This window comes from Mytilus edulis, chromosome 10 (assembly GCF_963676685.1).
Source record: "Mytilus edulis chromosome 10, xbMytEdul2.2, whole genome shotgun sequence".
NCBI lineage: Eukaryota > Metazoa > Mollusca > Bivalvia > Mytilida > Mytilidae > Mytilus > Mytilus edulis.
The window spans coordinates 27,575,080-27,647,168 of record NC_092353.1 but is presented as its reverse complement, the minus strand read 5'-3'; the positions used below and the strand labels follow the sequence as shown (position 1 = coordinate 27,647,168).

At 32.9% G+C, this 72,089-nt stretch overlaps 6 protein-coding genes, 2 long non-coding RNA genes and 1 pseudogene across 8 annotated transcripts; 7 read left to right on the top strand and 2 right to left on the bottom strand.

Annotated features, from left to right (window-relative positions):
- The first annotated feature begins 30,529 nt into the window (after window positions 1–30,529).
- Window positions 30,530–32,087, top strand: LOC139492681 (uncharacterized). Its single transcript, XM_071280830.1, has 2 exons — window positions 30,530–31,080; window positions 31,130–32,087. Exons 1-2 carry the CDS (start codon window positions 30,530–30,532, stop codon window positions 32,085–32,087), a joined length of 1,509 nt encoding a protein of 502 aa, XP_071136931.1.
- Window positions 32,088–32,289: 202 nt separating this feature from the next.
- Window positions 32,290–34,356, top strand: LOC139492680 (uncharacterized). Its single transcript, XM_071280829.1, has one exon. It carries the CDS (start codon window positions 32,290–32,292, stop codon window positions 34,354–34,356), a length of 2,067 nt encoding a protein of 688 aa, XP_071136930.1.
- Window positions 34,357–34,707: 351 nt separating this feature from the next.
- Window positions 34,708–35,340, top strand: LOC139492679 (uncharacterized). The gene has a single exon (XM_071280828.1). The coding sequence runs from the start codon at window positions 34,708–34,710 to the stop codon at window positions 35,338–35,340; it is 633 nt and encodes a 210-aa protein (XP_071136929.1).
- A 204-nt stretch (window positions 35,341–35,544) lies between these two features.
- On the top strand, window positions 35,545–37,503 carry LOC139492676 (uncharacterized). Its single transcript, XM_071280827.1, has one exon. The coding sequence runs from the start codon at window positions 35,545–35,547 to the stop codon at window positions 37,501–37,503; it is 1,959 nt and encodes a 652-aa protein (XP_071136928.1).
- Window positions 37,504–39,872: 2,369 nt separating this feature from the next.
- Window positions 39,873–41,891, top strand: LOC139492675 (uncharacterized). The gene has a single exon (XM_071280826.1). It carries the CDS (start codon window positions 39,873–39,875, stop codon window positions 41,889–41,891), a length of 2,019 nt encoding a protein of 672 aa, XP_071136927.1.
- A 56-nt stretch (window positions 41,892–41,947) lies between these two features.
- On the top strand, window positions 41,948–42,853 carry LOC139492674 (uncharacterized). Its single transcript, XM_071280825.1, has one exon. It carries the CDS (start codon window positions 41,948–41,950, stop codon window positions 42,851–42,853), a length of 906 nt encoding a protein of 301 aa, XP_071136926.1.
- Window positions 42,854–59,654: 16,801 nt separating this feature from the next.
- LOC139490782 (uncharacterized) lies at window positions 59,655–64,967 on the bottom strand. Its single transcript, XR_011656410.1, has 3 exons — window positions 64,879–64,967; window positions 61,246–61,765; window positions 59,655–59,931 (listed from the first exon to the last, which is right to left on the bottom strand). It is a non-coding gene; the product is annotated as an uncharacterized lncRNA (long non-coding RNA).
- A 181-nt stretch (window positions 64,968–65,148) lies between these two features.
- LOC139490781 (uncharacterized) lies at window positions 65,149–67,327 on the top strand. Its single transcript, XR_011656409.1, has 3 exons — window positions 65,149–65,620; window positions 66,044–66,265; window positions 66,595–67,327. It is a non-coding gene; the product is annotated as an uncharacterized lncRNA (long non-coding RNA).
- Window positions 67,328–67,359: 32 nt separating this feature from the next.
- On the bottom strand, window positions 67,360–71,460 carry LOC139492673 (uncharacterized; annotated as a pseudogene).
- Window positions 71,461–72,089: the final 629 nt, after the last annotated feature.

The following is a 72,089-nucleotide window of genomic DNA, read 5'->3' as shown; positions in this document are numbered from 1 at the left end:
TTGAAAAATAGCACGGTGACCCATACCTTTTATTATATATTTGAAAAGAGCATAGTAAAATCTTCATTTTGGCTAATTATAAGAAAATTCTGTCTTAAAAAATATTTACTTATGATCTACCTTACGTAAGATGATATATGGAAGGTGTTTTACGCCTATTGGCAAAATTAAACGCATATCGGTAGCTTAATAATGTAATGTGAATATTATCCTTAATGTAATGTACCAGAACGTAAAACTTCACCGTATTTATAACGTGCTATTTTACAATTCCACAGTACGTAAGAAAAATTCCAACAAGTTCCAATCTTGTACACGAGTCAAATTTTATTTTGTCTTACTCTGAAAGACAATACTTCACAGATAAGCAGTATTTACTAGTCACTGGTTTTACTGGTTCGGATGACTTGGTTGATTTGAACCTTGGTTCCCATAAAAAAATATATTTCTTCGGTGATAAGACTTGTCCTGACGCCAATTATTTACAGGATATGTTGATTGAGTACACGATAAAAATAAATCTACATATACATGTGTATATATAACAGTTTGAGGCATAAGCACGATGTGCATATTTTTCTACATGTCCAACAATGAATTAGTACTACAATTGGATTGCTTAACTTATGTGATTTTATACATACAGGCCCAGGTATTCTCAAATATTTACCATAGTGATGTCCCTAAAACTTTCAATATTTCAAACTTTACTTCTAAGAATCTATCGTTTTTAAGCATTTGGGTAAATGAAAATAACCCATTATGTTTTAATAACATTCCGTTGAAGAACTTTATGAAGAACATTTTGATTTCGTGCAAAAGTAATAAAACAGTTAATAACTAACTACGCAACAAACATTAATAAAGAGTTATATCGACAACCGTTTAATTTCTGGCGTTCAATTATGAATTACGAACTTCATGTGCCTTCAGTAGTACTCTCATATGACGAGACATATATCGTACTTTACAAACAGTCCATATCAAGCATGATTCCAATCTATGTCTTGACCGTGTAAATTCTGAAAGATATCGATTTCCTTCACAAACATCACCAACAGGTTGCAATGAAATTTGTAAATGGTAATTTTAACTGTACGTAAGACCAGCAAGTTGATTACTTATATTGATCAGGCACAAACACAGAATAATGAGTCGTGAACGGCGATGTTGGTACCATACGTTTAATCAAAGATCCTTTCGAGACGATGGATGGTAATAGTAGCTGGAGCAGAAGTCAGTAGACTGGTAGATTAATTTGAAAGATTCAGTGGTTTCACATTCTACAACAAATGTACGACGACATGAAGACTCTACGAAAACACAAACGGATTTCTTCGAAAAACTAAAAAGGCTTTCTAAAGTTATGAACGAGTTTCAACTCCATTTCTAGAAGAGTCGTCAGAATTGTACAAAATGTACTCTTTTAAGGAAATTGTTGATTCAGAAGTAGGTAAGATATGTATATAAACTTCAAGATATTTGGTCCAAACAGTACGATCTTTTTAAGCAAATATGAAACGAAGAGAATCCCCTTTTTTTAACCAGAAGAAAAAGAACGTTTACATATAAAAGCCGTAAAATGAAACTGGACACTTTTTGTCAAAAAACAAAGCTAGAGAACCTGAACACTGATTGGGATTTCTTTTCTAGACTTTTCATTTCTTCTTTAGCCATGAAAACCAAACTTCCCCTCTGCTTTTGTGTCAGGATGAGGTATTCGATCACAGCAAATGGGTATACTTGAAAAATTCTGCGATTTGCCATCAACTGATCCAAATTCTGACGCATTTTGGTTAATCTATTGCCTCCACCTGGGGTAAACATATTTGATTATTATGCAAATGATATCATACTGTCTTAAATAAAATCTTCCTTCGATAAGTATCCAAGAGTAGACATAGATTTTATTTGGCTCATGAACAAACAGAACAGCACAAAAATCTACTGGAATAAAGAAGAGGAAAGCAGCTGAGGAAAATAAAATTAAACATCTGTCGTATCTTTAAGTGGTTATCAAATGAATGTCATTTTTGCAGGACCAGTAAATTTTCAGCCGGACCAGTAGATTTTAAGTCCACTAGTCCGGCTGGCCAGTACACTAAAAAGCTTAAATTCGACCCCTGATTGTAAAACAAATTATTCAGTTATACGATGGGCAATTTCTGTAATAGGCTGATGTGCATTTAGTTACTTTATTCACTTCTATAATTACTAATCCATCAGACATATGGTTTGGTTTAAAAATAAATTTGTTTGGTACTTTATTTATTATATCTCGTGATATATCCCTTGGATTTGTGACAAAAGCATACTCGACAGCGGTTTTAAGATCTGACGTTATACTTTGTACATACAACCAGTGATTGTCAGCATACTTAGTATATGTTAAATTACTTAATTGATGAACCGCACACCAGTCATGGACACAAATAAAGAAAATATGTAGTATGCTTATGACTTAGCTAAACAGAACCGTAAATACGATGGACCATGGTATTGTTTTTGTATTACATCTGTGTATAAACTGCATAATTAGCAATATTTCTGCTTCAAATCATCGGAATATAGTCCTCACAGATTCAGTCCTTCCGAAGAGCTTCTTTTGATTCATCGTCATCCTCAAAGCTCCAGCCTTTCAACTTGGCAGCCATATATGTATATCTGTAGAAACTTAGGAGCTGTATGTTAAATAAACAACCTACAAATGAAAATTCACTAGAAACGATAAAACTACGCTTGAATATGTTTTTGTACATCAAGATATACTATCAATGAAGTTGTAAATGGGAATCATAAAAGAAAAGTGACCATTTTCAGAGTGTACAATAGCATGTATGGCTTCCTAAGCTTCACAAGAATCCTTATAAAGGAAAGGTATATTGCAGGTTCTTCCAAGTGTTCCACTGAATCCCTTTCTAAAGTTCTTACTTCCATAGTCACTGCAGTCAAAGAAGGACTTCAGAAATATTCCGAAATGGCATATTCAAGAAGAGGTGTTTATCAGATGTTGATACTGAAAAATTTGAAAGAGTTATTGGTGAATTTACAATCGCAATCATTTAAACATTGTACCAACATTAAAACCTTTGATTTTTCAACTGTTTATATCACTATTCAACATACTAAACTTACTAAACTTACAGCGCGACTGAAAGAACTCGTCAGCTTATGTTTCTTTATCAAAAAGGGCACTAGACGTTTTAATATCTAGTTTTGGGCAGGAATTCAGCTTACTCTGTGAAAAATCATACAGAGTCGTGCAATGAATACACCGAAGAGGATATCACTGCAATGCTGGACCTTTTAATTGACGACAAATTTGTTGAATTTAGAGGTTTGGTCTTCCAACAGACTATTGAAATCCCAATGGATACCAATTGCGCACCTCTACTTGTAGATTTGTTTTTGTATTCCTATGAGGCAGAATTTATCCAAGGGCTTGTTCAGAAAGGAGAAAAGAAATAAGCCCAGTCTTTTAATTTCACCTTTCGGTATAATGATAATGTACTGTCTCGTAATAATACTAGTAATAGATTCAGTGATCACTTACATTCAATATATCCAAGTGAAATTGAAATTAAAGAAACTACCGACACAGATAAATCTGCTTCATATTTAGACCTTTTTCTCGAAATGACTACTGATGGAAGCTTGAATACCAAAATTTATGACAAAGGCGATGATCATAATTTTCCTATAGTCGATTTTCCATTTCTGTGTAGCAACATCCCAGCGGCACCAGCATATGGAGTATATGTTTCTCAATTGATACGTTGCTCTACAGCTAGCTCAAAGTACGTTGATTTTGTTGAACGAGGAATACTGATATCTCAAAACTTGCTAAGACAGGGCTATGAATCAATCAAATTAAGGTCATCACTTAAGAAATTTTACGGTCGCCATCATGAGCTGATTGGCTGTTATGAGCACCTGATTTCACTTCTGGTTTTTAGTTGAGCTCGTGTTGTTTCTTATTTATTATTCATAACTGTTGATGTAAATGTCCTTTGGCTTTGTGAGTCTTTGTTTACTCCTAGGTTTTCATTGTTATTGTCTTCACAGTCAATAGATTAAGTACTTTGTTTTCAATATATATACATTTGTATATATAAAAAAAATATCAACACCTTATGTTTGTTGCATAACATCGTGCCCACAAGTTACTTGTTTTCTGTTTAGTATTAAATTTATATTTTTTCGTTTGGGCTTGTATCGTATTTTCCCTCCGGTTTATATGATCCGTTCATCCTATATTGGCCACTTAAAATTCAAGAGTCTATCTAAAAATGAGGGTACCTTTTATATGGGCTTCCAAATACCGTTTCGATCCCTAACATCACTAAAGAGACATTTATAGTCGAAATCCGGATCTGGTGTACAAAAAAATTTTTAACCCCTTATGTTTGTGGCATAACATCGTGGCCACAAGTTACTTGTTTTCTGTTTAATATTAAATTTATATTAAGATCCATTTTGTCACATCCTGTGATCAATTTTATTTGGCAATCGCCAATGGCAGTCAGCAGGGTTAAAGAACATCAGTTAATCGACCTGTTAGTCAAATGCGTTTTGTTTAAATATACTTCTTCACTTTTTTGGTCTTTTGGAAAATGTTGTTTGTGCTGTATTTAGACCCTTCTACAACGAAATTTGTTTTACATGCACACGTATAAAAATTGCGGTTCTTATCCAACACAATCATAGGTTTGAACGTAGTTTTCAATTTAGACTCGTATATATAACTAGTCTATATACTGGATCTTTCAATATGGCATTGTGGCTTTTTTCGTTTTGTTAAGTTTTGGTATATGTATATTCCATATTGAAGACAATATTCGTTGGTGGCCTGGTATATTACCTATTATTTTCCTATGCTACGTTTAAAAAAGTGGGGTTTTTTTTAATGTGCATTCTAAGCATTCAATTTAATAGCAGTTTGATCAACTTTTCTCGTTTTACGTTTTCTTCGTCTTATATATTTAGCATTCATTTTATCATTTGTCGTAGCATTTATCTTAGCATTCCATATAGCAGTCGGGACAACAGTTATGCCAGCAGTTCGATAGCACTTGAGGTTTCAATCACTGTTATAAAAATGCTTGGATCTGGTTGTGTTTTCAGCTTGAGATATAGTAAACAATTATTAGAAGATTATTTGATCATTTTCAAATGTGCATTTTGGCTCCATGTTGTGTGGAAATACCTGCTAGTGATAAACTGTATTTTCGTTTATTATAAAGTTTAACTTAGACTGAATTAAACTTTCAAATACCTGCAGTACAGTAAGTTGAAGTTACAGTTAATGTTTGTGTATATTCAGACAAAACTTTGTAGGGGGAAACAGAAATTTTACAGTAAGCCCATAAAAAGGAGGGATAGCTGTTTATTCAATTGGTTATATCTGATGTTGATAGGATTGTAATAAGATACTAGCATATATACACTTACAGCGTTGTACAGTGCAAGATGTTATTTGAAAAAACAGATATGAATATTTTAATCTATCATTTTGTTAAATAATAAAACTAATAATATTCAAAAGAAAAGGGGGAGGGAATATGCGGTAAATAAACTCATCATAGATACCAGGACTATCAGGATTTAGTATATACGCCAGACGCGCGTTTCGTCTACAAAAGACTCATCAGTGACGCTCGAATCTAAATAAGTTAGAGGCCAAATAAAGTACGAAGTTAAAGAGGATTGAGAACCCAAATTCCTAAAAGTTTTGCCTAAATACAGCTAAAGTAGTCTATGCCTGCGGTAGAACAGCCTTAGTATTTCAAAAAATTTAAAAAATTGTAAATAGTAAATTTCTAAATATAACCATATCAATGACAATTTATGTCAGCACAAAAAGTGCTGCCTACTGGGCTTGTGATACCCTCGGGGAAATAAATATCCACCAGCCGTGGCATCGACCCAGTGGTTGTAAATAAACTCATCATAGAAACCAGGACTAAATTTAGTATATACGCCAGACGCGCGTATCGTCTACAAAAGACTCATCAGTGACGCTCGAATCTAAAAGAGTTAAAAAGGCCAAATAAAGTACGAAGTTGAAGAGCATTGAGAACCAAAATTCCTAAAAGTTTTGCCAAAATACAGCTAATACAGTAAACGTAAACCAGGGACTTTAGAAAGTCCCTACGTAAACATAGGTCGCAAATAGCTGATTGGTTAACATTGACCAAACAATCCATTTAATGAAATTTATATATAATGTTTCTAAAGTTTGTTTCAGAAAAAAGAAACATTATATATAACATATATTAAGAATGTATTTGTTTAAATCCAAAAGAGAAAGAGGATATAACTGTTGTCTTTTGGTAGAGATATACAGTACTTGCAACCTTAGGCGTTACTGTTTGACGTGAACTTGACTGATTGGTGAATAATCGGTGACGGATGTTTGCCTGATCGATGAGTGATCGGTGATCGGTGATCCATAGGATCCGTCAGATAAGTCAAATATAAACCTATGTGAGAGTTACCGTGACAACGGTCAGCGATCGATCAGTAAATTAAATTTATGCACGGATCGGACGGATACGTATATATTTAAAATTCTTATGTAAACTAAACTCGACAGTGTTTAAATTCGATGAACGCGGACCTCTACGAAGACCAGGGGCGGATTTGGGCGGGGGCGTGGCGGGCGTGCGCCCCTCCCCCCCTAAAATTTGCAGAGCATGGGTTGTCCTCAGCTTTATAAAGTATCTGAACAGATGACTAAAATTAATGTCGTCGCACTGCACTTGTTCAAAGAAGTATATAAAACAGAATCAACGTGATTACTAATTAACTGACCTACGGTTTATTTAAGTTCTATAAAAATTATATATGTCCTGGTCAGGTGTCTTGCGCAATACTGTGTTTGATGACAAATATCATAAGCTTTTAGTAGTTAAACAATTGAAAAATGAAAGTGCCCTACCCGCGGTTGGGTTGGCTATTTCGTCATTGCACGGTCAAGTCCAGGTTAGATTCTTTCTTAATGAAAGATACAAATACAAATACTGGTTCAAGCCAAAGGTTAGTTTATTAATTTGTATCATTATTTAATATCTATGTATCAATATATGTTTCTCACCTGCAACCTGTAAAGTTTGCCGAAGCATGCATAAACGGTCAAGGCCCCAACCTGTACTTTTGTTTTACAAAGGATACCATGAAAATAAACATATTTTCGTAAGGATCTCATTCTGATTTTAGTGGTTGGCGGTAAAAAAATGTTCATAAAAAGTTTGCCACGACCTTCAAAAACAATTAACAAAAGATAATAATTAAAAAAAATATATGAAAAGACAATTAAAAATCGCTGGCTAAAATAGAAATTTTAGTTTTCAAAATCTAATATTGTTCAGGTTAGGTATTGCTGAGTCAATGAATAGAAGCTCACAGATTTCTAGTAATTATGGTGATTGTAGATTGACAGGGATGGATTTATGCAGTTTTAGCTTAAAACTTAAATTTCTCGTTTATTTTACTACAAAATATTTCTCACCACGTTTTGCTTGTCAAGATGTCTACATTGCACCCTCTATAGAAGAATATTTCAATAATTTCGAAAAATATACCTCAAAATTTTTTTCGCATCGCTCCGCTCGACGAAAATTTCACTTTTCGCCACCCCCCCCCCCCCCTTATCTAAAATCTTGGATCCGCCCCTGAAGACACCTTAATGTATACGTTAATTTGTAATAAAATTAGTTGCAATAAAAAAGTGAAAATAGTATAACAGTATAAGATGCTTAGAGCGTCAAATTGTTTGTGTTGATTATTAGTGTTTTATTAAATATTGTTAACATCAGAGACATATACTACATAATTGTATTCAAGGATTTGTATAGTAAGACTTACTATACAAATTCTTGTTGTATTATATAGCTCTGTTAACATAAACTGCTTCCTACGAAAATGGTAATTATTGACCACCATTGGATTTTTGAACTTTTTATAGCTCAGAATAGGTTTTTTCATAGAAATAAAAGAATGTCAGAAAATCATACCAAAATTATGTCTGCATTGTTTAAAATTACCAATTTGAAAACAATTCTTGATTTCATTAAAAATGAAACTATTTTTATTTTTACCATCTTGAGACAAGTCTTCTAATTAGAATTAAGATATAATGAGAATTAAAATACTTAAACTTTTATTTTTGTGGAATAAGAATGCAGTTCTTGCTTTTTTTATACAACTTATTAACCGCCATATGATTTCAGTACGTTTTGTTCATCAGGATTGATTGTTTCTCATAAATAGAATTAAGATATAATGAGAATTAAAATACTTAAACTTTTATTTTTGTGGAATAAGAATGCAGTTCTTGCTTTTTGTATACAAATTAATGACCGCCATATGATTTCAGTACTTTTTGTTCATCAGGAATGATTGTTTCTCATAAAATATGTTTACTTTAAGGAAAAAGATACTAAATTTTCGTACGCGTTGCCTAAAATTCAAATATTTCTTCATTTTACTGAATATAATTAACCGCCATTGGATTTTTGTTCTTTTAATAGTTGAGAATAGTTTTTTTTTATAGAATAAAAAGAATTTCAGAAAAAATCACACTGAAATTTTGTTCGCATTATTTAAAATTACCAAGGATTTGTATAGTAAGACTATACAAATCCTTGAAATTACCAAAACTATTCTTGATTTTATTAAAATTATACTATTTTATTTGAAATCAGTTATTTTCAACATCTCAACACAAGTTTTTTAATTAGAATTGAGATATAACAAGAATTAAAATACTTAAACTTTAATTTTTGTGGAATTATAATGCAGTTCTTGCTTTGTTTTGATTCAAATTATTAACCACAATAAGATTTCAGTACTTAATGTTCATCAGAATTGGTTGTTTCTCATAAAATATGTTTACTTTAAAGAAAAAGATGCTAATTTTCGTACGCATTGCCTAAAATTCAAATATTTCTTCTCATGTTGGAAAATATTGTAACTTCAATTGCAATTAGTTGTTATATATGCTTTTTATGCCCCACCTACGATAGTAGAGGGGCATTATGTTTTCTGGTCTGTGGCTCCGTTCGTCCGTCCGTTCGTCTGTGGCTTCGTTCGTCTGTCCGTTCGTCCGTCCGTTCAGGTTAAAGTGTTTGGTCAAGGTAGTTTTCGATGAAGCTGAAGTCCAATCAACTTGAAACTTAGTACACTTGTTGCTTATGATATGATCTTTTTTTGAATTTTAAAGCCAAATTAGACTTTTGACCCCAATTTCACGGTCCACTGAACAAAGAAAATGAAAGTGGGAGTTTCAGGTTAAAGTTTTTGGTCAAGGTAGTTTTTGATGAAGCTGAAGTCCAATCAACTTGAAACGTAGTAAACTTGTTGCTTATGATATGATCTTTCTAATTTTAAAGCCAAATTAGACTTTTGACCCCAATTTCACGGTCCACTAAACATAGAAAATGAAAGTGGGAGTTTCAGGTTAAAGTTTTTGGTCAAGGTCGTTTTTGATAAAATTGAAGTCCAATCAACTTGAAACTAAGTACATATGTTCCCTATAGTATAATCTTTCTAATTTTAATGCCAAATTAGATTATTACCCAATTTCACGGTCCATGGAACATGGTAAAGGATAGTGCGAGTGGGGCATCCGTGTACTTTGGACCCATTCTTGTTTATGACTAATTTTGTATAAAATGTGAATATTTGAAGGATAAGTATGTGTTTACTTTTGATCTTGTTGAACCAGAATGCAATCATTACTTCATTTGAATGGAAATTATTGACCACCATGTCATTTTTGTTCTTTATATAGTTTAGAATAGGTGTTTTTTTTATAAAATTAAAAGACTGTCAGAGAAATCATACTAAAATTTTATTTGCATTGTTTTAAATAACCAAAATTCGTCTTCTTTTTATCAAAAATAATAGTATTTTATTTGAAATCAGTTATTTTTACCATCTTGAGACAAGTCTTCTAATTAGAATTGAGATATAATGTGAATTAAAATACTTAAAGTTTTATTTTTGTGGTCCAAATGTATAAGAATGCAGTTATTGCTTTAATTTATTTTGATACAAATTGAAATAACCGCCATATGATTTCAGTATTTTATGTACATCAGGATTGGCTGTTCTTCATAAAATATGCTTACTTTAAGGGGGTAGACCTTGGTTCAGGGAGATAACTCTTTAAATCAGTTAAGCGTTTGTAAAGTAAAGTTCATCCATGTATTTTAAGCATTTACCTGAAACAGATTGAAAATAATCTATGTAACCTAGAAGCTTAGAATATATTCTTAAAAAATGGTTGACATAAACGTACTGATGATTTTAAGAGTTATTTCCCTTAACCTAGGTCTACCTCCTTAAGGAAAAAGATACTATGTTTTTGTACGCGTTGCCTAAAATGCAAATATTTCTTCAATTTACTGAATATTATTGACCGCCATTGAAATTTTTTACTTTAAACAGTTTAGAAATAGGTTTTTTTTCATTGAGTTAAAAGAATGTCAAAACAATTATACTAAAATTTTGTTCGCATTATTTAAAATTACAAAAACTATTCTTGATTTTATTAAAATTATACTATTTTATTTCAAAATCAGTTAATTTCAACATCTCAACACAAGTTTTTTTAATTAGAATTGAGATATATAACAAGAATTGAAATACTTAAACTTTTATTTTTGTGGAATATTATTCAATAAGAATGCAGTTCTTGTTTTATTTTGATACAAATTATTAACCACCATGTGATTTTAGTACTTTTGTTCATCAGAATTGGTTGTTTCTCATAAAATATGTTTACTTTAAGGAAAAAGATACTAAATTTTTGTACGCGTTGCCTAAATTTCAAATATTTCTTCTCATATTGGAAAATATTGTAACTACAATTGCAATCAGTTGTTATAAATGCTTTTTTTTATGACTAATTTTGTATAAAATGTGAATATTTGAAGGATAAGTATGTGTTTACTTTTGATCTTGTTGAACCAGAATGCAATCATTTCTTCATTTAAATGGAAATTATTCACCACCATTTGTTTTGTGTTCTTTTTATAGTTTAGAATAGGTGTTTTTTTTATAAAATTAAAAGAATGTCAGAGAAATCATACTAAAATTTTATTCGCATTGTTTAAAATAACCAAAATCATTCTTCTTTTTACAAACATGATAGTATTTTATTTAAAATCAGTTATTTTAACCATCTTGAGACAAGTCTTCTAATTAGAATTGAGATATAATGAGAATTAAAATACTTAAAGTTTTATTTTTGTGGTATAAGAATGCAGTTATTGCTTTATTTTGATACAAATCAATAACCGCCATATGATTTCAGTACTTGATGTACATCAGGATTGGCTGTTTTTCATAAAATATGCTTACTTTAAGGAAAAAGATACTAAATTTTCGTACGCGTTACCTAAAATGCAAATATTTCTTCAATTTACTGACTATTATTGACCGCCATTGAATTTTTGTACTTTTAACAGTTAAGAATAGGTTTTTTTCATAGAATTAAAAGAATGTCAGAAAAATCATACTTAAATTGTGTTCGCATTATTTAAAAATTATTCATATTTTTGTTAAAAAAAACAGAATTTGTGTTTGTAATTTGTTATCTTAAATCGAAGCGATTGTGACAGGAATATAGAAAGTCCGTGATTGTGATAAGTATTTTTAAAGAATTTTATGTTGATGAGGATACAAAAATTTTAAATATAGACTAAAATTTTCAATAACTTATCCTTTCATTTTGTTTTCACGATTTTTTTTGGAAAATAATAAAATCAAAATCAAGATATAGATACCGTTTAAGAACTCGCCGGGTTTGTAAATATATAACCTAAATAAAAACGAAAAAGACCATTCTTTAAAGATGATATCTTTATTTAGGTTTTATCTTTTTTACATTTCTTTTCATTTCAATTCATAAAACTTTGATAAATTATTAATAAAAAAAATGTATCAGTTGTACTTGAACGTTCGAATTTCACGGGTCGCCATTTTAATTAAATCAAACGAAACTAAAATTCCGTAATTTGTATTAGTTTATCATGTGACATTTTAAAGTTCAATCCGTCAGCAAGGTCAATCGGTACTATCCGTCCGATCAGTCCGATCAGTCAATTACTTTTACTATAAGTCTGAAGGATTGCTGACGTGATTTGATGTGAGCTTGACTGATCGGTTACTGATCGATGACCGCTGACTGATCGCTAAAACAGTTACGCCTACGGTTGCAAGTACTGTAGAAAGAAAATGGTACATTTGGCATGTTTGGTAATAAAAAAAATTATAAACATGAAATAACTTTTAATCTGAAAATCACTTAAGTCAAGGTAGTAATTAGCTCTTTGTAGTAATCGCTCTTAAATAATTTGCTTTATTTAAAAGCCCCGATATTTAAAGTGCATTTTTAACTGTTTCTATATTATTACTGCCACTGGTGGACCACCGCAATACATTTGTTGGTAATAATATTGATTATTCCATATTGGTATTATTTCAGTAGTTTTCTCTATATTAATTGGATTTTGAATAAAAAATCATATTCACCTGAGAAAGTGTTATTCACCGCTCTAAACGTCACACGCTTTTACATGCAACATTATGGTAAAATGTTTCATGTAAAATTGGTTTTGGTATATATTTGTCATTAAATACATTTTCTTTTCTTTTCTCGGAATATGGAATAAAACAATTACTGTCTTTTGTTTCGGTAAATATGGGGTTTCATTGACTTTTGAAAAAATGATATTCACTGAGGCCGCCCAGTAATTGTATAATATTTTCCTCGACTTGTTTGTCATCGGTTATCGATAATATTGCTTTTACGCTCACTAAATCTGTCAATCGCTTTCAAATGGGGATTTAAATAGAATAAAAGAGTGAAGAACATACAGGTGGACGAGAAAAAATTAACAAAATGTATAATTTTATTTGGCCTTTTAAACATTTTTTGATTCGAGCGTCACTTATGAGTCTTTTGTAGACGAAACGCGCGTTTGGCGTAAGTGTAAAATTTTAGTTCTGGTATCCATGATGAGTTTATTTACTGATGAGTCTTATGTAGACGAAACGCGCGTCTGGCGTACTAAATTATAATCCTGGTACCTTTGATAACTATTTACACCACTGGGTCGATGCCACTGCTGGTGGACGTTTCGTCCCCGAGGGTATCACCAGCCCAGTAGTCAACACTTCGGTGTTGACATGAATATCAATAATGTAGTCATTTTTATAAATTTCCTGTTTACAAAACTTTATATTTTTCGAAAAACTAAGGATTTTCTTATCCCAGGCATAGATTACCTTAGCCGTATTTGGCACAACTTTTCGGAATTTTGGATCCTCAATGCTCTTCAATTTTTTACTTGTTTGGCTTTATAAATATTTTGATTTGAGCGTCACTGATGAGTCTTATGTAGACGAAACGCGCGTCTGGCGTACTAAATTATAATCCTGGTACCTTTGATAACTATTTACACCACTGGGTCGATGCCACTGCTGGTGGACGTTTCGTCCCCGAGGGTATCACCAGCCCAGTAGTCAACACTTCGGTGTTGACATGAATATCAATAATGTAGTCATTTTTATAAATTTCCTGTTTACAAAACTTTATATTTTTCGAAAAACTAAGGATTTTCTTATCCCAGGCATAGATTACCTTAGCCGTATTTGGCACAACTTTTCGGAATTTTGGATCCTCAATGCTCTTCAATTTTTTACTTGTTTGGCTTTATAAATATTTTGATTTGAGCGTCACTGATGAGTCTTATGTAGACGAAACGCGCGTCTGGCGTACTAAATTATAATCCTGGTACCTTTGATAACTATTTACACCACTGGGTCGATGCCACTGCTGGTGGACGTTTCGTCCCCGAGGGTATCACCAGCCCAGTAGTCAACACTTCGGTGTTGACATGAATATCAATAATGTAGTCATTTTTATAAATTTCCTGTTTACAAAACTTTATATTTTTCGAAAAACTAAGGATTTTCTTATCCCAGGCATAGATTACCTTAGCCGTATTTGGCACAACTTTTCGGAATTTTGGATCCTCAATGCTCTTCAATTTTTTACTTGTTTGGCTTTATAAATATTTTGATTTGAGCGTCACTGATGAGTCTTATGTAGACGAAACGCGCGTCTGGCGTACTAAATTATAATCCTGGTACCTTTGATAACTATTTACACCACTGGGTCGATGCCACTGCTGGTGGACGTTTCGTCCCCGAGGGTATCACCAGCCCAGTAGTCAACACTTCGGTGTTGACATGAATATCAATAATGTAGTCATTTTTATAAATTTCCTGTTTACAAAACTTTATATTTTTCGAAAAACTAAGGATTTTCTTATCCCAGGCATAGATTACCTTAGCCGTATTTGGCACAACTTTTCGGAATTTTGGATCCTCAATGCTCTTCAATTTTTTACTTGTTTGGCTTTATAAATATTTTGATTTGAGCGTCACTGATGAGTCTTATGTAGACGAAACGCGCGTCTGGCGTACTAAATTATAATCCTGGTACCTTTGATAACTATTTACACCACTGGGTCGATGCCACTGCTGGTGGACGTTTCGTCCCCGAGGGTATCACCAGCCCAGTAGTCAACACTTCGGTGTTGACATGAATATCAATAATGTAGTCATTTTTATAAATTTCCTGTTTACAAAACTTTATATTTTTCGAAAAACTAAGGATTTTCTTATCCCAGGCATAGATTACCTTAGCCGTATTTGGCACAACTTTTCGGAATTTTGGATCCTCAATGCTCTTCAATTTTTTACTTGTTTGGCTTTATAAATATTTTGATTTGAGCGTCACTGATGAGTCTTATGTAGACGAAACGCGCGTCTGGCGTACTAAATTATAATCCTGGTACCTTTGATAACTATTTACACCACTGGGTCGATGCCACTGCTGGTGGACGTTTCGTCCCCGAGGGTATCACCAGCCCAGTAGTCAACACTTCGGTGTTGACATGAATATCAATAATGTAGTCATTTTTATAAATTTCCTGTTTACAAAACTTTATATTTTTCGAAAAACTAAGGATTTTCTTATCCCAGGCATAGATTACCTTAGCCGTATTTGGCACAACTTTTCGGAATTTTGGATCCTCAATGCTCTTCAATTTTTTACTTGTTTGGCTTTATAAATATTTTGATTTGAGCGTCACTGATGAGTCTTATGTAGACGAAACGCGCGTCTGGCGTACTAAATTATAATCCTGGTACCTTTGATAACTATTTACACCACTGGGTCGATGCCACTGCTGGTGGACGTTTCGTCCCCGAGGGTATCACCAGCCCAGTAGTCAACACTTCGGTGTTGACATGAATATCAATAATGTAGTCATTTTTATAAATTTCCTGTTTACAAAACTTTATATTTTTCGAAAAACTAAGGATTTTCTTATCCCAGGCATAGATTACCTTAGCCGTATTTGGCACAACTTTTCGGAATTTTGGATCCTCAATGCTCTTCAATTTTTTACTTGTTTGGCTTTATAAATATTTTGATTTGAGCGTCACTGATGAGTCTTATGTAGACGAAACGCGCGTCTGGCGTACTAAATTATAATCCTGGTACCTTTGATAACTATTTACACCACTGGGTCGATGCCACTGCTGGTGGACGTTTCGTCCCCGAGGGTATCACCAGCCCAGTAGTCAACACTTCGGTGTTGACATGAATATCAATAATGTAGTCATTTTTATAAATTTCCTGTTTACAAAACTTTATATTTTTCGAAAAACTAAGGATTTTCTTATCCCAGGCATAGATTACCTTAGCCGTATTTGGCACAACTTTTCGGAATTTTGGATCCTCAATGCTCTTCAATTTTTTACTTGTTTGGCTTTATAAATATTTTGATTTGAGCGTCACTGATGAGTCTTATGTAGACGAAACGCGCGTCTGGCGTACTAAATTATAATCCTGGTACCTTTGATAACTATTTACACCACTGGGTCGATGCCACTGCTGGTGGACGTTTCGTCCCCGAGGGTATCACCAGCCCAGTAGTCAACACTTCGGTGTTGACATGAATATCAATAATGTAGTCATTTTTATAAATTTCCTGTTTACAAAACTTTATATTTTTCGAAAAACTAAGGATTTTCTTATCCCAGGCATAGATTACCTTAGCCGTATTTGGCACAACTTTTCGGAATTTTGGATCCTCAATGCTCTTCAATTTTTTACTTGTTTGGCTTTATAAATATTTTGATTTGAGCGTCACTGATGAGTCTTATGTAGACGAAACGCGCGTCTGGCGTACTAAATTATAATCCTGGTACCTTTGATAACTATTTACACCACTGGGTCGATGCCACTGCTGGTGGACGTTTCGTCCCCGAGGGTATCACCAGCCCAGTAGTCAACACTTCGGTGTTGACATGAATATCAATAATGTAGTCATTTTTATAAATTTCCTGTTTACAAAACTTTATATTTTTCGAAAAACTAAGGATTTTCTTATCCCAGGCATAGATTACCTTAGCCGTATTTGGCACAACTTTTCGGAATTTTGGATCCTCAATGCTCTTCAATTTTTTACTTGTTTGGCTTTATAAATATTTTGATTTGAGCGTCACTGATGAGTCTTATGTAGACGAAACGCGCGTCTGGCGTACTAAATTATAATCCTGGTACCTTTGATAACTATTTACACCACTGGGTCGATGCCACTGCTGGTGGACGTTTCGTCCCCGAGGGTATCACCAGCCCAGTAGTCAACACTTCGGTGTTGACATGAATATCAATAATGTAGTCATTTTTATAAATTTCCTGTTTACAAAACTTTATATTTTTCGAAAAACTAAGGATTTTCTTATCCCAGGCATAGATTACCTTAGCCGTATTTGGCACAACTTTTCGGAATTTTGGATCCTCAATGCTCTTCAATTTTTTACTTGTTTGGCTTTATAAATATTTTGATTTGAGCGTCACTGATGAGTCTTATGTAGACGAAACGCGCGTCTGGCGTACTAAATTATAATCCTGGTACCTTTGATAACTATTATTTAAACCCAATTGAAAATATATTCTTGAAATTTATTCGAAAAAGCTTCCGAATTAAAAAAAAAACACCAATACGTAAAATGATGGTAGGCATGGAAACCACAAGAAGCTCCGTTCAAAGCTGGCCATGACACTGTTTGACTTCATTAAAACAGAATAATAAAGTAATAATACCATAAATAACTACTTTTTCCAGCGTTTTGTTATAAAAAAAAATGTAAATTTATAAAATGTAAATATTGTCGCTTATATTGGAAGAATAAATGATATCGTTATGTCCCTCTAGATCAAAGGTGACAACCAACCAATGTTTCCTTAATTATATGAACGTTTAAGTGTTTTCAATTGTTTATCTTTTTAAGACTTTGGTGGAGAGTTGTCTCATTGGCACTCATACCACATTTTCTTTTATGTATTTAGCAGGAAGTCGATTTTTGATGATCTAATGAAAGAACAACTGGTTATAAACCATTTTATTATAAGCAATAAAAAGTAAAAATCATTACTATTAGTAATAAACTACCGTTAGAGTTAATCAATTACAGCATGTATCAGCAATACAAATATGTATGTAACAATACAAATGTATCCAGTAATACAGTAAAATAATATAGTCAGCTATTTAATAAATGTAGAGGCCAATGGGAGTCATTGATTGTTGTTGGTAATAGTAGTTATAGTGTGTGAAGAAAAAATGGGGCAGTTGATTGTCTGTGATATCAAACGGAACTAATCGTCGATGGTTATCATATCGATTTGTCTGTTAAAATATAACACCTATTTTCAGTGGTTATAGTATATCAAAGCAAAATTCGGGCCATTGATTGTCATGGTTAAAATATATAATTGTAAAGTTGGACTATCGATTTCGTGGAGGATTTTATTTCGTTTATTTCGTGGAAAGAATATATCCACGAAATTAAAACCCCTACGAAAATTTAACTTCCATATAAAACCACTTCCAGTTTAAGGAAACCACAAAATTAAATCCCCATGAAATCTTACAGAGAGACAAAACCACGAAATTTTAACCCCACGAAAATTAATGTTTCTACAATAATACCAACTATGTTCAGTGGTTACAGTATGTCATGGCGGATATGAGTAGTAAGTTTTAGGTAACAATATAAACGTATCAAATTGGAATATGACGATATTATCAACAACACAGCATGTAATCAATGGATTTGGTATTTTTCAGCAGAGTGTGATAAAGTTAAAGCTTCTTGTAATAATAACAAAAGTATAGGGTGTGATCAGTTATTCCAGTATGCATCGGTGGACTACCATAAACTCTGTTTGTATCTCTGTAGTGTTCATCATATGTCTTGACAATCGTTTCTGTAAAATGCATTCCTTTTATGTGTTGGCATGGTGATAACCCTGGTAATAATCTGTATCTAACTAGATAAAATGGTTTGGCCGTTGGAAAGTTGATGCTAATGTCGGTAGAACTATAATTCCTGCGCACAATAAAAAAAATCATGCAAAATATAATTATCATGAAACAATACAACCGTTTTCCGATATAAAGCTACCTGCAAATAAGTGTATAATTTTTCGTTAAAAAACATTAAGAGTATTTATAAACTGAGACTTGAGAATAAAATTGAGATTTGATACGGGGAATGTGTTAAGAGACAACAACCCGAGCAAAGAGCAGAAAAATAGAAGGCCACTAATGAGTCTGTAACACATCGAGAAAATCCCGCATCAGAGGATGTCTTCAGCTGATCCCTACATTAAAACGTATACAGCATAAATGGAAACCACACCGAAACATTTAAATGAACCAAAATTTAAAACAAACATATAAGACAAATCTAGCAGGAATCTGATGTACAGTAGTTGTCGTTTGTTTATGTAATTTATAAGGGTTTCTCTTTTCTCGTTTTTTTATATAGATTTTGTATGGTTTTCCCGTTTGAATGGTTTTACACGTCTAGTGATTTTGGAGCCCTTCATAGCTTGTTGTTTGGTGTGAGCAAAGGCTCCGTGTTGAATGCCTTACATTGACCTATAATCGTTTACTTTTATGAATTGTTATTTGCATGGGGAGTTGTCTCATTAACACTCATACCACATCTTCCTATATCTATATACAAGACTATCAACGGCCAGATGTTTCAGAATTGTTGCAGGTGTAAATATGCGGTGGGATTAAAAATGTTTTGTAAGAAAACTAAACCCTATCCAATAACTCTTACCAAATGAATGCAGAATAGACAAAAAAAAACACGAACTGTATCAGTAAAACTCAGATTAAAAGAAGTTTGATGCAGACAAAATTAGACTAGTTAGAAAAATAATGCTAACCCATAAACATATTGCAATGGTACCTTGGTTACACCGGAGAAAGTTAGGATTTTTGGAAAATACAATATTTGGTTGGTGAAGCGTTGTGAACTTATGCGGCTACATCTATTAAAATGAAACAATTAATTTCAGTCTAGTTTTCTTTTATCAAAAATCAAAAACAAATTAGGTGGAATCTACCTTGAAATTAGTGGAAAATTATTAAGAACTCTGCCGTGCAGGGTTAAAAAGTGTTCAGAGAAAAAAATATGGCAGAAAACTGTATGCAACCAATTTGTTTTATTGAATTTGGTGGTAAAACTCCTTGTAGCAAATAATTTTGAGTGTAAAAGTAATTCATTGAGATGGGATAATAACGTTCATTTTAGATATGGAGTGCCTGCATGTTGTGCGAATAAGTGTCTTGTCATTATGTTGCCAAATTATATACTGTAATTTGTGGAGACTATTTACTTGACCTAAACAATTGGAACAGTAGACAACGAAAGGTAAGACATTCAATGCCATCCAGTTTAGCAGTTCACAACAATACAATTGAGAAAGGAAATGGGAAATGTGTCAAAGCCAAACCGACCATAGAGCAGATAACAGCCGAAGGCCACCAATGGGTCTCCAATGTAGCGATAAATTCCCGCACCAGTAGGCGTCCTTCAGCATAGTGATAATGGACGTCATACTTAACTCCGAATTATACACAAGAAATCAAAATTAAAAATCATACAAGATTAACAAAGGCCAGAGGCTCCTGACTTGGGACAGGCGCAAAAATTGTGGCGGTGTTAAACATGTTTATGAAATCTCAACCCTCCCCCAATACCTCTAGCCAATGAAGAAAAGTAAACGCATAACAATACACACATTAAAGTTCTGTTCAAGAGAAGTCCGAGTCCGATGTCAGAAGATGTAACAAAAGAAAATAAATAAAATGACAATAATACATTAATAACAAAACTACTAGCAGTTAATTGACATGCCAGCTCCAGACCTCAATTAAACTGATTGAAAGATTAAGTCTTCATCATATGAATATCAGGCACAATCTCTCCCGTTAGGGGTTTAGTATCATACTTTCATAAAATATATGAGAAGAACATAACCCGTGCCATGCCAATTGCTGTTTTTTTATTTAAATACATGTGTTTAGTTCCGATGCAAAGACCCTATAAGTGAATCAATATTAAAATTAAAATATGCAATCTTTAATGACCTGACAACAGTATCGTAACTATATCCCTTCTTAATAAGTCTGTTTAAAGTTTTTGTAAGCTTTTGATGTGAATATTGACATTTTTGTGCTTTGTAAAGAATATTACTATAAAAGATTGGATGTGAAATACCCGAACGTATGAGATATCTGCATGTTGAGTTATATTTACGAATTATTTCCTTATACCGATGATAAAATTTAGTAAATGTTTTGACTAGTTTGTGATATCGAAAACCCTGGTGTAATAATTTTTCAGTAATACATAAATTTCTCTCGCTAAAATATAAAACGTTGTAACATACACGAGCGAATCGTACAAGTTGAGATATATAAACACCATAAGATGGTGACAAGGTAACGTCTCCATCTAAAAATAAATAATTAACGATAGGAAATGAAGAATCATCTCTTTGTATTAAGCTTCCTGTTAATGATATAGATATCAAGAGCGAGGAAAGGACAGTGGTCATTGTTAGTATTAGCTTTATTCAAAGTAACACTATTAGAACGAAAAACCACTGTGTGAGGGAGAAACAGGTCCAACATGTCTTCACGTCAATAAGCATTGTACTTTCCAAAATGGTCCAGGTTAGTATGTAGCTCAAATTTACTATTCACATCATTTCTTTTCATCCCAACAATACAAAACCTATATCTACATACATGTTGTAACAGTATTGGCTATAGATACCTTATCTATTTATACTACAGTAACACGACCTCATTATGTTAATGAGTTACACGTGCTATGATAAGACATGCATTGTATACTGTGTATTGCTAGTCGCCATTAAATAGTTATAAGTCTACTTGGATTATATACATCTTTATGCCTGCATCCAAATACTTAAATACATGTAACAACAATATTTCTGAGGGGTTCAACCATTTGATTTTTTAGTTGAAAAGGAGGGAGAGGTTTTGAACAGGAATTACTTTGCCTGCTAAAAACTGAAAATAAATGACTTGGCAGAAGACAGGATAACAGTAAATATTCTGCAACATAAAGTGCAGAATAGTTTAGTATTCATATGATTTATATGTTGTACGAAAGTAAAAAAATGAACGTGAAAATTAATGTTTTCACTGCATAGAAAAATCAACGTGCGCATAAATATGCGTAGCAATACTAACAGATAAAAAAATATACTGATCAGTTGGTGAGAAAATGGGTTTTTGTACCCTTTTAGACATACATTATGTTTTTGAAGTGTAATGTATAAGCTATTTTTCTGGAAGTTAGATGAAGGGATAAGGCGTCTACGAAATGTTAGGCCGTGTTGTCGTAGAAGTATGGAGTGAAAACTGCAGGTTCCTGCCCCTGTCGGAAATGAATTAAGAATCAGATCTACCCTAACTTTGATAGGTTTATTTTCTAGGTTGACTTCAACAGTTTGTATATATGTATCAGATATAACAACAATAAATATGTCATTTTAAGCTATACTTCGTCTTCTATTGTATTGGTGTTATTGGTTTTATTTAGTTCTCGGATACCATTTGACTGAAGTAAAAAATCTTAGTGACGGTATGAATGAATGTGATTATCACTTCCTTGACCCAAAGTAGGATAGATACTCTGATGTATGATAGATCAAGTTACAATGGAGAAGGTACAATTTAGACTCAAGTTAACCCTTTTATTAAATGAACCCCACACTATCTTGGATTTTCGTGATCCAATTAAAACTCTACATTCTTCAATAAAACAATGCAGTTTTGTTTCAAAATAATTTCCCTTTCGTCGGATATAAGGAAGTGGACCGGGACGATCACTTGCATATAATTGTGTTTTGTGTAATGCATTAAACAAAGAAAAAGATTTGTTCACTGTATCATTCATATTTTTATATATCCTGGGGAAAAAATGAATAAAAGAAATTGTTGATTTTGCAAATACAGTATAGTTCAGTTCTCTTATAGGTATTTGTATGCCTGTCATCACGAATCTTAACTTATATTTTTATTCAAAACTGTTCATTTGATTTCACATATTACAAGGTACTTTTTTCAGATGAATAATTAGTTTTGTAACACCTTTGTTTGCTGTATGATAATTCCTAGCTAAGCAGACATCACCATGGCATAAAAAAAGGATTTCACAGCAAAAAAACAAAATATCTTTAAAACATGATTGACTACTAACATGTAGAATATGAACATCATTTTATGTTAAATTTGAAATGTAGAGAAGTGATATATTGATTTAGCACATGAATGCTACTTTTCATCTTATCTGTCAAGCGAGGAGCGACAGGTTTCTGTAACGTTTACTTTTAAATTTGAATGTTAAGAGAAATAATATTAAGCACCCGAGTCTTTCAAAATTGAGTGTAGGGAATGTTAATAATTTCAAAGGGAGAAATAATATTTTTGGCGACGCCTAAAAAAAATAAATGGCAAACACATCAATTTAAACGCAATGTTAAAGTGATCATACCTGGGGAAAAAAATGATGCGAGATGTTAACTTGCCATCTTGGAGTGTGTCACTCTTTGAATCTGTATTGGTATAGTCTTCCTTATCCCAATAGGCATAACCTTCGACAAATCCTTTTAAGATATACAGTTATATTAATTTCTTACTAAAACGGTTAAAACGTGTACATACATCTAGATGAAAAACTATAATTTTTACTACATCTTATTTCAACATTCCAGAAAATGTAACAAAACTATGGGTTTTGCTCATTGTTGAAATTCGTACGGTGACCTATTGGTTAAAAACTTTTTAAATCATTTGGTCTCTGTTTGAAAAGGGTCTTTGTAGAGAAGTTGACATCCTACCAAATCTTCTTATTTTCATACTTTATGATAATTTGTCATATATTTATACTTTTAAAATGATAGAAATATTACGTAGTGTATAATTCAAAACGTAATTCTAAAGGAATTTACAATTTGATATATACGTTTGTATGTTATATTTAATTTGATACAATCATAAATGTTACGTGGTATAGGTGTTACATTATATATTATATATAATTCGTCTCTAATTCAGCCCAGCAATGTTAGATCTACAATTTGTTCTTTCCTCAGCGGGATTCGAACCCTCGCAACTATGACATCGTTGCAACACCGCCTGCTTTGTGTCCCCTAGCCTAATGAAAAACCTAGTTTACACTAAAAACATAGATGCAAGGTCTTTCCTCGTCGGCTTTATCTAGGGTTAGTATATATCACATGATAGAATTAAGAATAGAAATGGGGAATTTGTCAAAGACAACAATCCGACCATGGAGCAGGCAACAGCCGAAGGCCACCAATGAGTCTTCAATGCAGCGAGAAACTTCCGCACCCGGGGGAGTGCTTCAGCTGTCACCTAAACAAATATGTATACTAGTTCAGTGAAAATGGACGTCAAACTAAACTCCGAATTATACACAAAAAACTAAAATTAAAAATCATACAAGACTAACAAAGGCAAGAGGCAAAAATGCGGCGGGGTTATACATGTTTTTTTAGATCTCAACCCTCCCCCTAGTATACATCTAACCAATGTATAAAAACAAACACTACAATACGCACATTAAAACTCTGAGAGAAGTCCAAGTCCGATAACAGAATACACCTTATTTCTATTTGTCCGCCAATACTAGATATCACACAAGTTCCGGTAAAATTTTGGCGTCATAAAACATGATATCTGACGCCATAATGGAAAAGTGATAGTTGTATGCGTCAAAAGTTCTAGCGGCCGGGTCAGCAGGGATTAGCGATAAGGTGTATAGGAAACAAAAGAAACTAAACAAAATGACAATAATACATAAATTAACAAAGGACTTCTAACAGTTACTGACTTGCCAGCTTGAAAGATTAAGTCTTCATTGTATGAATATCAAGTACAATCCCTCTTATACTATCATAAAATATGTGAAAGGAACATAACCCGTGTCATGTCAACAACTGGTTTTAGAATAAATGTGTTTAATTCCGATGCAAAGACCCTATAAGTGAATCAATATTAAAGCCAACATATGCATATGATGTATAGTGGGAAGTTGATGGTGTACCTTTCATGTCAGCTAATTTGTCTGTCGTAAAGGATAATAATGTGAATTACCATGACACCATGTCAAATTCTAATTTTATTAGAAAAGTTTTATAAATTTACAGTCTTCTAAAAATAGAATAGCATCATTTAGAGATGATAATTCCAGGGATAATCCGTCTGTGCAATGCTAGGCGGTGTTGACATAGATGTATGAATTGAAAAGTACAAGTTCTAGCCCCGGTCGGAGAGGAAGTAAAAATCAGACTTACCCTAACATTGTTAGTTAGATTTTCTAGACACTAAATAAATATTCTAACGCCTGTTATTTCTCAATCATAAAAATTCGATAGACAAGGTATAATCTACAGTTGTCACTACACATGGGCAGACAACATAATAATATATAGGTAATAAAGTTGAGTGGACGTCGGTAAGTAATTACAAAATAACTGGTGACAAGTCTGGGCATTGTTATGACATGGACACGATTGAGCTTTCAGAGAATGAAAAATTAAGGTTTCATGTGGACACGTTTGGGTTTTTTTTAAAGAATGGACACGATAAGCGTTTATAAAAATTATATGCTTTAGCGCCCTTAAACAACTAGACCCTCTTTGGAGTTTATTGACGTTATATGGAAACCTACCTTTAGGACATGGATAACCTTTTCTCATTATACAGTAGTTTCCTTTCGGCCAATCACCAGAACAACCACTTTGATCTTCTTTGGTACAAAAATACAATTTTGTGTCTCCACTGTTTGTTCTTCTAACAAAGTCATCTAGCGGTAAACATGATTATAATTTATTTTTTGGAATTTTGAACAATAAATAATATAGCATTTAAACTGTCAGAACAAATAGTAATATCGAGTTGTTTTCTTTGACTATTTTTTTCATTGATGAAAACAAGAATTTGTATAGTGAGACTCGAAATGTTGATCTAGTCTCTTGTTTCGTTTTTGATGCGTTTTGTTATTTGATTTTGCCATGTGATTATGGACTTTCGGAATTGATTTTCCTCTAAGTTCTGTATTTTTGTGATTTTACTTTTTGCTCTTTCCAGTATGACGTCCTAATATGTCCATTTCCGATCAAACGTTAACATTGGTCAGACATTTTAAGACTTTTTGTACGCTCCAAAATGTATTGTTTTCCGACTTCCATCTATCCTTCTTTTGTAAATTACTACATAAATCAAAAATCAAAATTAAATTTCATCTTCATACGAATTTTATAAACCACAATTATTACCTTTCAAAACTATCAGAAATAGCATCAAAAATCGCAAAATGTTTATCCACATGACAATGCCTTTAGTTTCTGGCTAAGTAATGGTAACTAGACAGCTCTACTTTCTCAGATGGACAGCAAACGCCTTGAACTGAAACATAGAATAATAAGTCTACAAAACAAATATCACATACCTGCTTATGCATAATATGCTGGTAATTTGTGAATGTCCTTTTCATCCAAAATTCGAAACAAGCTTCTTTCCTATGTCAAAATGTCAGTTTTCAATTACATTTTCACTTTACAACAAAAGCTGCAAAAATTGCGTTTCCAATTATGAATGTGCAAATGATTCATTGTTCTTTGGTTGGTAGCTTATCAAATGACATTTGTTGTTATATAAGTGGCTCCATCGTTACAAAAGTAGGATGTGGTAGATGTGTATATCACTGGTATATTATTATGTATTAATTTGTTTACGATAAAAATCAATGTTGTCTTCATCAAAACACCATTTATACACAAGTAATAACACCAAGTTAATTTTTTTTATAAAACTTATTTCGTATACAGACATGTTAAACTTGGCAAACATTTGTGAACATGAAGCAGCTTGGTTGGTTAATAATTCAAGCACAGCAGACAAACACGTGGTCTTTCTTTGATGTTTGTTAACTTAAAATGTATCTTGTGATCCTTGCATTTTGCTGGTTTATAAAGTTATACACTGCCATCAAAATAGGTCTAGCTAGGTCTCTGTAAAAAATTCAGGATGTAATTATGTAAATTTCCCATATGTATCTGCATACAACTATTTCAGAAAGTTTTTTAACCACATTTAAGGCTATAGGAAACTTTGAGAGTTTCATAGAAATTATCGTGACGTTTTTATTAATGCAAATAATTAGACTTGGTGAATATCGCATTCTGATACATGACATCATTATGTGGAGAATTTTTTTCTGAATTTTGTCCATTTTTCAAAATTTGCAACTAGAAATAATTTCTGAATTTACAATATTTAAGACAGCTTGTTTTGGTTTTGGTTTGAATTTATATTACTTTTGCATTTATAGCAGTTGAATAAATATGAAAGTTGTGTTGATACAGAAAATTTTATAAAACAAATTCTAACCTATTTCTTCTAAAAAGCATATTCACACTTTATTTACTGAACACCGTAAAAAAAATCCCCCAATATTCATTCACTTAATTTAACGTTTATATACCATTTCTTTTTTTTTCATTGATTATAGTGTTTTAAATCTATTTCTGGCTTTTTGGATATTTAATTTTTTTTCTCTTAGTTTATCGTCAGTAGCAGAAATTGTCCATATGGTATAGTTTTTAATCTTAAACTATAGGTACAAAATGTATAATTCATTTTTTTATTTTCATAAACTATTTGACAGGATGCCGAGAATAAGGAAAGCTAATGTACACAACATCACAAAAATAATTTCTGATGGAGGAGTTAGCACCATATATCACGCAATTTTGCCAGTATTTTAATAATTTCTGTTTTCCTAATTGTTAGCGAATATCTTTTTATGATTTTTTTTCTACATGTATTTAAAATGAATATCTAATAAAGATATTCACTAGAAAGGTGAGGACAGTCAATTCTTTCGATGGATGCTATCAATGTCCTAATGTTGTTGTGTGGAATTATTTGCCATTCCTGATGCAACATTTGTCGAAGCTCAAGCGGGGGTTGATGCTGGCGCACATGTTTATCCAGCTGTCCCTAGAGATGCTAGAGTTAGAATTAAAATGTCAGAATAAGGTTAGAGCATGGTAACACGAGTCCCCTTCGTTATAATGAATGTTGCTTTTGAAAAATACGTTAACAATCCAGTGAAGCTTTTTGTTCCAGTACAAAACATTGACAATATTCATATTACATTAAGAAGCTCTCGTCCCGATGTATTCTAAAATATTTGAAAATAAGCATAAAACACCATCCATATACCTATTTGAAAAAAAATCATACGAACGCAAAGAAAACAATAAAAAATCCTTTAAACAAAATTGTGTCAACGTTAACTTTTTTTTATTTATCATTTATCAAATACGACATTTGATAATAAATTTGTAAAGCAATGCGCCTATTATTTTTTTTTAAACTTTTATACAAGTCATCAGGAATATGTCTACACTAATGATTTGCTAAATTAATCAAGCTTTTTAACAAACTCTCACTACTTTTACCTGATGACATAAGTTCACCATTAAATTCACTGAACAATGAGAAACTAGTGAATTACATATTGAATTATAATAAAATGTGTATGTATATCTAAATCAATACAAGTCCGAGACGACAAAATACCCAGTTCTTAAGAGAGCTGCTTATACATAAAATGTTAATGTCATTTACCAAAATACTTATAAACAAAAAAAATCTTTGGAGTAAAGTTTTTTTATATTGAAAGTTTAAGGGACACCTCCATAACTTGGCTAACTATACTGAGGCCTGTATGCATTAAACAAAATAAGTTAAAAAAAAATCCAATCTTAGTTCTAATTTATCGTTAGACATTTAGAAAAAAAATCGGTCCGTTTGAACAAATCTTAACTTCAATTGTTTTATGCATATCGACCTTGTACATTTGTCCCACAGACGGTTATGTGTATGAATATTTTGATCGTGTACTCAAGCATTATCTCCTGTTTATAAGTTGACACCAGGACAAGTCTGGTCACAGAAGATGTATTTTGTCATTGGAAGTACATCGCAAACAAAACGAACGATGAGGATTGTAAACTAAAGAATAGACTTCAGTTTACTATCATGATTCTTTGGTTTCGTACGTTCAACGTAACCGTACGACTCAATAGTACCTATAAAAACGCAGACTTCCAGTTGAAAGTTGTTTACATGTATATATAACGAATGCTGTTCATAAAGATGGTAAATGATTATGTCAAACTCATAAGAAAACTTTTCCTTATAATCCTTTTTTTTTTTAAGTTCGAAAAAAAATCGTAGTACTCCACTATTTGTAAACCATGCAAGGTTTGTCTGGAATTTGATATTCTTTTAGAAAAGTTCTTATGATTGCTGCCGCGGAAAATAAAACAATTAGCAAATATCCTTTCATTTTTGGGATAACAGTGAACGTTTTGTTCCATTCAATTAATCAAGAAAAATATCATTCCGAAATCTTTGGTGTACATTTTGTTTGGATTGTATTGTCAGTTGTCCATTCAAAGACAAAATTGGTTGTTTCGTGGTACCATACTATCTCCAGCTTGAGAAGGTGTAGAATCGATGATTTCAAGTAAAACCAAGGAATTAAAAAAAATACTGCTTCTCTTTTAAGCATTGCCTTTCGGAGTGAAACAAAACAAAACTCCACTCGTATAAGGTTGAAACTTTGTGTAATGTTTTCCTACGTACTGTTGCATTTGAAATAGTACGTTAAAATCCGTTGAAGCTTTTCGTTTTGGTACATCACATTCAGGATTATACTCACATTACATTTTTTCAAGCTCCCAATAATTTTATTAATGCGTTTAATTTTGCCAATAGGTGTAGTATACCATATATCATCTTTTTGTAGATAATTCAAACGAATGTAAAGAAAACAATATTGCATTATTTTGACCAAATTGTCAACAATATTTTAATACTATTTATGAAAAGCATCATTTGCTAAGAGCAATTTTACAACTGTTTCTAAACTTTCATAAAAAGTCATCAGGAATGTTTCGAAACTATGGATTTGTTATTTATCCGGACAATATACCTACCGTAATATTAGTTCCTTTAAGAACGTTGTGATGGATGTTGCGAAAGTACGCAATTATAAAGACATTGGACTTTTATTTTGACATTGTGTATATAAAATTACATTGTTATTTTAATTATAGTAAATGAATCATTCTAGAATATTCTAGATGGATAGTGAAAGTACTTGTGTATATTTATGCTCAAGAAAGTGTTGACAACTTCCGGAATTTACCCCTTTTACTAAAAATAGAATATTTATCATTTTTCTTAGTCTAGTTAATTATAATTTGTTCTAGATTTAGAATGTTCTTATGATTTTAGTATAGAAGATAAGGGTTTTTATGGATAATTGTCATTGTAAAAATAGTAGTAACAGAAGTATAGAAGTATTATCAGTTGTCTTGAACTAGAAAGAAAAAGACGGATTATTCCAATGTGGTATTTATTAACTTTTACAAACTGTACATACTGTAAATAACTGTTAGTTATTGGATTAAAGATATAACAAGGATTCCGTGTTAGTCTGATTTCGCCACATTGTATCGTGCCGGAACCCGGGAGTTACAGAAAAGAAAATTTATAAAGAACACGGAAAAGGAGTTACCACAGAAAAGATGGCAGTCTCATATTTGAAAGGACTCTGTACAAGGTACAATAATTTGTTAGCTAAAGAACTAGATAAAAGTGGAGATATAATAGCACAAGGGATTCAAGATGAAAGTGTGACAACACAATTAAGGCAAATTTTATCAGCAAAGAGACGATTAAAGGATTTTGTAGCAAAACTTGAAGATAGTACGAAAGAAATTTCACTTATATTAGAAGAGAAAGAAGATAACGAGGGTGAAATTCTAAAATTTAAAAAGGCAAGTGAAATATATTTTTAATTGCTTGACGGTATAACACAGCGCTTAGACGAATTAAAAATATTCGAGGAAGAAATTCAGGATAAAATTACAGATATTAAGTAAACAGAAACGGCCACGGACCACAAGGTGGAGCATTTATTACAATTACAGACACAAATGCAAGAACAGATATTACAGTTTCAACAGTTACAACTCCAAGAATTACAGAGGAAAAGTCAACCTTCAACAGTAAGTGCAGTTAAACTTCCTAAATTAGACCTAGTTTCGTACAATGGAGATAAGTTAAAATGGACAGAATTTTGGGAAGCAGCAGTGCACACAAATCAAAGCTTGACAAAAATAGAGAAATTAAATTACTTGAAAAGCAAACTTTTTGGAACAGCTAATTCTGCTATATCTGACTTAACGCTCTCCCATGAAAATTACGATGTAGCAATTTCAATACTAAAGGAAAGATTTGGAAATGTTCAATCTGTTGTCAACAAGCACTGTTCAGATTTAATAAACCTTCAGTCAGCTTCAAATGAAACTACACATCTACGTAGACTTTATGATGACTTGGAACGACACTTACGTAGTTTGGACGCAATGCATCAAGATGTAACCCAAGATGTATTCATCTCGATGATAACATCTAAGCTACTAAAGGAAGTCATGATTCAACTTGAAATACAGAAAGGTAACAATGAAAGATGGACAGTAGGGAAGTTAAGACAGTTTTTCAATACTTACTTAACATTTTTGCTTAACTGCTAGGGAAGCTGCAGAAAGTCAGTCTAAGGAAACACATACTGGTCCCAGTTCTGAAGAAAAACAGCAGTCTAAAATCCAGTCAAACAACAATAATTTTCAACCAAGAAAACACTTATCTGCAGAAGCTCTGATGACAATAAAGCCATTTGGAAAATGCTCAGGCAGTGGAAATTCAATGGTTTGCCGATATTGTGATGGACACCATTGGAGTGATGAGTGCAGAAAGTTCAGTACTATTGAAGACAAAAAGCAGAAAATCAAAGATAGTTGTTATACATGCTTGAAACCAGGACATGTTAGTAGAGACTGTAAATTTGAAAAAGCATGCTATCATTGCAAACAGAAAAAGGGACACCATAGAAGTCTATGCCCAAAGACAATTCCCTCTCAACAGAAAGAATTCGAAGTTTCACATCTAGCTGATGAAATTTGTGAAATAGCTTTAAGTGAAGAGAACGTACCAGAGAATAGGTTGTTGTCCTCCGGAGATATAGTTTTGATGCAGACAGCTCAAACAACTGTGTCAAATACAGAAGTTATTGAAACAAAAGTAGTAAGACTACTAATGAACTCCGGATCTCAGCGAACATATATAACAGAAAATTTGGCCAAGAGATTAAATTTGAAGAAGAAAGCTAGAGAGAGGATAACTCTTGTAACATTTGGTGCAGATAAGCCAAAAACATTAAGAACACAAAAGGTGTCATTAAAGATCAGACTAAAAGATGGAGTTTGTATGCTTATTGATGCTAATGTTGTTCCTAAGATAACAGGATCAATACTAAGAAGACCTTTACAAATGGATGTATGTGAAAATGTGAAATACTTATGTAACAATCTGCAACTTGCTGACACACTGCCCAGTTGCTTAGAAAGTTCAACAATAGAGATTCTTATCGGAAATGATTATTATTTGGATATCATATTGCAACAGAAAATAGAAATTCAACAAGGGTGTTAAGAATTGCGCTAATATTAACGTACCTTTTTGCGGTACGGCCGCTATCTTTGTGACATCGCGTAATTGTTATACTTTATGTTGTATTGAATAGAAACGTATAATGGCAGACGTAGTTCTATCTTTAACGCCTTAGTTAGCTTACGATCAAATACACAACGCAACGCAATAATCTACATTGGTGCCGTGACTTCAAACGGAGAGAATGGACATCAGCCGACTAAAATCCTTGAGAGCGGGGAACAAAGCAGCAGTAACAAAAGTTTTTAAAAAACTGGAGGAAGCCATCGGAGATTCAGAAATAGACACGGAGGAAGTATCAACATTGCTCGAAGCAATTGAGAAGAAAAAGAAGACGTTAGCCTCAATAGACGAACAGATATTAAATGCAGTCGAATCAGAAGATATTACAAATGAAATTCTTGAAACAGATGAGTATTATTTAGATTTAGAGGGTAAAATTCGAAAATTTAAGAAGTTCTTAAAGCCCGTAACAAACGCAACATCTTCTATACTAGATTCAAACGCACCAGAGTTTGTTCCGTACACAAACCCTTTTACTCACACAAGTCAGCAGTTATCTCAGTCAAGTTCGACCTCAAGTAATAACCATCGCCTACCAAAGCTATCTCTTCCCAATTTTAATGGAGACATTCTACAATGGCAATATTTCTGGGATTCATACGAGACCACGATTCATCACAATCACACATTAACTGACATTCAGAAATTTTCGTACTTGAACTCATTGCTTCAATTTGAAGCTGCAAACGTAATTTCAGGATTGACCATGACAAATCCAAACTACCACAAAGCAATTGAATTATTGAGAAACCGCTATGGGCAACCACATAAAATCATTAATGCATATATGAGAGCACTACTTGATATACCCGCACCACATGATACATTAGAAAGTTTGAGAACATTTCATGACAAATCGGAAGCCTACATACGGGGTCTAGAGTCTCTCGGACAATGTCAGGAAATGTACGGATCGTTATTGATACCAGTAATTCTCGGGAAGATACCGCATGAAGTACGAAAAAATATAACACGAGAAAACGGGAGCGACAGTTGGAATATTCAATCGCTTCGAAACGCGATAGGTAAAGAGATTTCTATTCAAGAGTCCGGCTACGGAGATTATACACAGACGTATTCAACCGCAACACCTAGCGCAAATTTCATAACAGGCGTTAAACGAGTAACTACAGATAAAACCCGTCCGATATACACAACAGACAAATTATTCAACTCGAATCGGAAGAAACAATGCACATATTGTGACGGAAACCACTGGCCTAACGAATGTAAAGATGTCATAGATCACGATAAAAGAGTAGCCATTATAAAAGAAAAGAGGTTATGTTTTAATTGTTTAGGTAAGCATAAAATAGCCGATTGCAAATCCAAGAATACGTGTAAGTGTTGCCACCGGAAGCATCACTCTTCATTATGTAAACAGAACTCGTACTCAAATAAACATCATATTGAAACTGAACAATCGCAAAATAAAGTAGACACAGAAACTTCTATGTTGTATACCGCTAGCGAAGAAAGGTCCACTGTTTTACTGAAAACCGCATTCAGTCCAGTCGTTCACAAAAATACATGTATAGATGCAAGAATACTCTTTGACGAGGGAGCTCAGCGCTCGTTTATAACCGAAGAACTAGCAGCTAAATTGGACATTAAAAAAGAAGGGTCTGAAACATTAAGTATAGCTACATTTGGAAGTACTACAAAAAAGGTGAGAAATCTTGACAAAACAACAATTAATCTTAAGTCTACAGAAGGAGATTTAATCCCGATTAAAGTTTTAATTGTACCAACCATTGCTTCACCACTTCAAACCCACAACATAGGAATCACGCAGAAGTTTTCATATTTACGTGGTCTACAATTAGCACACCCAGTCATGGATGGAGAGCAATTTGAAATATCCTTATTAATTGGAGGTGATTTCTACTGGGACATAGTTCAAGACAAAATAGTGCGTGGAAACGGTCCAACCGCAGTTAGCTCGAAAATTGGATATTTACTTTCCGGTCCTGTCCCTACGCGAAACAGTAATGCATCTTTCTCAATGATGAATATACTAGTATGTCACAAACAAGAAGAGTGCGATCTTGAAAAATTTTGGCAGCTTGAATCGTTGGGAATTGACGCTGAAGAACAAAATGATCCAGACCTAGCTGAATCAATTGAAAATTACTTACAAACCTCCATTACGAAGAAAAATAATAAGTATGTTACGAAATTACCATAGAGAGAGAATGCGCCAGAACTACCGACAAATGAAGGCATCGCAAAACGCAGAACGGAAAGCGTTATTCGTCGCCTTAAGAAGGATCCCGAGATGTTCCGAAAGTATGGTGAAATAATTACAGATCAAGAACAAAGAGGATTCATTGAAAAGGTATATGATGAAAGTACATGCACAAACAAGGTTCATTACATTCCGCATCATCCCGTAAAAAAGGATTCAGTCACCACCCCGATACGCATAGTATATAACTGTAGCTGTAGAGCGAACGACAGTAGTCCTTGTCTTAACGATTGCCTAGCAACATATCCACCAATTATGACTGATTTGACGGAGATATTAGTACGCTTTAGAATGTATAAATATGCAGTTACAGCGGATATTGAAAAAGCATTTTTGCATATTGAATTAGATGTTGATGACAGAGATGTCACAAGATTTTATTGGTTAGAGAATCCCATGGACACAGAAAGCCGTTTGATTACTTACCGGTTTAAGGTTGTACTTTTCGGCGCCACCTGTTCGCCATTCATGTTAAGCGCCACGCTAATGAAACATTTTAGAGACAATCCGTCAACTACATCAACAGAATTACAGAGAAATTTATACGTGGATAACGTTCTAACCAGTTTTACAGATAAACAATCCCTTTTAAAATTCTACACGGAGTCAAGAAAATTATTGTCAGAGGCAGGATTCAACTTACGGTCTTGGAATTCTAATAGTACGGAATTACAGAACGTCGCAGGACAAGACAAGATCGGCGACAATGACGACATAGTCAAAATTTTAGGCATGAGATGGGATAGGGAATCCGACGATTTGAAATTTCAACAGATTGAATTTATGGAAAAGAACAAAATGATAACAAAACGTGAGGTTTTGCGCACATCTTCTAGAATTTTCGACCCCCTTGGATTAATCACGCCAATTACGGTGAAAGCTAAGCTGTTTATGCAGACTTTATGGAAGGCAAAATTGGATTGAGATGAATGTTTGTCCGACGAACAGAGAAGTAAATGGCAGGTAATAGCTTTAGATATCGAGGAGGGTACCAAAATAGTATTTCCACGAATGTTAACGGAAGGAGTTATTAACGAGAAAACGTCGCTACATATTTTCACAGACGCCAGTCAGTTAGCATACGGAGCTTGTGCTTACTTAGTTACAGCAAATTCATCGGTCATCGTCATGGCTAAAAACAGAGTAGTACCCGTAAAACCGATTTCATTGCCACGTTTAGAACTTATGGGCGCGCTTATCGGCGCCAGATTAGCAACGCATCTCCTTAAAGTCATAACAACAGAACATGTGTATATGTGGAGCGATAGTCAAATTGTTTTGAGTTGGATTAAATCGTCAAAAAACTTAAAACCGTTCGTAGCAAATCGACTTAAAGAAATAAGAAAATTAACAGAGAATGCTGAATGGAATTATTGTCCAACAGACGACAATCCAGCTGATTACTTAACTCGCGGAATTTACGCTAAACACCTTTATAATAACAGCTTATGGATGAACGGTCCACAATGGATTTTAAATCGTGAAAATTGGCCGACATGGACGAGGAAAATTGAAGACTGCAGCACGATGGTAACTGTTAGTGATGACAATACAGACGATGAAAGTAAAAATGCTTCAACACAGACAATTTCATGTATAGCTATACAACGATACAGATCTTTAGAAAAAGCAATTAGAGTAACAGCATACGTCTTGCGTTTTATACAGAATTTACGGAATTCAAAAGATAAACGGTCAATCGGATTTATCAGTGTTGAGGAGCGATGTAAAGCATTAAAAGTTCTAATAGTAACAGTACAACAGGAAACATTTAAGGATGAAATTGAAAGCTTGAATTCATCGTCACAGACAAAAGTGCCACTTGTTCGACAACTTAAACTATATACAGACAAAAATGGATTACTACGTTCTACCGGGAGAATACAAAACGCACTTGTGAAGGAGAGTACTAAATATCCGTTGTTATTACCAACACACCACAGTCTTACGTCCTTAATCGTAATGGATGCACACACAAAGACTTTACATGCCGGACTTAACAGTACAATCGCATATATTCAACAGAAATATTGGATACCGAGAATAAGGCAGTGCGTAAAATCACAAATTCGTAAATGCGTCCAATGCATTAAAATATCAGGAATGCCTTACAGCGCACCCGATCCGCCACCGCTACCTAAAGATCGAGTCAACTACGATTATCCTTTTTCAGTAACCGGCGTTGATTTCACAGGAGCTTTGTATACAAAAGGAAAACAGAACGAATTAAGCAAAACATATATTTGTTTATTCACTTGCGCCGCTACACGAGCTATACACTTGGAGATAGTCACAGATTTAACCGAGGAGTCTTTCATGCTTGCTTTTAAAAGATTTGTCGCTAGGAGATCTACACCAAGGATTATGTTGTCCGATAATGCAACAACCTTCAAGGCAGCCGCCGAAAAGATTACAAGATCAAGCAAAGACAACCGAATACAAGAAAAACTGGCCGATCAAGGAACGGAGTGGAAATTCATACCCAACCGAGCACCGTGGTTTGGAGGCTTTTGGGAACGCCTAATTGGACTCACGAAAAAGTCAATTAAAGCAATACTAGGAAAGTCATGTGTCACTACGGAAATGTTGAATACAATTGTAATCGAAATCGAGGGAACTCTAAACAATCGTCCGATAACTCACATTTCTACTGATATTAAAGATCCCGAACCGCTGACGCCAGCGCACCTTTTATATGGTCGTCGACTTGACAACCAATCGGAACAGAATATTGACAGTGCTACTTCCGAAGATTTGCACGTGAAACTCAATAAAAATTTACAGAGAAATAATGAACTAATCAACCATTTTCGCTCAAGATGGAAACACGAATATCTGACGTCACTCCGTGAATTTCACCGTACATCTGGAAGAAACGAACAAACAATACAAATAGGTGACATTGTACAAGTACACAATGACACAAATCGTATAATGTGGAAATTAGCAGTTGTACAAGATTTAGTTCGTGGAAAGGATGGACTCATTCGATCAGCTGTTATCAAGACCGACACAGGAATCACCAACCGTCCGATTGTGAAGCTCTATCCGTTGGAAATACGTAGTACACATGATGACAGTGAATGAACTTTTCTGCCCTGGAGAACTTTTCTGCCCTGGAGAACTTTTCTGCCCTGGAGAAATTAGTGGATGTATAGACTGTTCAATTAACTCCAGTTATTATATAGACTTGTAAAAGTGTTAAATTATTCAGACGTGAACAGTTAAAATACTATTGAGAGACTTTAAATATGATTTTATTTCTTTTTATGTCACAATTTACGAATTTTTCATATTGTATTTCAAATTTAAGTTAACCCTTTAACATTCAAGGATTTTTTACCTTTTCTTCCCGAATAAAGGATATCTGTTTTCAATCAATTGCACATTTCGATAAAAAGCTCACTCAAAGGACAAGTTAGACTCATCTGATAGATAATTGACCAAGGTTTCAGGAAAACTTGATTTAAGGAAAATAATTTCTTACGTTGGTCACGTGATATCCCTCAAAAGTCACGTGACATGCTGAATTAAAGTGACAAAAATGTACAATTCAAGCGGAAAAGCGGTTTTACAGACATTTAGTGACAAAAATAGAACATAGTTTTAGTGTTAAATTAATGCAAGAAGACTTTCGGAAACGTTATCGGTGAAAACTTTATACAGAAAGATGCAAAACTTGTCTGATTGGTAGAAATATCAAGACTCGAAACACCGAAAAATAGTGGATTTTTTTGAGAATTTTTGTCATAGTCAAATAAATGGCCCAAGTTTATGTTAAAGATGTTCTATTCATAACTGCTGACAGAATAAGCCTTTAGGATAGAATTTTGAGTAAATATTGAATGAAAATCTGGTATTTTTGAGTGCCCAGGCTAAGAATGTAACAAAAACAGAGAGAGGGGAGAAAAAGGGGGGGGGGGGGATTTTTCTTTTTGATGTAAATCATGTATTTCAGTTGTCTTAATTGAAATTGAAAGTAAAGTTAAGTTGAGTTACATTTAATATAGGAATTAATTTTTTCATCCTCCGGCAGTGAGGTTTGAACCCGCGATCATCCGGGTGTTAGACTGTGCATCTTTCCACTGAGCCACAGAAACCATTGGAAAACTTATGAAATTTAAGCATATAAGTCACCTTCTCTGTAAGACTAGAAATTAATGTTGCGAGAACATAATCAAACTTCGTTTTCTTAAGAAGCTATTTTTTGAAAATTATTATTTTTTGAAGCAAATTTGTAAGAAAGTTATTCAGAAATGTTCGTTTTTTCGTCTATATGTCACTATTTCTATACCTTAGCGATACGATATCCAACACCCTCATAACCAGACACTAAAGAAACAAAGATTTGTTATTGCTATTTCGACTTGGCTAACAATTTTTAACACATTTTGGATGTTCTCATCTCTTTTGCTATAAAAACTGACAAAACAAAACATGAAAATTCCTTGTAATTTGAGTTTGTTTCAGTGTTGATACTCTATGAATCAGATTTTTTGTATGTGTATGAGTTTTACTTACAGTTTTGATAGTATTCTTGTAAATGATCACGGCACAGTTATCAAAATTGTCATTTTAAAACAAAAAACAGCAACAATTTGTCTTGTGACATTTTGTGAAAATATTCTATTTAAAAATAGAAATAAAACAGTTTTCCCCCAAAAAAATCTTGTCAATATAGGGCAAATTGACATGATGCATTGCATTTTGTTGGTTTCAGACACCAAAAATCAAGTTGGTGGTATACTGATCTTCAATTTGAGCCCACAACCACATATGTACGTTAAAAATTGTCAACGATACAAAACTTCATGCAAACTACTCCGCCACAAATTTTGCTTATCGGTCAAATTGACCGGTAGGAACGTTAAAGGGTTAAATATCATTTTCTGCGGCCCCAGAATGTTAAGAATTGCGCTAATATTAACGTACCTTTTTGCGGTACGGCCGCTATCTTTGTGACGTCGCGTAACTGTTATACTTTATGTTGTATTGAATAGAAACGTATAATGGCAGACGTAGTTCTATCTTTAACGCCTTAGTTAGCTTACGATCAAATACACAACGCAACGCAATAATCTACAAAGGGCTTTATCTACTTGGCTCTAAGCTAGGATGGATCCTTACAGGAAGGTCACAATTAAGTGATGAAGAAAAAGAGAACAAAATGACCATGACAGTAAATGGCTTATTATCTATAACAGAATGATGTCTTCACTCTACAATTGACACATGTCTACAAATCAAGCCTTCCATTGAAGATTTCTGGAAATTGGAAACTATTGGAATACAAGATTGTCCATATACATCAGACGACGAAAATACTTTGAGTAACTTTGTCACCTCACTCAAAATGGAAAAGATATCAAGTAGCCTGGCCATGGAAAGAAAAATTACCGGAACTTCCTGAAAATAGGGAACTTGCATACGGAAGACTAAAGTCACTTTTTCAGAAAATGAAGAACAATCCTGACCTATTAAACAAGTATGATGAGATTATTCAAGACCAGTGCAAAAAAGGCATCATAGAAAAGGTGTCAAACCAATGTAGTAAGGATACCGGAATCAAGCATTACATACCACATCATGCAGTAGTTGACCCAACCAAACCTACAACTAAAGTAAGGATAGTTTATGATGCGTCTGCCAAATCAAAACAAGAGAATAAAAGTTTGAATGATTGCCTGCACAGAGGACCTGTAATGTTACAAGATTTATGTGGACTCTTGTTGCGTTTTCGAATGAACAAAATTGCAGTAGTTGCTGATATTGAAAAGGCATTTCTACAAATTGAACTACAAAAAAATGACAGAGATGCAACTAGATTTTTTTGGCTAAGAAACATTAATCATCCAACTGTAGAAAACAATGTACAAGTTTACAGATTTTGCAGAGTGCCATTTGGAGTTATATCAAGTCCTTTCCTACTTGCAGCAACTTTGGAATATCATCTTGACACAAACAAAAATGCAACAGCAGCAAATATTAGAGAAAACATTTATGTGGATAATTTTATCACTGGAGTAGATTCGACAGAGAATGCAGTTACATTATATAAAGAGGCAAAACAAATATTCAGTGATGCATCAATGAACTTAAGAGAATGGGCATCAAATTCACAGAAATTTTTAGAATGCATTCCCAAGAAAGATCAGGCGAATAGAGAAAAATTAAAGGTTCTTGGATTAATTTGGACTATAAAAGATGATACATTAATGGTGAACAGTGCAAGAAATGATATCATGTTTCCAATCACCAAAAGAGAAGTATTACAGAGAGTGGTTTCTGTGTTTGATCCACTTGGATTTTTTACACCTGTGACTCTAAGAACCAAGCTTTTCCTCCAAATGTTGTGGAACAAGAAAATGGAATGGGATGAACAACTGACAGAGGAAGATATTCAGCAATGGAAAGAAATCTCTTTTGATTTAAATGAAATTCAGGAATATCATATTCCTAGAGCTATTGGGCTACCAGGTACAGTTACGTTTAGATTTCTATGCTTTTGCGTTGCTTCAACCAAAGCCTATGCTTCTGCTGTTTATCTACATCAACTCAGGGAAGATAACTTATGTAAAATTGATTTACTGTTTTCCAAGACACGCTTGGTACCAAATAAGAAAATAACTTTACCACGACTTGAGTTATTAGCAGTTGTCATTGGTGTCCGTTGCATTGACTTTGTTAAGAAGCAATTAAAACTTCCTATCTGTGAGACGATTTTGTGCACAGATTCTCAATGTGTTTTACACTGGATAGGATCGAAAAAACCTCTAGCAATATTTGTTGATAATAGAATAAAGGAGATTAGGCAGCAACAAGACATTCAATTTCAGTACGTCTATACGAAGGAAAATCCAGCTGATATTGCAAGCAGAGGCACAACAGTATCACTGTTAAAAGAAAACAGCCAATGGTGGCATGGTCCCTTTTGGTCAACTAAACACAGAACTGAGTGGCCTAGTTGGGATCCTCACAATATAAGTGTTGACAATCGAAATTCGATTGAATCAGAATACAAGGTATCTAAAGTATTACATGAAGCAAAATTCCTTGCTGGAGAGGGTCCTGACGGAGAAACAAACAGTGTTGAAAATTCGAAATCTAGTGTTGGGTATCTGTTAGACATTGATTGTAACAGATTTTCCTCATTTATCCGCTTGATCAGAGTATCAGCTTGGGTATTGAGATTTGTTAAACGATTAAATAAAGAGACGATATCTGGTCCTCTAACAGCTGCAGAGCTAGAACACGCAAAGTTATTGTGGATAAAATCTGTTCAAAAACAATGTTTTGGTGAAGTGATGATAGCAATTAAAGAAAATAAAAGACACAACTTAGTAAGTCAGTTAGGGGTCATTTTAGACCAGGAAAATGTGATCAGGTGTGTTGGTAGATTAGGAGCTGCTCAACTGTCAGAAGGGGCAAAACACCAATATTACTTCCAAAGAAAAACAAAGTTACTGAACTGTTAATTGAAAGCATGCACAGAAAAAACTTTCATGTTGGTGTCTCACAAACTTTATCAGCGATGCGTCAAACGTACTGGATTCCACAAGGACGTTCAGAAGTAAAAAGAGTTTTGAGAAAATGTACAATCTGCAAACGGTGTGAAGGCGGACCATATAAAATGCCATTAATGCCTCCACTACCAAAGAAACGAGTAAACGAGTCAGCCCCATTTACATATACAGGAGTAGACTATTTTGGACCAATTTTTGTGAAATCAGACACTGGAAGCAAAAAAGTATGGGTGTGCTTATATACATGTCTAGTGGTTCGAGCCATACATATGGAATTAATGCAAGACATGTCAGCAGAGGAATTTTTACTAGGCTTTCGAAGGTTCATTGCTCGCTGGGGTAACCCAAAACAAATAATTTCAGATAATGGATCCCAGTTCAAATTAGCTAGCAAAACCTTAGAAGAAGCATGGAATGGTGTAACAGTCGATTCAGGTGTGCAAACATACATGGCAAATGAAGGAATTCAGTGGAAATTCATTGTTGAGTTGGCACTTTGGATGGGTGGATTTTATGAAAGATTAATTGGTATTGTGAAACAATGTTTACGGAAAACAATTGGAAAGTTATGTCTAACAAATGAACAATTTAGAACTCTCTTAGCTGAATCTGAAGCAGTGGTGAATTCTAGACCACTTGTTTATATTGGAGATGACATACATTCCAATATTATTCTTACACCAGCACACTTTCTAACTCTGAACGCTAAAACAGGATTTCCAGATCATAACGAAGAAGATTCTACAGATCCAGAATATTTACCACAAATCAGTAGTGCTAAAAAATTGCTATTGACATGGAAGAAAGGACAGAAACATCTAACTATGTTTTGGAAAACATGGAGAGATGAGAATCTCCTTAGTCTACGTGAAAGAACTGCCAACAAACTAAGGAGTGGAAGAATTCAGAGCTAAACTCCAGCTAAGGTTGGTGACATAGTGTTAATTAAGGAAAACCTTCCACGAGGAAATTGGAAAATTGGCCGTATATGTCAATTAGTAGTCAGTCGATATGGTCAAATAAGATCTGGAAAAGTTATGCTACCTAATAAAAAGACATTAAACAGAGCTCTGAATATGCTTTATTTTATAGAATGTGAAGAGTTAGATGAGGGCTTAAAACACTCAAATACGGAAAAGGATACTGAGTTGATAAATGACAAAACTAGTACTACACGAGAGAGAACACAAAGACAAGCAGCCCGAACAGCAATGAAGAAGATACAAGAACAGCTGGAATCATGATAGACTTTCTTTGGCCTCTGGAGTGTTGCGAAAGTACGCAATTATAAAGACATTGGACTTTTATTTTGACATTGTGTATTTAAAATTACATTGTTATTTTAATTATAGTAAATGAATCATTCTAGAATATTCTAGATGGGTAGTGAAAATACTTGTGTATATTTATGCTCAAGAAAGTGTCATCTTCCGGAATTTACCCTGTTACTAAAAATAGAATATTTATCATTTCTCTTAGTCTAGTTAATTATAATTTGTTCTAGATTTAGAATGTTCTTATGATTTTAGTATAGAAGATAAGGGTTTTTATGGATAATTGTCATTGTAAAAATAGTAGTAACAGAAGTATAGAAGTATTATCAGTTGAACTAGAAAGAAAAAGACGGATTATTCCAATGTGGTATTTATTAACTTTTACAAACTGTACATACTGTAAATAACTGTTAGTTATTGGATTAAAGATATAACAAGGATTCCGTGTTAGTCTGATTTCGCCACAATGGACTTGTTGATCGAAAACGTAAGTTCGGGCAAAACGTAATCAAACAGTATGTATAGTTAATAAAAAAAAAGAATGAAAAGTAACATAGAAATCATGTGAAAAAGGACATAACATTTACTTAAAATGTCTAACTTTATACTTTAAATATAAGAAATAGGAAGATGTGAATTCGCTTCAGTTGGTGGTAATGTTGAAAAATTAAAGTCAATGTACAAAAACTTACCTTATGGACATATAAATAAAAATCCACAAAAGTTTAGAGACAATCAATTTAAATAAACACCTTTAAGTTAAGAATTTTAAACAATTACATTACGAAATAATAATTTATTTTGATTGGTTAACAACCATCTCGAGTCATACTGATATCAAAATGCATTCAAAATTTAAAATGAGACATTCATAATGTCACGAGCTTCCACAATATAGTGCACAAGTAAATAAAAGAAAAACATATTAGAAATCGTATTTTCATGATTTCATGATCCAAGCACACACATGTAATTCTAAGTATTGACCATAGGTACTTGGGGACAGGACATTTTTCTAAACCCCCTTTTGTTTTGTTCAAGTTCGATTTGTTTTAACGTAAAAGCAGACAATTGTAAGCAAGCTTAAAAAAGTTAAAATATTTTTTAAGTTCCATTCAATTAATTCAAGAAAAAATATCATTTCAACATATTTGAAGTACAATCTGTTTGGATTGTTTTGGAAGTTGTCTGTAATCCAGTAAAACCAGGGACTAGACAATGCTGCTTTTCTGTTAAACATTGCCTTTGAGGTGAAATTAAAAGACTGGGCTAATTTCTTTTCTCCTATCTGAACAAGCCCTTGGATACATTCTGCTTCATAAGAATACAAAAACAAATCTACCAGTAGAGGAGCGCAATTGGTATCCATTGGGATTTCAATAGTCTGTTGGAAGACCAAACCTCCAAATTCAACAAATATGTCATCAATTAAAAGGTTCAGCATGGCAGTGATATCCTCTTCGGTGTATTTATTGCATGACTCTGTATGATTTTTTCACAAAGTAAGCTGAATTCCTGCCCAAAACTAGATATTAAAACGTCTAGTGCCCTTTTTGTTAAAGAAACATAAGCTGACGAGTACTTTCAGTCTTGCTGTAAGTTTAGTAAGTGTAGTATGTTGAATAGTGATATAAACGGTTGAAATATCAAAGGTTTTAATGTTGGTACAATGTTTAAATGATTGCGATTGTAAATTCACCAATAACTCTTTCAAATTTTTCAGTATCCACATCTGATTAACACCTCTTCTTGAATATGCAATTTCGGAATGTTTCTGAAGTCCTTCTTTGAATGCAGTGAGTATGGAAGTAAGAACTTTAGAAAGGGATTCAGTGGAACACTTGGAAATACCTGCAATATACCTTTCCTTATAAGGATTCTTGTGAAGCTAAGGCCATACATGCTATTGTACACTCTGAAAATGGTCACTTTTCTTTTATGATTCCCATTTACAACTTCATTGATAGTATATCTTGATGTACAAAAATATATTCAAGCGTAGTTTTATCGTTTCTTGTGAATTTCATTTGTAGGTTGTTTATTTAACTTACAGCTCATAAGTTTCTTTAGATATACATATATGGCTGTCAAGTTGAAAGGCTGGAGCTTTGCAATGACGATGAATCAAAAGAAGCTCTTCGGAAGGACTGAATCTGTGAGGACTATATTCCGATGATTTGACACAGAAATATTGCTAATTATGCAGTTTATACGCAGATGTACTACAAAAACAATACAATGGTCCATCGTATTTACGGTTCTGTGAAGCTAAGTCATAAGCATACTACATATTTTCTTTCTTTGTGTCCATGACTGGTGTGCGGATCATCAATTAAGTAATTCAACATATACTAAGTATGCTGACAATCACTGGTTGTATGTACAAAGTATAACGTCAGATCTTAAAACCGCTGTCGAGTATGCTTTTGTCACAAATTCAAAGGATATATCACGAGATATAATAAATAAAGTACCAAACAAATTTATTTTTAAACCTAACCATATGTCTGGTGGATTAGCAGTTATAGAAGTAAATAAAGTAACTAAATGCACATCAGCCTATTACAGAAATTGCCCATCGTGTAACAGAATAAATTTGTTACAATCAGGAGTCGAATTTAAGCTTTTTAATGTACTGGCCAGCCGGACTAGTGGACTTAAAATCTACTGGTCCGACTTAAAATTGACTGGTCCTGCAAAAATGACATTCATTTGATAACCACTAAAAGATATGACAGATGTTTAATTTTATTTTCCTCAGCTGCTTTCCTCTTCTTTATTCCAGTAGATTTTTGTGCTGTTCTGTTTGTTCATCAGCCAAATCAAATCTATGTCTACTCTTGGATCCTTATCGAAGGAAGATTTTATGTAAGGCAGTATGATATCATTTGCATAATCATCAAATATGTTTGCCCCAGGTGGTGGCAATAAATTAACCATTGCTGCCACACCAACGATAAATGCGTCAGAAGTTAGTCAGTTGACGGCAAATCGCAGAATTTTTCAAGTATACCCATTTGCTTCGATCGAATACCTCATCCTGACACAAAAGCAGAGGCGAAGTTTGGTTTTCATGGCTAAAGAAGAAATGAAAAGTCTAGAAAAGAGATCCAAATTAGTGTTCAGGTTATCTAGCTTTGTTTTTTTACAAAAAAGTTTCAAGTTTCATTTTACGGCTTTTATATGGAAACGTTCTTTTTCATCTGGTTAAAAAGCAGATTCTCTTCGTTTTATATTTGCTTAAAAAGATCGTACTGTTTAGACCAAATATCTTGAAGTTTATATACATATCTTACCTACTTCTGAATCAACAATTTCCTTAAAAGAGTACATTTTGAACAAATCTGACGACTCTTCTAGAAATGGAGTTAAAATAACTTTTTAAAGCTTTTTAAGTTTTTCGAAGAAATTCGTTTGTGTTTTCGTAGAGTCTTCATGTCGTCGTACATTTGTTGTAGAATGACTGAAACCACTGAATCTTTCAAATTAATCTACCAGTCTACTGACTTCTGCTCCAGCTACTAGTACCATCCATCGTCTCGAAAGGATCTTGATTAAACGTATGGTACCAATATCGCCGTTCACGACTCATTATTCTGTGTTTGTGTCTTATCAATTGTAATATAAGTAATCAACTTGCTGGTCTTACGTACAATTAAAATTACCATTTACAAATTTCATTGCAACCTGTTGGTGGTGTTTGTGAAGGAAATCGATATCTTGCATAATTTACACGGTCAAGACCAAGACTGGAATCATGCTTGATATGGACTGTTTGTAAAGTACGATATATGACTTGACGACTCAAACGAGAGATTGGTCGGTTAAGCTATATTGAGTATGCGGCTATATCGGCGGTTGGTCTGTTAATCGGGTTGGTTAAAGTCTGTTAATTAGGTGTTATCGAGAAAATCATTGAAAGTTCAGCATGTTTCATTGTATAACTTTCTAAATATATTTTCATCATAAAAAGTATTCATGTCTAACAAAACAATTCAATGTACTGAACTCAGTGGTATAATTATTATTTTTCTAGCTTCGATGTACGATCTATAAAATGAAAAGGCGGGTTACTCATCAATAAATTTATACACATTTTACACACATAAAATGTACACAAAATGACACATTGGTTAAATTTACTTGCATTCAATATTTTGAACATCGAAAAAAGAAAGGCATTATGTTTGTTTACCATTTTGATATCATTGTGTGAAAAATCTACACGAAAATCTGTATTTTGGTGAATTTAATTTTATTTTACTTTATTTAAAACCTGGTCTGTTAATGGGTCGGATGTATAAAACCCGGTGTGTTAATTGGTCTGTTAAGAGTTATGAATGGCAATAAAAGTATAATTTTATTGCTATTTCGGGTGTTATCGGATCAAATGAGTAGGCTCAAGACGAGCGGCTAAATATACGAAAACAACACATGAGCAATGAAACATAACATATACGGAAACAACACATGAAATTGAAAATTGATAAAAATGGTTTCAAAAAGTGTAACATTAAAGTAATATTAATTTCATCCAAGAATGATCGCATATATCATGTTGATTCTGTTTAGTTGTCATGAATGACAGAAATGTGTCCTCTACATTGGTAACCAGTATATAAATCAGAGATAAACGTCATAATGTAACTAAACATCAGTAAGTAAATAAACTCATCATAGATACCAGGACTAAATTTAATATATACGCCAGACGCGCGTTTCTTCTACAAAAGACTCATCAGTGACGCTCGAATCCAACAAAGTTTAAAAGGCCAAATAAAGTACGACGTTGAAGAGCATTGAGGACCTAAATTCCTAAAAGTGTTTGCCAAATACAGCTAAGGTAATCTATGCCTGAGGTAGAAAAGCCTTAGTATTTCAAAAAATTCAATATTTTGTAAACAGTAAATTTATAAATATAACCATATCAATTACAATTCATGTCAGCACAAAAAGTGCTGACTACTGGGCTTGTGATACGCTCGGAGAAATAAATAAAATATATTGGAATGACAAAATATGAAAAATAAAGAAAGAATAATGAGTAAGATAAATAAAATGTAGAAAAAAATGACATAACAATAAAGAATACAGAAATAAACAATACCCCCAATCCGGACCCTCATGGTATACACGAGAATCTGGATGGAAACGCAGAATATAGAATAATATATAAGGACAGAAGAGAGTGATACATTGCTAAAAACGAGAGAAAAATAATACTTGTTTAAGAATACACACATGAAACACCGATGGCTGTCGAAACAGTAACGGATTGCGATGTACTTATATTGGTGATAAATTCTAGAGGTTTACATGCGGAAAACTATGGGGCAGGTTAATGCCATTTTGCGTTTTAGCGCCTTAGCGGTTTCGCCTTATATATTCTACATTGTATATGGCGAAAACGCGAAAACGCGAAACCGATTTCTCGTTTTCGACTTCGCGTTTTCGCGTTTTCGACTTCGAGATTTCCATTATAGAATATGAAAGGTGAAAACGCGAAATGGACTTCACCGGCCACTATAGACAACTGTAGTTCTCCTCTGCACTTCGAATTCTGTAGAAAGGAACTAAACGGAATAAAATGAATTGAAACTTAAAATAACCAAATGTAGCTGCAATAGCTCCTTTCCGTTTACTTCTTTAGAGTGATTTGTAAACAACATATGATTAAATAATAGAAGAAAAGAACCAATTGGATAATGCTGACGAATTAGGATTTAACGTCCAGTGACAAATATCATGTTCATATGTGAACGAGAACACGTTATATGTACCCTGTGTTGTATTAGAAAGACACTTTCAATCGGAATTGAGAACGTGCTACTTCGAACAGACACAAAAATTAAGGCTGATTGAAAACGTCAATAAAACATTTATACATATTCCAGAGGCCAATCCATATCACACTATATTAAAGTGACACACCCTTCAATAAAATGCAAAGAAAGTCAAAATAAAAATGCTCTTTTTAGTATACTGTGGCACCATATTGTCATTTTAGTTTACTCAGGAACAACTCATTCTTAAATTTTTCAAGGGGAAAATATAAAGATAGCAAAATTATTGTCGTGGCTAAATAACTCTTAACTGACACAATTTCAATTGCCCAACCCATTAACAGACTTTATTCCCATATTTTCACTAAAACGTGATATTATTCACGTTATTTTACAATTATGAAATACTTCCTAATGTCAATTTATTTTTTAGAACCACAGTACTATTTTTTACCCTTTAAATGATATCTAAATTTGTTTGTTTCGCCTTTTATTAAAATAAATTGCTATGTGTATAAGCATAAATACTACATACTTGCGCGACGCCTTTTAGTTTTACTGAAAACTGCGCAGACTAAGAAATGTTTTTACAAGTGCAAAATGTTCTATGATAGATATCATTTTGTCAGACACTTTTCTTTTTTTGATTTGGTTCTGATAACATGCCAAAAATCTGTATATTTAATAGAGTTTAACATTAAATTAATCGTGTTACTCTTAACAGACGTATAACCAACCCGATTAACAGACCAATCGCCCATATGCCGCATACTCAATATAGATTAACCGACCAATATCTCGGTTAGCCGAGTGTCGGCCGTGGTACTCAAGCAACATATCCTGTTCATAATTGGCGTCAGGACAAGTCTTGTCACCGAAGATATATATTTTTCATGGGAAACAAGGGTCAAATCAACCAAGTCATCCGAACCAGTAAAACCAGTGACTAGTAAATAATGCTTATCTATTAAGTGTTGTCTTTCAGAGTAAGACAAAATTAAATTTGACTCGTGTACAAGGTTGGAACTTGTTGGAATTTTTCTTACGTACTGTGGGATTTTTAAATAGCACGTTAAAAATCCGGTGAAGTTTTACGTTCTGGTACATTACATTCAGGATAATATTCACATTACATTATTAAGCTACCGATATGCGTTTAATTTTGCCAATAGGCGTAAAACACCATCCATATATCATCTTTCCTAAGATACATGTAATTGAAATGAAAGCAAAAAAAAAACAATATTGAATCCTTTGAACAAAATTGTGTCAACGATAATTTTCACTTCATTTATAAATTGTGTCAACAATAATTTTTACTTTATTTATAAATTGCTTCATTTGCTATTTAGAGCCTATATCTAAACTTGTATTCACAGATATCATGAATGGTTATAAACTAGTGATTTGATATTAAAATCAAGCCGGTAAAACTAATTTAGCACATCTTTTCAGAACACACTCTCTCTCGTAGTACGGAAGCCGGAAGGGGACACACAAAACATTAGAAAATAATTTTTTTAATTCGAGATCACGATAAAACATTACCGTTTTACCGAGATCTCGATAAAAAATATATCGTTATCTCGATAAATCGAAATTGTTATATCGAGATCTCGGATTATTAAATCGTTATCTCGGATTATTAAATCGTTATCTCGATTTATTATATCGAGATCTCGATTTATTATATCGAGATCTCGATTTATTATATCGAGATCTCGGATATTTATATCGAGATCTCGGATTTCTATATTGTTATCTCGGTTTAATATATAGTTTCGTTTTCTCGAGATACCGATATAATAATCCGAGATCTCGATATAAGAGTTTCGTTTTCTCGAGATAACGATATAATAATCCGAGATCTCGATATAACAGTTGCGTTATCTCGAGAAAACGAAACTGTTATATCGAGATCTCGGATTATTATATCGTTATCTCGAGAAAACGAAACTCTTATATCGAGATCTCGGATTATTATATCGTTATCTCGATTTATTAAATCGAGATCTCGGATTATTATATTGTTATCTCGATTTATTAAAACGAGATCTCGGATTATTAAATCGTTATCTCGGTTAAATATATCGAGATCTCGATAAAAATATATCGTTATCTCAATAAAACGAAACTGTATTTCTGAATTCGTCATTTTGTTGTTATCTAACAAATACTCAAATTAATATCAGAAAAAAAATGCAAAGCATTCTTTAAAAATTTTAACTTAATTCATTCATTTATTTAGTTTCAGAAAATAAACTAGTGGATTTCCCTTACTATTTTTAACCGAAATTCCTTTGTACAATGTATGGACGACCTGAATACCAAAACATATATATATAAGTATTAAAATACTCAACGTATTCTTTATTTTTATTTTCACGTTACCTTTGCTGTTAATAGACCTCATTTGAAAGCCTATAAATAGAGGAACAAAAGTTATATAGTCAATATGTTCCGCAACGCATATTAGAGAAGTATTGAAGGACCTAAAAATAGAAATACGGCTGAACATTATGAAAAAGCTTATTATAAATAGTGGAATGAACTTCAGCGACCCGTCAGCCACAAATTAAGGAAAACTTTATACACCATTTGAAAGCTTATTAAAAGAGGAACAACATGATATAAATAGTATGTGCCGCAATGACAGTTAGAGAGGTTACTGAGGACCTAAATGCCAAAAATACACGTGAATATTAATAAATGACCAATTTTGAATAATGGAATGGATGTTTGGAATATTGGAATAGACTGTCGCGACCCTTCAACCCTAATTCCAAATATACAGTATACATAATTCGAAAGCTTATTAATATACCATTGTATCCCTCTTTCTATAAGCTTTCAAGTAGTGTATAAAGGGGTCGAAGGGTCTGTGTTACTCCTCTAATAAGCGTTGCGGAACATATTGACTATATGTCATTTGTTTTCTATAAATAAGCTATATAAGGTATAAGGTATGTATGTAGTTAGGGGCTGAAGGATTGCAGCGGCTTTAACATTGATTCACTGATAGGGTCTTTGCATCGGAACTAAACACATTTATTTCTAAAAAAAACAGTTGTTGGCATGACACGGGTTATGTTCTTCTCATATATTTTATGATAGTATGATACTAAACCCCTAACGGGAGGGATTGTACCTGATATTCATATGATGAAGACATAATCTTTCAATCAGTTTAATTGAGGTCTGGAGCTGGCATGTCAGTTAACTGCTAGTAGTCTGTTGTTATTTATGTATTATTGTCATTTTATTTATTTTCTTTTGTTACATCTTTTGACATCAGACTCGGACTTCTCTTGAACTGAATTTTAATGTGCGTATTGTTATTCTTTTACTTTTCTACATTGGCTAGAGGTATAGGGGGAGGGTTGAGATCTCATAAACATGTTTAACCCCGCCGCAATTTTGCGCCTGTCCCAAGTCAGGAGCCTCTGGCCTTTGTTAGTCTTGTATGATTTTAAATTTTGGTTTCTTGTGTATAATTCGAAGTTTAGTATGGCGTCCATTGTCACTGTACTATTATGCATATTTTAGGGGCCGGCTGAGGGACACCTACGGGTGCGGGAATTCTCGCTGCATTGAAGACCCATTGGTTGCCTTCGGCTGTTGTTTGCTCTATGGTCGGGTGGTTGTCGCTTTGACATATTCACCATTTCCTTTCTCAATTTCATTTTTCAAAATATCGATTCCATTATTCAAAATAAGCTATTTCTTAATGTTCACGCGTATTTCGACATGTAGGTTCTATGTCAATCCTCTAACATGCGTTGCGGAACAGATTGACTATATGTCTTTTGTTCTCTATAAATAAGATTTTGAATGAGGTATAAGGTTTGTATGTAATTAGGGGCTAAAGGATCGCAGCAGTCCATTCTATTATTCAAAATATCCCTTCCATTATTCAAAATTGGCTACATATTTCTTAACGTTCACGCGTATTTAGGCATTTGGGTCCTCCGTAACCCACTCTAATGGTCATTGCGGCACATATTATTTATAACCATTTTGTTTCTCTATTAATAAGCTTTCAAATGGTCTATAAATTTTTCCTTAATTATGGGCTGACGGGTCGCAGAAGTTCACTCCATTATTCAAAATAAGCTATTTTATGATGTTCACCCGTATTTCTATTTTTAGGTCCTTGGTTACTCCTCTAATATGCGTTGCAGGACATATTGACTATATTCCTTTTGTTTCTCTATTAATAAGCTTTCGAATAAGGTCTAATGTATATATGTATAGGGTCAGAAGGGTCGCAACAGTCCATTTCATTATTCAAAATATCCCATTCATTATTCAAAATTGGACATTTTCATAATTTTCACGCTTATTTTGGCATGTAGGTCTTCTGTAACCCCTCTAATGGTCATTGCGGCAAAATGGACATGTTATATCTATAATTCTAACATGACGTCCTTCAAACGCTTTGAGTACACACCCGTGGTAAAATATGAATATATTGCCAGTGCTGTTCCGATTGTACTCCCACGTCATATGCTTTTTTATGAATGAGATACCCGACGTCATAGAACAATGACGTTAGAATGTAAGCATTTTACGGGAAAATACACGCTTGTGAATCCGAAAATCATCACAAGGAAACATACACAAATGATGCTAAAATGTGACAGGGGTAAAATATTTGTCATAAAGGGCCAACCCGTGGTAAAATCACGATATATTCAAGCCCCCATGAATTATTTCTTAAATATAGCATGAAGAACATCAAAGGTACTTTGAAAATAAAAAATGGTAACGTTGAGTATTTTAATATATTTATATGTTTTGGTAGTCAGGTTTTCCATACATTGAACCAAGGAATTTCGGTTAATAATAGCTAGGGAAATCCACTAGTTTATTCTCCGAAACTAAATAAATGAATGAATTAAGTTAAAAATTTTAAAGAGTGCTTTGAATTTTTGTTTCTGATATTACTTTGAATATTTGTAAGATAACATCAGAATGACGAATTCAGAAATACAGATTCGTTTTATCGAGATAACGATATATTTTAATCGAGATCTCGTTATATTTAACCGAGATAACGATTTAATAATCCGAAGTCTCGTTTTCATAAATCGAGATAACGATATAATAATCCGAGATCTCGATATAACAGTTTCGTTTTCTCGAGATAACGATATAATAATCCGAGATCTCGATATTACAGTTTCGTTTTCTCGAGATAACGATATATTTTATATCGAGATCTCGATATATTAAACCGAGATAACGATTTAATAATACGAGATCTCGATATAACAGTTTCGTTTTCTCGAGATAACGATATAATAATCCGAGATCTCGATATAACAGTTTCGTTTTATCGAGATAACGATATATTTTATATCGAGATCTCGATACATTAAATCGAGATAACGATTTAATAATACGAGATCTCGATATAACAGTTTCGTTTTCTCGAGATAACGATATAATAATCCGAGATCTCGATATAACAGTATCGTTTTCTCGAGATAACGATATATTTTATATCGAGATCTCGATATATTAAACCGAGATAACGATTTAATAATACGAGATCTCGATATAACAGTTTCGTTTTCTCGAGATAACGAGATATTTTTTATCGAGATCTCGGTAAAACGGTTATGTTTTATCGTGATCTCGAATTAAAAAAAATATTTTCTAATGTTTTGTGTGTCCCCTTACGGCTTCTACTCTCTCTAATTTTATCGAATAACGAATACTTTATTTCTCATAAAAATACCTGATGAGATAAATTCACCATTAATTAATCTGAACAATTATAATTACAAGCTACTGATTTACATATTGAAATATAATAAAATGTGTAAGTATAGTTAATCCCACAGGAGCAATACATTGTACACGTCCGAGACGTCAAATGAGCACGTAGAAAATAGCTTGGCTGGAGTTCATGATAATCAGTATATGTTATTTAATATCAATAGATAAAAATAATAAAGTGCTAATGACACGGAGTTCAAATGACGTGTATGTGAGTAGCTACAGTGTATCAGTAATCGCACGGCCTTCAATAATGAGCGAAAACTTCATCTCATAGAACTTGAAGTTTTTCATGTCAATCAAAGAAAATCTATTCGACATAAAATGACCATTTTAACATCGCTCTTGATAAGAAAAATATATATAAACAACAGCTTTACAGGAAGAGATAATTTCACACTTTTTAAATTACTTTGTAAAATATAATTTGTAGCAAAAACTCAATATGTAATAATCTCATATATAATTAAATGATTACATATTGATAACAAGATATCATAGATAGGTGAAAGATACCAGAGGATCATTTGTCCTAAAAAAAAATTACCTCCTCGTAATTAAATTTTTTCTTCCTAACAACGCCATGACAAAAAAACAAACAAACAAGAGTTGACAAAAAAAAATCACAGAAAACCAAATATTAACAAACATTAACCCGTTGAAAATGCGAGGAAGGTTCTCATGCGCTCCGGAAGGGAAATCAGATTCTGTTCCACATGTACTTATTTTGGCAGTTTTTTGTATTTTGAACTTGAGGTAAGAAGTTTGAAGCCATATTGCTACATGAATGATGTAAGACGAAATTTTGAGACTGATCTCCGACAGACTTATGACTTACAAAGGTTGTTGTTTAGTAGATCTAATAGAGTCTACAAAAGACACATCAGTGACGCTCGAATCCAAAAAAGTTAAAAAGGCCATATAAAATACGAAGTTGAAGAGCATTCAATTTACAACTTCTTTGAGAGTATTTTTTTTTTTAGAGTTGTACATAATGTGCATTAACAAATTCATGAGTAGTTTTATGGGTTTTTTTTAATTTTCATTAGCAGATCTCTATTTGTCATATAACTCGTTCAGTTCCTTTGGATATTGTCTGCTCTATGGTCGGGTTGTTGTCGCTTTGACATATTCCCCATTTCCTTTCTCAATTTTATTATATTAGACAAAAATTTCCTAAATCCCCGCATAATTTAATAATAATAATAAAAAGATGTGATAACGCTTTAATTGGTGGTAAGGTCGACAATAAAAATGTAAACGTTAAAGTGTCATCACTTACCTGATGGCTATATAATACTAGTAAATGTATGTCCACATCGGATCACAACCTGCAAACAATGTATTAAACCGAACACCTGTAAGTTACTAATTAATTATTAATGAAAATTAAAGTTTACGGATATCTGAACGTGTAATTTATAAAGTATAAAGATGCAAATAAATAATTTTAATTTTAATAGGATCTAGGTTTTTTTTAAATAACCCGATTTTATAATAAAAGAAAAATAAATACATGTATACTTAATATGATTTCTTGCGGAGCTGAATGACAGTCCGAAACGTGTGAATATTTTCGTCACATTTGAGTGTCAAATGTATATATCGTTGTATTATAATGCAACCTTTAATTTGTTTATCATTAGGTTCATATCATAAAATCGTCCTTTTCAAGTGACTAACATTTGAAATGTCTTAAATTTATATTTTAGATACACAGCATATATTGACATATATTATCAAACTCTTTCGAATAAAAACAATAAGCATTCGTATGAGGTTTTACGTTCAAAAGAAAGAATTTTATTTATTTGAATTGTTAAGTGTTCAAATTCATTGCGATGAGACACAACTAAGCTAAACCAAACCTGACGTGATGGCATGAACACCAAAATGTGCGCGGTCATGTGTTGAAGAGAGGGGGGTGATAACAAAAGGAACATTCAAGTGCCTCGGAAGGGTAGGCAGATCTTGTTTTACATGTGACACTTGTCCTGTTGTTCATGTTAGTACACACTCGTTGAAAAATCGTATTCGGTAGGTCATCTACCGAGAAAAGGGGAGTAGATTATAATTACGACTATTGGAGCATAACCGTTGTCATCATCGATACGGATATTCCATAATGGTCGACCAATTCGTGATTGCGCCATTAAGATAAATGGAGGGTCGATTTAAACTTCACCAAATTGAACTTTTGTTTAAGAGCTTCTTGTTGAGCACCAACCCTCTATTAGGAAATCTTAATAGTAAATATAAGCCCTGGGATATCGTTACAACTTGAAGATATATACTTCTTAATCAGGCGCCGCTAGATTGTTACTACATAGAAATAGAAATAATTGAGCAGCTGAAGTTTGCTCTTTCTGTCTTACAGCTCAGTTTTCAGCCGACCATAATTGCCAATTGTTAGATGCAAATCAAACTATGAGACAGACTTTTTCCTGTGTATCCTTTATCTCATGTACAATGGGATGTTTGATTTCAACACAGTCACATAATTTAAATAATGTAGTGTTAGAACATCATCTATATAGCAGATTATTAAGTTAAAGGTTGCTGATAACTTTTATCTTATTCCTAAGAATTTCTTGTATGAATAAAACATTTTAAAACAAAAGTACAGTTGGTTTTGATGGGAATGCTAATTATGTGTTGAATAACAAATCGTTCAAATGTAACGAGTATATTGTCAGTCAAGAAATCAAGCATCTTGATATTGTCAGTTTTTAAAAAAAAAATTGTATGAATCAGAGTGAAGTACGATTAATCCCTCCCTATGACAAGAAACTTGTGTCTTTAAACAAACACTTTCAATTTGTCTTTAAGTTTGGAATGGGGAATACTTGTGTAAAATGTAGAAAAGTCAAATGTGTTAATTCTATATATAGCATGATGAAAAAGTCTTAGATACATGTACTCCAAAACCAATATATACATAAATCTGATTTCATCAATAATATACATAGATCTCACGTCTTTTGTTATTAATCAACAGAACGACTTATGTTATTTAACATTCGACCTGACACGTTTAAGAAGGTTATGACAGATTTTCTACGATGACTGGAGAGGTACCGACGAGAAGATAATCATAGGTACGTCTATGTTCTATGTTCCTTTGAAAATATATAACAAAATCTGATAAAATGTCTGTTTTAAAAATAACGAATAATTTGTATCGTTGGATTACTGTTTAATAGACGCATCCATATTCTCAATGCGATTACCCCTGAACCTCAATATATTCACCATGAATATTTATTTCTTAATATATTTATTTAAAACAATATAAAAAATCTAAAAGATGGACAAAAGATACCTTTGGGACATTCAAACTCACAGATCGAAAATAAACTGACAACGCCATGTTTTATATGAAAAACACAAACAAACAAATAAAAGTACACCAGACACAACATAGAAAACTAAAGACAACTGAAGCAACACTAACCTCATCAAAAACGTGGGGTGATCTCAGGTACTCTTGAAGGGTAAACATATCCTGCTTCGAATGTGGCACAATTTGTATTGCTCATGTTATTACAAACCCATTACATAGTCTAATTTGATAGGTCATATACGTGAAAGGGGACTTGGATTGTAGTTACAACATAATAAACATATTCAATAACATATTTCGAAACGGTCAGCCAACAGGTGAATTTTACAACACTAGTTCGTCATCTACTGGTGTCCTTATTCTAATCTAGAGCCTCGAGTTTTGTGACAATTATGTTATGGGTGAACTATTCAACACTAAACAAGTAACTCTATTTACATTTCAAATAAACTCTCTTTATAGTGTGTGATAACATTGTGTGAGGGAATTCGACGTTTGCTGTACCACTGTTTACTCCAGCGCAATTTATGACAATACCACTGTATCAATCAGAATGATTTTTTTGCAGTGTTTTAAGAAATGATTTTATTTTGTTGTCGCGTATTATTCGTGATACATACAATGTTTTAAAAAGGCGAATTTTCTGTATAAAGTCAATGATTATGTTGACTTTTAAAGGCCAAACTTTTTACAGCCTTAAATACGCAAATAAAAGATCCAAAAACTATACCAATACAGAATGACATGTTTATGAAATTATAGCAAATCTATTAGTTAATAAATTTTTATTCGTTTTTGCAAAATAATGAACTTAAAATATCTGACATTTTCTCCCTACCCAGTTTACCCCTATACATTTTTATGATGTGGACTGGTCATTGTTATTGAATCGTAGGCAATTTGATTGGATTAAGTTGTTATTAGTTTACCTTCAAACTTGTTTATGCCTTTCATACATGACTATTGATTAATTAGAACGTGCATGAATGTGTACGGTAACTAAAATTACCTTCAAACTGGACACTGGACGAGTCAATATTATGTTTTATCAATGAAAGTTAAGGTATGAAAGGTAAGAATTGCCACTTCTTCTATTTTCACAAAATTTTCTGAATACACAGTTGAAAGATTATTTTTTAAAAGCCTATTGTGGAGATAAAAGAGAAAGTTTACAAATAAGACGTTTTTTTCCATTAAACAAGTCATTTCTTAAGAGAAATGCCGAAATATATTTTACGCACGACTACGGCAGGTAAAATTATTATTTATCATAACAAAAAAAAGCATTTGTCAGTCTCATTGGAAAGTGTTAATTACAATTAATCCCAAACCTAAGAAGTCAGTAAATAAAGTCAAAATATGTTCGATCTGCCTATTTCTGAACATCAAAAGTCAATACGATCGTTTTAAAGTCAATTTCGTCTACCTCACAAAATCTTGTTAGGCACTTTTTTTTTTTATAGAGATGTGAATATGTTAAAAGCATTATTGATTCCAAATGTTTTTTTTTTATTACGGATGAATACTTTTAAATAAAACATACTAGTGACCTAAACTTGAGGAAAATGTTGGTTTAAATATTACTTGTTTTCGAATTGTTTTTCTTTCGCAAACTTTCATCGAAACGTCAGGTTTCTAATCATTGTTTATCTGACTGCATTATTTCAATCTCACTAAAATGGTGGCCGGCATTTTTAGTATGAACGCCGGTACCGATGTCATTCTTCATTTACTTTGTTTTCTAAGTTTTCTTTCATTTTAATATTCATTCATTTCCATTTTCGTTCAAATCTTCTCTGATGTTGGGTCTGAAATAAAAACAAAAGTGTAATGTGTATGTTGCAATTATAGTTTCCAAAGATATTTCTTTAATTTGATACATTCTTTTTGATTTTATTTAGGCTCATATTGTAGATCGCAATTCTCCTATGTTAACATGTATATATAATGATATACAGACATGTATAACTAAACATTATCCCTGATAAATTGTCTCACAAAAAAAAACTTTATACGTAGATCAAAGTTGATCCATCTAAAAAGTAAACTAAACAAAAATACTGAACTTCGAAATAAATCTAAACGAAAAGTCACTTAGCAAATGGCAAAATCTTACTAGGTACAGGCATTTTCTTAATTAGAAGATATAAATAAAGAAAACCAGTGATTAATTAATTATATTTACGCGAACAATATAGTTTATATTTCAAATCTCAATCAAACATTGTAGGAATTAACAAAAGTTGTAAAAAAGAGGAACGAAATATTATAAATCCGATGTAGAGACGACCGAATTACAATCAAAATCAAATCGTACTTAATATAAATAAACGAAAGTGGTAATATTCTTAAAATGAGAAAGCCATCCAGCCATAAGAATAACAATGTCAATTTTAACCAAATCAAAAGAAAACTGTAACTCAAAAGTATTGAGTGTTATCGCATTATTGTCTCAAATTTTGAATGAGAAATATACATCCCTAATAGTTCTATCAAATGAATAAAACAAACGATTATCGTATGAATCGAAACATACTGACACATTCATTTTAGCTGAAATTAAGCAACACTTAATATGAATGTTGTGCTCATAAACGTCTACTAACTGTCCTTTATAACCGCGCATGCGTGGATAACTGCTTAGCAATGTTTCAGTCTTTAGTTTTCTATGGTGTGTGTTGTATACTTATGTTTTTTTGTTGGTCTTTATTTTCTGTTGAGCCCTGGCGTTATCAATGAAGAAAAGAAGGTGTGGTATGGTTGCTTGTGAGACAAATCTTCACAAAAGACCAAACGACATAGAAATTAATAACTATAGGTCACTGTATGGCCTAATGAGCAATGTCAGCTACAGGAGGACCCTAAATGACAAACGTAAAACAACTCAAACGAGAAAACTAACGATCTAATGTATGTTAAAATAAATGAACAGAAAACAAACATGTAACTCAGAAACAAAGTACAACATCTGAAATAATATAGGCACCTGACGTGGGACAGGCACATTCATACAGCATGGGGCGGGGTTATTATCGTTTTTCTATTGAATGTACATTTGATATCTTTCGGCTTTATAGAATTTCATCATCAATAAACTTTTAATAAAATGATTAAATTATTACCTCTTCCAGTACTGCTATATATAATATAGCCGGAGGCGATTATACTCTGCAACTTTGTAGATGTATTTCTTCCAACGTAAAATATACACTTCAAGTTGATCATTTTTCTGAACTTTATATAATTCATCAAGAACTAGCTGACTGAAGAAATTATGTTTATTTCCTACTTTACCAGACATTCTTTGACATGTTTTCTGATTTGTGCGTTTTAGAGTTATACAAGCAGCGGTCATAAGTTTCCCTCGGTAGGTTCCAGTTGTTAGTGATAGCTCTGCTTTTAAAATTCCATCAGTAGGCACAATAAAACTGTTATGCTTGGTTATTTGAAAGGAAGATGAATTTGAGATTTGTTTCCAGGCAAATTTGAACGATTTGGTATCGTTTATCAAACGTTGGAATGTGAGGTTATACATCCCGATGTCGTCGGTGGATTGGTTTGCAGCTATCAACAATACCCCGGTGAGCATGACAAAATAACTCATCGACATGTTAATGCACTTCATAACAGACTCGGAACACACTGCAAAAGTCATAAAAATATGTTAATACACATTTTTAGTATTTACACGCTATACATATTAAAGAGGTATATCTTGTGTATTTGAGATAATTCCTACATATGAATTGGAAGTAATTTGTGCGTTTTAACTTAACATTGCAGTAGATGAAACAGTGATCAAACAGTAATGTTGCTTACTTTTGGCTATGAGAATGATTTAGTACTATTTTAACAAATTGGACGAGTTAGACGCATCTAAGCATTGATTTCAGAAACTTAAATGTCGTAGTTATATGTACAACTTACAGATAGAAACATTTAAATAGTTACCATGGTCTACCCCTTAACAGCGAAACAATCACTTTTAGAACTTTGTCTATTTACCAAAATGATGAAAAAGACGATAAACATGATGTGTGCTAATCGGTGTTGAAATGGCTATAATAGGTCGGAGAAGGGATTACAAACCCAGTGATATTGTTGGCTTCTTTTCAAAACTACTTCTACCTTTTTTTTATTTGGGAAAATATGCGTCACTTTTATCGAATTTGGAAATTTATAATAAACCATGAATATGACTGAAACTTCAATTTTTAGACCCCCTTGCATTTGCCTTTCAGAGGTAAACTCTCATTTGAAATAAGACCCCTTATTGTCAGTGAATATACATAAATACTTTTAAATAGACACTCAAATCTGCACAAACAGTCAATTTAGGCATAAAAAATGTTTAAATGAGTGTTTTTCAGTTTGTATTGATGCACAATTACTACTGAGACTGCACTGTTTGGGAAAAAGTTGTCTCGAATATTTTTAAGCCATTTTGTTCAATTCGGATTCTTCTCAAGGGTAAAAACCCTTTATTCTCCAGTTCGTCCTCCGTCAATATACTTCTTTCAGGTAATATATCCTTGTATCGTCCTCATACAACGGCAATAGTTGTATAGTACCGACCTCATACAACGGCTATATTTGTATAGTATTACGTCGGATTTATAATTATTCGTTTCTTACCGATTTTCCTGGATTTTTTTAGTAAATGTTAATCACTAATTTAAACGTTCAATTACACATACATCTTTGTAAGGCTTGTATGGAAACTTTTGAAATACCACGAAATCAAACATACATGAACATGTAAAATAATGGAATCCGAAGTTAAATTTTCTTCGTATTTTAATTCAGTGTGGACGTATTTTTCTATACAAACGTTGTTTAAAATTTGAATTATAATAAAGAAAATCAATATATTTATAGAAACAATAAAGATGTTTTTATCTTTTGTTGCCATCTTTATTCATTGAATAAGATTTTTTTCACTTGTTTTAGTTTGTTTTTTTTCATTATGAAACTTAAGATCATTTAAAATTGTTAATTTCGATCAAACCATATCCGTAGTTGTGTACTCAGTAGGTGATACCGTTGTGACTGTCAATCAGCCGAGGTATCGGCTAAGTGTAGAATTGCAATTAACAGTACCTATGTTACTGCTCCAGGGGAATATTTAGACTTAATGTCTCTTCGATGAAACTAAAGGCCAAAATAGTTTCAAATGATAAACGTCCACGATTGATGAATTCAAAAATGATCCTAAAATGTAAAATCACAATAATACAAAAACTCCGAGGAAAATTCAAAACCGAAAGTTCCTAGCCAAATGCCGGAATATTTAGACTTAATGTCTCTTCGATGAAACTAAAGGCCAAAATAGTTTCAAATGATAAACGTCCACGATTGATGAATTCAAAAATGATCCTAAAATGTAAAATCACAATAATACAAAAACTCCGAGGAAAATTCAAAACCGAAAGTCAGGCATTTTCTTAATTAGAAAAAAAGTAAAATCACAAAAATACTGAACTTAGCGAAAAACACATCTAAAACGAATGGTCAAGAACTGTCATATTCCTGACTTAGTACCGGCATTTTCAAATGTAGAAAATGGAGGATTAAACCTGGTTTTATAGCGCTAACCCTTTCACTTTGATAACAGTTTCATCAAATTCCGTTTAATTTACAATGATGCGTTAACTAAACAGACACAATTATAAATAAAATAGTCAAAATATGGGTACGACAGTCATCTTCGTGAAACAATTTTAAAAGGAACAATTTAACAGAACACAAAAACATCTATCTACAAATACATTCATTGATTTGCGTGTCTGACGTCAGAAAATTTTATATGTCACACAATTTGTCGTTCAATGTACATACAAACAATTTTAAATTCCACATATTAGGCAGTGTTAGCATACAGGGTTAAAAAATCAAAAGTATGTAAGAATAAATTTCAGAAATAGACCGAGATTTAAATATTCCAAAATTAATATCGAAATTATAAGAATCCACAAATAGCTAATTCCACTACGCGATATATGGTGGTTTTAACCTAATTTAAAAGCCTACTTAACCTACCATGCACTTATATGAAAGTTGCATAAAATTCCATTATATTTACAACGATGTGTGATCAAACAAACAGACATAATTGGTAAAAATGTTGAAAAAAAATTAGGGATATAGCAGTCAATATTGCGTAATAATCTGAATGAATATGAAAACAAACAAACATGTTTAAAAATAATCACAAAAAGACATTTATGTTTACTTGTGTTAATATGTCGTCATTCAGCTGGCCCCTAAACAAAATTGTGTATTATTTTAGTGATAATGGACGTTATACTCCTAAACATATAAAAGAAACTAAAAGTTAAAAATCATAAAATCAGACTAACAAAAACCAGAGGTTCCTGACTTGGAAGAGGCGAAAAACTGCGACGGTGTTTATTTTAAAAGTTTCAAATCATAATTTTCTAAGTCGATTGTTGTTAATATGTCGTCGTTCAGTTTGCCCCTAAACAAAATTGTGTAAAGTCCTAAAGATATGAAAAGAGGTTCCTGACTTGGAAGAGGCGAAAAAATGCGGCGGTGTTTATGAAGTTGCAAATCATAATTTTATAAGTCAATTTTGAAGTTTAAAATTTTTAAATTTAAAATAACCAGTGAAAACATTAACTTTACTGAAATGTGTTTCTAGTTTTAACAACATAATATCATGCCAGCCGCTTATTGTAGAATCCAAGTGATCAAAAGTAACAGTCATGAAGAAAAAGATAATTTCAAACTCTTACCTGATTAAAATGTGCGTCCTTCCCGATTCAGAACAGAAAATTAAGGGGAAAATCTCATTTAATGTGTTACGTGGTATATATATTTAGAAAATCTTGTAGTCATTTCATATTTTGTGTGGTCTATTATAAAAAAGATAAAATAGACCACATATTTTGATTATGAGTATGAGAAAAGAAAATATTGACATTTTAATCATGATTTATGTCATGAATTGGATAATACAACATATAGTCCTAAATTTATTAATTTGACATATAATACGTTTAAAGGACACCGGCCACTTCAAACAATTATTTGTAAAATAAATCGTAATGGGATGTAAACATCGTTAATTTCGTAGATAAGTGTGTAACACATATCGTATGTCTATAAAAACAGGTTGTATCAGCTTAAAATAATCCTTCTCCGGACATTACCGATAATTGCCGACATTTAATAAGCATCGTCCCGAATGAGTGCGTGACGTCACTTGTGTTGTTTACATCCGCTAGACCACGAGAATCATACTATTTCCAACTATAATTAAACAAAGTATACAATGGATTTCGACGGACAGGACAGTGGCGATGAGCCATTTATAACTGCTGTTGATAATATTCAACCGTATCAGTTCGAGCCTGTTGTTCATCTTGAACAAAACGAAGTGAGCATTCAAAACCAATCGGACTCCTCTGAGGACAATTCTGAAGTTGAATCTAACGCCTCTGACCTGCAAGACAGCCGGATGGATAACTTGGCATAGTATGGTTGATTGTATAAAACTGTCTAACATGATTACATACTCCACATTACCAAGCCTCCTTAGATGTAAATGTTTTCGTCCGTTTTTTGTTCTTTATAAAAAAGGGGGGTTGGCATGTATATCATACACATATGCATATAGTATTATACACTCGTATATAATTTTACACTTCCTAAACTACATACAGAGTCAAATAAGTCATATAAACTATAAGTTTTAATTAAAAAAATTATTCACTTGACACAATAATATTGAATTGATGTTAAAATGCACCATGCTATTCATTTCACATTGATGCATTGTAACTTTTTTTTTATGAATAACTTGACTGTTTTTTACAAATTTACATAATAATGGATCTTACTGAGGATTTATTGTAAAATATTTGCAAGTCAAATCTTCTTGTACATTAAATTTCCCAGGTGTGACTGTAACAACTGCACTGCAATGCCCACTGTGAACGAATGCCTTTGTTGCAAGGAAGTTGGTCCGGTTGCAGAAAAGATGGAAGATGGGGACCTTGTTTGTATAGCAGACCATGAGGGGTTCACTGGAAACTGTCTAAATAGACATGTCACTGAGGTCTCTTTGTATGACTTTGTTGAAAGGCAGGGACCAGTAGACGATAATGAACCAATTCATGAGTAAGATTAATTTAATATTGATGATTAAACATAAATTTAACTTCACAACTATCATTTTTTAATTATAATTTTAATCAGAAACATAATAAAATAAATGTCAAGACCAAGCTGATGATGAAGTGCAAAAAAGGCTAAATAATAAATCTGGATAAACATACAAAATATACATGTATCATCATAAAAATATGAACTCATCTTGATCACTTTTTTCAGCATACTGATATATGTCATATATCAGTTAAAATAATATCCTTGTTCAAGCTTTGAGTATCACTGTATCACTTTGTAAAAAGAAAATGAATAATCTGTTAAATACGCTATTTTTTCAGATTATATAGATATGTTGCGTACAGACGGTTCACTCGTTGGATCTGGCATATACTTGGTAAAAAAAGAAGAAAAGTGATACCAGCATGTACAGTATTAAAAAATTCGTGAGGCTTTCCCGTCTGAGGACTTTACTGGGTTCAAATATGCCAGGCCATGATAATTTGAAAAAAAATAATTGTGGTTAAAATATGGGTAAATTTCATGTTTCCACAAACAGAGCTTTGAAAGATAAAAACACTTGTCTACATGATGTAAATTGTGGTAAATACAATGTAAATGGTGAAGAGTTATATGGAACAATGATCGCATAACATATTTAAACAAATGTACGAGAAATGGTGTCAGTTTCTAGCAAAACGACTTCTTCGATGTCTTATTAGCTCCTCCTTATCAAATTGAGGGTTTGATGCTGTTAGTGGAGGAAGTCTCTGGTATACAACATTAAAGTCCTCTAAGGCTTCTTTAATGCTTGACAAGTTATTTCGTCTGTCAAAAGTTCTTTTCAGAAGAGATCCAACATAATCTACAAGACAAATATAAACTATATGTAATAGCTCAGCCTCTAATTTACATAACTAATTAACAGTGCGAATTTATAGATGCAATGACATTACTTGCATGTGCAGTCTGCATTTTTAGAATATTACCTCTTTTAATTCCAATTGTACAAAAAGAGACTCAGAATACTGTTAATAAACCAATATTATTACAAAATAAATGTCTTGCATAGTGCTTTTTATGTTTTATTATTGAACCAGAAAGTTTTATGAAATCTTACCATAGGTCGCTTGAACTTTCTGCGGTTTGACAACACATTGCTCTCCTTTTTTTGCTTTAGGGTACGACTTTCTCATTTCAGGATGCCTGCTTTTGTGACAGCTTGCTGTCTATTTCCATTTTCATTGTAATGCAATGCAGCAATATAAATTCTGGAGAAGAAGAAAAAACATTACAAAATCATTTAACTCATCAAATTTTAAGATAAGGAACCTACTTAACTTTTTAATTTACTGCTTTAAAGTTTAAAATTAGCCACTGATGAGTTTATGTGTACACTATGTGGTGTCTATGATTACAGTACAGGTACACACCTTTCATTATTTTGTTTGGTATTGGTTATTTTAAGATATTGTACACAATCAATTACCTTGCTTTCATTGCATATTGGAAGAAGTGGGTGTTCTTTGGTGGATACTGGTTCACAAGAGAGTGATACACCTCAAGGCCATATGTCTGGTGCACTGGTGACAGCTTTTTTAAATCGTTTAGCAAATATTTGCTTTCGATTACTTCCAGAACAAGTTTATGAGATCTGGAACCTAGAAATTAAAATTGAATATCATTTATTAAAAAGATGAGCCATTGAAATTTATAGATTCAAAACTGAAATGTCTCACTTGATGCAAACATTTAACCATATATGGCTATAAATGATGAGGCATTTTTTCAAAATAGTTCCTATTTTTTAATTTGTACAAAGCCATGAAACACAACAATTGGCCCTTTTTCATAGAACATGAAAATCATTTGTATTTCAAGATATTTGTTTACCTTGTTTAAGCCAAGCTCTTTGTTCCTCAAGCTCTCCATGGATACATTGCGGAAATACATCAGACTCGTGGACATGTTTATTGATGATGTGGTTGGAAATTGATGTCCATTTGTGTATTTTTTCGTTTTGATCTTCCCCACTTGATGCAGCTACCCAATATGTATGGTTAACAATGCTCTTTATCCATTGTCTTATGTCTCCTGTGTCTTTTTTTTTTGGCTCTGGTTTCCAACTTTTTTTATATTCCTGCAAGTAATGAATTAAAGAAAACATTTTTAAATGTATTTTTTTATCAACAGCCTAAGAGTATTGCGGATTTATAAAACATGATTTTTTTTCTCACAATTTGATAAGATAATACAATTAGCTCTAGTAAAAAGTTGATTGAGTTATACCTTTTGCTATATGCCATACATCGAAATAATGATTTATTTCTGGATGGTTGTCCTTCATGAACTTCTTAATCATAACATGTCTATCTGTGACAAGCGTTGAGACTTCAATATGGTTAGTGTCTATAAGAAGGGACAAACCCCTCTTAAGTCCTTCCAATTCCATATGGGTTGACCCCTTAACTTCATTGGACTGAAAAAAATAAGCAAACACTGAAATTATTTGTCAACATGATTTATGAAAACAATGTGATTTGGGGGAAATTCATGAAATACTGGCCACTGGACAACAGCAATAAATCTGTAGTATGTGTGTTTAACTATTTACTTCTAAGCATTTATACAGATCTTATTTAAATCTTAAATATACATATAAACAATGAGATTTGGGTAATATTCATGAAATACTTGCCACTGGACAGCAACAATCAATCCGTTTTAAGTAGTATGCATGTTAAACTGTATTTATTTGTAATCATTTTAATACAGATCTAATTTAGACTTATATTGAGAAACCCATCAAGAGTTAAATTAATGCAAACCTGAACAAGCTGAATGTCCAATATTTTATTTGTGTTCAAGTCCATTAGAGTGTAACTGCCATATTTAGCACTATAACCAGGACTGTCACACCTTCCGTCGCCACCAAGTACTACTTGTTTATCTGGACCTGCAATATTAAAAAGTGTAATGCGTGAAGATTATAACACTCTTATTTATATAATTAACAATAAAATTATTCTGTACAGAAAATATATTAACAAGATACCTAATTTGAGAGTGGGAGAAAATGAGGATAGAAATAAACATGTATTCCAGGAAATAAATAAAAAGATACGTAAGTATAATAAAAGAAGTAACACTACGAAGAAATATACATACCTTGCAAGGAAGTTATCAGATCTGCTTGCTGGGAGTCGAATTCATAGATAACTGCACATGATGTGTATGCTGTTTGCAGTCTTCTAACCGAGCGTTCACTAATGCCTTTTAGTTTCATTTGATTAAACAGTCTTACAATCTTGGCTGTATTGTTCCCGCTAAACATTATGGCACTTGCTAGCAAAAGATTTCCCCATGGTAGTCTTTCATGACAGTTTTGGGATTTCCACTTGTACACGTGTCCAAAAGCACATACAGAAGATTCAATAATTGGAACGCATCTACTGTTACACTCTCTGCATACTGATAGTAACTGAAATAGTGCTGTTTCAGAGACCATGTGATATTTTTCTTCAACTGGATCATTACATTCTTCCATTCTGTAATTGCTTGTTTCTTCCTCATCGTCAGATCCATACTCATCGTCTCCATCTTCTTCCTCGGACTCGTTATATATATAATCCGGATCATTATCATATTCATCTACATCATCTTCATCATCATCAATCTCATCATTGTCATCCAAGTTTTGTTCGGTCGGTACCGGTGCAAGGCTACTGCTTGTAATATTTGCGGTTATCGTGTTTTTCTTTGATGTGGTGAATATACTTGCTGAATCAATATCTGAAGGGTTACACTGAATGCCTTTAGATTTTCTCTTGGGTTTTAACGTTTGGTTTCTTCTTGTTCTCTGTGGAATGGGATCTGTTTGATTTTTCTGTATTTTCATGTTTGTGTAATCGATATTAAAAGATTTTGACTCGAATGTTTTTGGTACAACTGCCGGAATTTCTTCCTCTTCCTGAATCTCCATACTGTCAGGTGCGGGTGGCGATTCAGTTTCAGTGTCAATGGAGTCTACGGACTTATCTAATGAATCATTAAAGGCCTCTTCAAGAACCTATAGGTGAAATTAAATTTTTATTTTAAAATTTGCTTTCATAAATAAACCATACATGAATGTAAAAGAAATCATATATCCTGTAAATTCACCTTTTTTGTCGTTGTATTCGGGAAAGGACCGGGTCGTAGATCTCCTATGGAATTGAATAATTGATATGTTTTAAAAATTTTGTTTTCTTTAGTAAGACTCACGAAACCTTTATTCGTTTATTTCATTTTATAATAGATTTAGAATGGCAATATACGGACTTCTTCTACAAGCGACTGATTTCATAAAAAAAAAATGCGAGAAAAATATAAATCCCAGAAGTCCTTGACTTAGATAATTTTTTATTGGATCGTAATATTATGTAAAAGAATGTATACCTTTTCATGTAAATAAGATAAATGCCTTTGACAATTTTTACTAGAACCAAAACGGGAAGAAAGATATACAAATATAATTAATAATAAGTATTGAAACCATACAGATAACCATGAACATATTTTTCACAAAAGTTTCGATGGATAATAAAGAGAATCAATTGTACCTGACGTTTCTGTCTTTTTTCGAAGGCCGACCTAGGCTTTTTAGGAGAAGATGGTCCTTTTTCTGCATCCACAACTACAGGAATGTCGGGCATGGCGTCATCTTTTAAGGCTGCCTTTGTATCCGGATATCCCAATTCTGAAAGTCTTTCAGGGTGTCTGCTATACTGATGGAGGGTAAAATGTTTAGAACAAATTCTGCTGTGCTTAGACGGTGTAAAGTCCTGTCGTTTACAATAGTGAACCCAAACACGATTTCTCTGAGAATCTTTCGGAAAAGTAAACCAATATATATTTTTGTCACATTGAGAATTGCTATTGCAACCGTAAACCGCACAATACGGCATATTTACACTTATATTTACGAAATAAAAAATAATTACTTCTTACTTTTAAATAATTCTACTACGTAAAGATTTGCTTTTACATAAAACTAAAACATGGATGTAATATGAGATATGAATGGAACCCTATACTCATGGCATTTCTGTATTATCGATATAGTATTACCACTGAGAATATACAGCTGGTAACACAAGTGATGTCATAGCCGTGAGCCTCGTTATCATGTCTGAAAATATGCATACAAGGGCGATCAAGGCCATCTGTGTATATGTTCCAGACCATATGAGTATTTGGACCGTACGCGTACGGTCCGGACCGTATACGTATACTCGTACGGTCGGACCGTATGAGTATACGCGTATGGTCCAGTACGAGCTAACCATACATGTCATCATATGGGTTAAATTTAAACAAACATTTATATAACAATTTTTTTTTTTAGTTTTACAAAATGTTATTATTATATTACAATTAGATGGATTAAATGAACAAACGAACAGTTGAAATTAAATAGTTTTTTAATTGTATATATCTGAATCCTTTAAATTTTGGGACTCTCGCCCAAGGTGACGCTTGCTTCCACAAGTAACGTAATATATTTTACATTTAAATGTTTGCAGTTTATGCATCTTCCTTTGCATTTGCATTTTTTTGTAAAGTTGCTAAATATTCGAAAACAGTTGTTCTCTCACATTATATTTACTTCCGATATCTTCAATTTCAGTGATCTTATTCAATTAATGTTAACTATTACTGATCAGCATGATTTATACTAGAGATTAACAAATTTAATTAGCGTGAATTTGTTAAATAGTTAAAATATAAAGTTTTTATTTCAATTACAATTGCACTTTTTTATATCAATTTGAGAGTTACATTATGTTGATCTGTT

Coding starts and splice junctions, on each gene's coding strand:
- LOC139492674 (XM_071280825.1), top strand. CDS start 41,948: ATGCGTCAAACGTACTGGATTCCACAAGGACGTTCAGAAGTAAAAAGA.
- LOC139492680 (XM_071280829.1), top strand. CDS start 32,290: ATGGACATCAGCCGACTAAAATCCTTGAGAGCGGGGAACAAAGCAGCA.
- LOC139492675 (XM_071280826.1), top strand. CDS start 39,873: ATGAAGAACAATCCTGACCTATTAAACAAGTATGATGAGATTATTCAA.
- LOC139492679 (XM_071280828.1), top strand. CDS start 34,708: ATGTATAAATATGCAGTTACAGCGGATATTGAAAAAGCATTTTTGCAT.
- LOC139492676 (XM_071280827.1), top strand. CDS start 35,545: ATGGCTAAAAACAGAGTAGTACCCGTAAAACCGATTTCATTGCCACGT.
- LOC139492681 (XM_071280830.1), top strand. CDS start 30,530: ATGCAAGAACAGATATTACAGTTTCAACAGTTACAACTCCAAGAATTA. Junction 31,081..31,129: donor GAAAGATGGACAGTAGGGAA/GTTAAGACAGTT, acceptor CTTAACTGCTAG/GGAAGCTGCAGAAAGTCAGT.